The following is a 72,089-nucleotide window of genomic DNA, read 5'->3' on the forward strand; positions in this document are numbered from 1 at the left end:
AGAGTTTTTTCTTTATTTCAAATAAGGAATTTAAGAATTTATTAATTCCTCCCTATCTCTATTTTTCTAGCAATATATACTTGTCTTATATAAAACCTCAAGTAATAGGCTTGGTAACACCCCTGAAATAATATTTTCTCTCATTTATTAAATATTTTGTATTTCCACTTTTTAACTTGAGTCACAAAGAAATAATAAATCTAGTTAATATTCTAATATTGAGGACAAGTTTGACATGGCATCTAGGTTAGTTGGGGCTTTTTGCACATTTAGGTGATGGGGAGCACTATTTTCCATCATTATAAACCAAAGTAATATAGATGTTGTATGGGTGTTAATGTGAGGATGATTTTTCCCCTCGACAAGGATGGGCATGTTTGGGGCCTTGGACATCATCTAAGGAGAAACACCATTATCATCCCAAGGCATACAAGTGGTTATGGTTGGTTAAGTAATAGTACAGACTGTGCACATGGTACAAAACCACCTCCCATTGCCCCTAAGGTGAACGTTGGCCTAGTGGTGCTCATCGCCAACATCAAGGTTTCTTGTTGGTGGCTAGTGTCCTACTTACTAATGTCTACTACCCAATATTGTGACATTTTGATAGGTCGATGTACTAACAACTAATACATTGCATTAGTGTTGGTTGACCTTGAGGTGTCCTTGATACAGTTAGCCCGAAATTTGACCTAGACTTGATGGACTATAGTCCCCAACCATGGAGTGAGAGTCCTTGAACCCCCTATCTAGATGAGCTAATGGATAATGTAGGATGATATGCTAATATCGAGGACATTGAGCTTGACATGGCATGTAGGTTGGTTGGGGATTTTTGCACATTTAGGTGATGGGGAGCACTATTTGCCATCATTATAGACCAAAGGAATATAGATGTTGTATGGGTATTAATGTGAGGATAATTTTGCACCTGGAAAAGGATGGCTTTGTTTGGGGCCTTGGACATCATCTAAGGAGAAACACCATTATCATCCCAGGGCATACGAGTGGTTTTGGTTGGTTTAATAATAATACAGACTGTGCACATGGTACAAAACCACCTCCCAGTGCCTCTAAGGTGAACGGTTGGCCTAGTGGTGCTCATCGCCAACATCAAGGTTTATCGTTGGTGGCAAGTGTCCTACTTACTAATGTCTACTACCCAATATTGTGACATTTTGATAGGTCGATGTACCAACAACTAATTAATTGCATTAGTGTAGGTTGACCTTCTTAAGGTGTCCTTCATATAGTTAGCCTGAAATTTGACCTCTCGATGGACTATAGTCCCCAACCATGGAGTGAGAGTCCTTGAACCCTCTATCTCCATGAGCTAAATTATGGAGAATGTAGGATGATATGCTAATATCAAGGACATGTTTGACATTTTGATAGGTCGATGTACCAACAACTAATACATTGCATTATAGTTGGTTGACCTTGAGGTGTCCTTGATACAGTTAGCTCAAAATTTGACATAGACTTGATGGACTCTAGTCCCCAACCATGGAGTGAGAGTCCTTGAACCCCCTATCTAGATGAGCTAATGGATAATGTAGGATGATATGCTAATATCGAGGACAAGCTTGACATGGCATGTAATAATATCTGATTATCATCCTAGGGCCTATGACTGGTTTTGGTTGGTTTAGTAATAATATAGACTATGAAAATGATACAAAAACACCTCAGAGTGCCTCTAAGGTGAATGGTTGGCCTAGTGGTGCTCATCGCCAACATCAAGTTTTCTTGTTGCTGGCTAGTGTCCTACTTACTAATGTCTACTACCCAATATTGTGACATTTTGATAGGTCGATGTACCAACAACTAATACATTGCATTAGTGTAGGTTGACCTTGTTAAGGTGTCCTTCATACAGTGAGCCTAAAATTTGACCTCTCGATGGACTATAGTCCCCAACCATGGAGTGAGAATCCTTGAACCCTCTATCTTCATGAGCTAAATTATGGATAATGTAGGATGATATGCTAATATCGAGGACATGTTTGACATTTTGATAGGTCGATGTACCAACAACTAATACATTGCATTAGTTTTGGTTGACATTGAGGTGTCCTTGATACAATTAGCTCGAACTTTGACCTAGACTTGATGGGCTATAGTCCCCAACCATGGAATGAGAGTCCTTGAACCCCGTAACTAGATGAGCTAATGGATAATGTAGGATGATATGCTAATATCAAGGACAAGCTTGACATGGCATGTAGGTTAGTTGGGGCTTTTTGCACATTTAGGTGATGGGGAGCACTATTTTCCATCATTATAAACCAAAGGAATATAGATGTTGTATGGGTGTTAATGTGAGGATAATTTTGCCCCTAGACAAGGATGGCTTTGTTTGGGGCCTTGGACATCATCTAAGGAGAAACACCATTATCATCCCAGGGCATACAAGTGGTTTTGGTTGGTTAAGTAATAATAAAGACTGTGCACATGGTACAAAACCACCTCCCAGTGCCCCTAAGGTGAACGGTTGGCCTAGTGGTGCTCATCGCCAACATCAAGGTTTCTTGTTGGTGGCTAGTGTCCTACTTACTAATGTCTACTACCCAATATTGTGACATTTTGATAGGTCGATGTACCAACAACTAATACATTACATTAGTGTTGGTTGACCTTGAGGTGTCCTTGATACAGTTAGCTCGAACTTTGACCTAGACTTGATGGACTATAGTCCCCAACCATGGAGTGAGAGTCCTTGAACCCCCTATCTAGATGAGCTAATGGATAATGTAGGATGATATGCTAATATTGAAGACAAGTTTGACATGGCATCTAGGTTAGTTGGGGCTTTCTGCATATTTAGGTGATGGGGAGCACTATTTGCCATCATTATAAACCAAAGGAATATAGATGTTGTATGGGTGTTAATGTGAGGATAATTTTGCCCCTGGACAAGGATGGCTTTGTTTGGGGCCTTGGACATCATCTAAGGAGAAACACCATTATCATCCCAGGGCATACGAGTGGTTTTGGTTGGTTAAGTAATAATAAATACTGTGCACATGGTACAAAACCACCTCCCAGTGCCGCTAAGGTGAACGGTTGGCCTAGTGGTGCTCATCGCCAGCATCAAGGTTTCTTGTTGGTGGCTAGTGTCCTACTTACTAATGTCTACTACCCAATATTGTGACATTTTGATACGTCAATGTACCAACAACTAGTGCATTGCATTAGTGTTGGTTGACCTTGAGGTGTCCTTGATACAGTTAGCTCGAACTTTGACGTAGACTTGATGGACTATAGTCCCCAACCATGGAGTGAGGGTCCTTGAACCCCCTATCTAGATGAGATAATGCATAATGTAGGATGATATGCTAATATTGAGGACAAGTTTGACATGGCTTCTAGGTTAGTTGGGGCTTTTTGCAAATTTAGGTGATGGGGAGCACTATTTTCCATCATTATAAACCAAAGGAATATAGATGTTGTATGGGTGTTAATGTGAGGATAAGTTTGCCCCTGGACAAGGATGGCATTGTTTGGGGCCTTGGACATCATCTAAGGAGAAACACCATTATCATCCCAGGGCATACAAGTGGTTTTGGTTGGTTAAGTAATAATAAAGACTGTGAAAATGGTACAAAACCACCTCCCAGTGCCCCTAAGGTGAACTGTTGGCCTAGTGGTGCTCATCGCCAACATCAAGGTTTCTTGTTGGTGGCTAGTGTCCTACTTACTAATGTCTATTACCCAATATTGTGACATTTTGATAGGTCGATGTACCAACAACTAATACATTGCATTAGTGTTGGTTTACCTTGAGGTGTCCTTGATACAGTTAGCTCGAACTTTGACCTAGACTTGATGGACTATAGTCCCCAACCATGGAGTGAGAGTCCTTGAACCCCCTATCTAGATGAGCTAATGGATAATGTAGGATGATACGTTAATATTGAGGAGAAGTTTGACATGGAATCTAGGTTGGTTGGGGCTTTTTGCACATTTAGGTGATGGGGAGCACTATTTGCCATCATTATAAACCAAAGTAATATAGATGTTGTATGGGTGTTAATATGAGGATAATTTTGCCCCTGGACAAGGATGGGTATGTTTGGGGCCTTGGACATCATCTAAGGAGAAACACCATTATCATCCCAGGGCATACGAATGGTTTTGGTTGGTTAAGTAATAGTATAGACTGTGCACATGGTACAAAACCACCTCCTAGTGCCCCTAAGGTGAACGGTTGGCCTAGTGGTGCTCATCACCAACATCAAGGTTTCTTGTTGGTGGCTAGTGTCCTACTTACTAATGTCTACTACCCAATATTGTGACATTTTGATAGGTCGATGTACGAACAACTAATACATTGCATTAGTGTTGGTTGACCTTGAGGTGTCCTTGATACAGTTAGCCCGAAATTTGACCAAGACTTGATGGACTATAGTCCCCAACCATGGAGTGAGAGTCCTTGAACCCCCTATCTAGATGAGCTAATGGATAATGTAGGATGATATGCTAATATCGAGGACATTGATCTTGACATGGCATGTAGGTTAGTTGGGGCTTTTTGCACATTTAGGTGATGGGGAGCACTATTTGGCATCATTATAAACCAAAGGAATATAGATGTTCTATGGGTATTAATGTGAGGATAATTTTGCCCCTAGACAAGGATGGCTTTGTTTGGGGCCTTGGACATCATCTAAGGAGAAACACCATTATCATCCCAGGGCGTACGAGTGGTTTTGGTTGGTTTAGTAATAATACAGACTGTGCACATGGTACAAAACCACCTCCCAGTGCCTCTAAGATGAATGGTTGGCCTAGTGGTGCTCATCGGCAACATCAAGGTTTCTTGTTGGTGGCTAGTGTCCTACTTACTAATGTCTACTACCCAATATTGCGACATTTTGATAGGTCGATGTACCAACAACTAATACATTGCATTAGTGTTGGTTGACCTTGACGTGTCCATGATACAATTAGCCCGAAATTTGACCTAGACTTGATGGACTATAGTCCCCAACCATGGAGTGAGAGTCCTTGATCCCTCTATGTTGATGAGCTAATGGATAATGTAGGATGATATGCTAATATCGAGGACAAGTTTGACATGGCATGTAGGTTAGTTGGGGCTTTTTGCACAATTAGGTGATGGGGAGCACTATTTGCCATCATTATAAACCATAGGTATATAGATGTTGTATGGGTGTTAATGTGAGGATAATTTTGCCCCACAAGGATGGCTTTGTTTGGGGCCTTGGACATCATCTAAGGAGAAACACCATTATCATCCCAAGGTGTACGAGTGGTTTTGGTTGGTTCAGTAATAATACAGACTATGCACATGGTACAAAACCACCTCCGAGTGCCTCTAAGGTGAATGGTTGGCCTAGTGGTGCTCATTGCCAACATCAAGGTTTCTTGTTGGTGGCTAGTGTCCTACTTACTAATGTCTACTACCCAATATTATGACATTTTGATAGGTCGATGTACCAACAACTAATACATTACATTAGTGTTGGTTGACCTTGAGGTGTCCTTGATACAATTAGCCTGAAATTTGACCTAGACTTGATGGACTATAGTCCCCAACTATGGAGTGAGAGTCCTTGATCCCTCTATCTCGATGAGCTAATGAATAATGTAGGATGATATGCTAATATCGAGGACAAGTTTGACATGGCAGGCAGGTTAGTTGGGGCTTTTTGCACAATTAGGTGATGGGGAGCACTATTTGCCATCATTATAAACCATAGGTATATAGATGTTGTATGGGTGTTAATATGAGGATAATTTTGCCCCACAAGGATGGCTTTGTTTGGGTCCTTAGACATCATCTAAGGAGAAACACCATTATCATCCCAAGGCGTACGAGTGGTTTTGGTTGGTTTAGTAACCCAACACGACTTCCTAAGAATAGTAAATCCTCCTTACTACTGCTGCGTGGTGATCCAGGAAATAAGATCTAGGTTTTTATTGCTTATCGTAGGGAAAGAATTCCTCCACTCAAGGAGTTTTCCTGCTATCCACTTGTACAAACAATAGGCTTGAGTAAGATAATAGGATTAGAAGAAAATCATAGGAAAACATGTGAATAATACGAGAGGTTCGGATTCCAAGATTTTTTTGTAACTTTGTCATCTTCAAAGTTACAAACAACATGTTTGTTAATTGAAGTGATATTTGATTTCAGCGCTTAGTTTAGCTTTCTTCTAAGGTTTTTAAGTTTCCTTGTGTTAACTTGGCCCATTGACCTAGGTGGTAAATATCCCTCTTGTATCATTTATGCTCACATATTTGTTTATGAGCAATTTTTTCTTACAACTTATCTTAACATTTGTTGATGATAGTTGTAGCACTCTTACATTAGTTAGATAGAATTTTTACTTTGAATTTAGTTCATTTCCATTACTATTTTTAAATTTTTTTGTTCATTATGTGTTATTCATTGTTACTTACACCCTATTCTATTTTGCAACTACAAAAAACACTACAACCTCAACCTTGCATTTTGGTAGATTAACCCTACCACAAATTGCTTTAATGCATTGGATATGTTCACTTTCCAATTTTCCAACTTCTCATTAGCATCATTGCCATCCAATACCACATTTAGCATGTTCACCTTCACATTAGAATGTTTCTTGTAGAAAAATAAGGACACTTGTAGCAGTTTGCAACCCGACTTCCAACCTTGCCCAAATTCACACGAAACATAAGATAATCCGTGATTCAACGATTTGGGAAACTTTTGAACAGACAAATAATCAGTGATCCGTGTGCTTTGATAATCTGTGATCCGTGTGCTTTGAGGAGCGGATGCACACATTATATCCAATATGGTCGGGGGTATCCTGTAGCATTAACAGGTGAGGCGCATCTGTCAACAACCCTTTCGGATGGCCAAGACAGTTTTATAAGCTCTGCATTTAATTCCATTTTTTTCTGTGAGGCCGATCTTCCATATTTTTTGCCTAAAATAGGTATGTGTTTAGGCTTTCTATTTGTTTTATTAAAAAATATCTCTTTGAATAAATTATTATCATATCCTGTTGCCTGTTCAGATTGTTGGGGCTACCTTTAGATTATATCTTTTTGATTTTGCAAACTTTAAACACATATCCAACCCATTTCCTTGTAAGCTCTACTAAGCATAGGATGATAATACATTGCATTTTCTTGGATTAGATTCTAGCTTAGTTATTTCCTCTGCTTTTGGTCATATGTAAAGTTAAGTGCATGTTAATGGAATTTTATTACTTGTTTCTTTGTGTTAAGTACATTGATAAGCAGAAAACCTTTACCACTTCCGAAACATCTTCACCATGCAATTTCTGGGTAGAAATGTTAGGACATCTTATTATTTTCAATGGCATATTACCACAAGAACACTTGAGATGAGGGATACCCAGATTACGTCCAGAACAGATACAAATTGGTGTATTTTCAATGGCATATTACCACAAGTCTTCTTATTTTCAATAGAATATTACCACAAGAACGCTTGAGATGAGAGATACCCAGATTACGTCCAGAAAAGATACAAATTGTTGGTTCTTCCAGTGACCTATCCCTAGCCAGTTTCTCAACAATAACTTTCACCTTTTTCTCAGGAAGACTAATTTGAGAGGCTTCCATCTTTATACGAAACCACCCTCTTTCTTTTTCATGAATAGAAGATTTTGATATCATTGGGCATGGACTATCTGTTGTAACAAGTCCCAACATAAGTCGTCAAAATGGTCATATATTTTTGTTCAATAGCACAATGAATGACCTGCAAAACATAAACCACGTTTGTTAATAACATCTGGAGCATTAAAAAACACATTCTCCTTCACAATGAAGCAACATAGAAACCCTTAGAATTGAAAATATCCATTCTTACAAGTAGTCGAAAGACTGAACTGTAAGTCCCATCATAAGTCATCAAAATGGTCATAGATTTTGTTCAATAGGACAATGCCTGGCCTGCAAAACATAACCCCATTTGTTAATAACATCTGGAGCATTAAAAAACACATTTTCCTTCACAATGAAGCAACATGTAAACCCTCAAAATTGAAAATATCCATGCTTACAAGTAGTGGAAAGACTGAACTGTAAGTCCCATCATAAGTAGTCAAAATGGCCATAGATTTTGTTCAATAGCACAATGCCTGACCTGCAAAACATAAACCCCGTTTGTTAATAACATCTGGAGCATTAAAAAACACATTTTCCAACCCTCAAAATTGAAAATATCTATGTTTACAAGTAGTGGAAAGACTGAACTGTAAGTTGAAATTCAGTCCAATCATTCTTGGGAGGGCCATCATAATAGCATTTTTATTGACGTCATGTTGAAATTGGGGTAGGGCTCACTGTGAAATTATTGTTGCATTCTGACTTGCAAAAGTCATCTTGATCATGTGAATGTATTGATTTTGAATTATGAAGGCTTTTGTCAAGAAATTTCAGGCCCCATCCCCTGGTTTCTTTCAAACAGTGTCTTTGTCAGTTCCACTATTCATAGTTTGTCTCTATGACCATTGTAGCTATCATGAGATAGACAAAGCTCAGCATCTGAGATACCCTTACTACACTAGTTCTCCACACAAACTGCATTTCCATCTACAAATCGAGACATAAGTCTGGAATGAAATAATTCACTGTGTCTTTGTTGTGAAGGTTGATTCAACCATAAGTCCAACATTTTGTTCTTGATGACCTGTTTAGTTGAGGCCACATAGCTTAGGACAAAACCAACTAGTATTTTCGGCAATTGGACTAGACGATGTTATTGATATAGAACAAAAATCCCCACAGTTTTTGTTTGGAATACTCGTATGGTACTTTTTTAAGCAGAGAACAATTGTACAATGACTGGCATTTTACAGACGTGATGTCTTAAAATTGGTTGATAAATGCTCTGTTTTTCATATATATATCATCAATTTGTGTAGTATATTTGATAATTTCATTGAAAATTCATTTCACATTGGTTGGTTAGTTGCAAATTTGTTTGCCTACAATAAGTTTTTTTAGGATTGGACTGAAGCGGTCTGAATTTATTTTTTGTTTGACATATACTGATATCAGTAATGATAGCTTTGGATTTTGAGTTTATTTATTTATGGTGTTAGTTAAGACCATCCCTGCATTTGTGGGGTATGTGTTGTTCTTTTTCTCATTCCTGATCACTATTTCCATATTCAATATTCTCTCGATAGAAGATCAACTAACCAAGCATAGTTTACTTCCCTAAGAAAACTTATTGAGGTTGTTATGCTTAGAGGTGTTAAGAAGTTGCAGATCATGAGTGATTCCAACCTTGTATTGATTAGGCCAATAGGAAAGCATTAATTAATAAATATAAATCTATGTCATTTATTGGTGGACTTTTATAACTCAATTATATCTTTTAAATGAAATTCTTTCATGAACATTCTTCATGAACTCAACACTTCAACAGACTTTGAGAAATATTCTTTCAGGGACATTCTTCATGAACTCAATACTTCAGCAAATGAGTTATCAAAGGGGACTTTGACTTTTTCCCCTGTTGCCATAAATATTTACAAGTTCTTGACGGTGTGATGAAAGATACTACAGATTTCTTTTTGAAGTCTTCCTATCATGTCCCTTATGTTATAAAGTAAGGATTTTTTTGAAGAAGATAAGGTTATATAACCTTAGGTAGTAGATAGATTGGAAAAGGGGTTTTTTGTAAAGCTAATTAATCACGTCCATCCATTTAAATTTAATAGTCCATCCATGCTGCATAACAGTACTAGTTTCTTGGTGATCCAACCATACTCTGTCTTCAAATTTAACAGTCCATCCATGCTGCATAACAATACTAGTTTCTTGGTGATCCAACCATCATGGATATCGCAGCATATGGTAATTCCATTTTTAAGTGTTCGTTAGTAGTACTTTCCAATAAAGGAATTCCTAAACCTTAATATGTTGTGTTAAATTCAAAGATACTTTCCTATTAGCGGATTCCTAAACCTTAATATGCCATGTTACATTCAAAAAGAGAAAAAATGAACTTACTCTGGAGGTAGTTGTCCTCTCAATTACCACACTTTGAGACTATCATTTATTTGCAATTAATCAATTAGAAATAGAGAGATTTTTGCTGTCCTACATCTCCATTGTCTTCTTCATCTTTTCCTAGTTCTTTTCTCATGGTTGTGCATGTTGAAGCTGCTTCTCCTTTGAAGGTATGAAAGAACCATGGCAATAGGTATCAGAGACAAAAATGGTCCTGCTGAGACTCAAATGGTGAAGATCAATAGATATCGATGATGAGTTTATGTGAAATTCATGGAGCAAACCTTTAATCGAAACATTTTGAAAGAGAATGGATGAGGACATAAAGAGATAAAGAAATGGGCTGGTTTCAAAGAGAAAGAAGTCAACAACAGCGGAAAATGGGACAACAAACAGACAAGGAAGAAGAATGAAAATGAGTAAGCTTTTTTTCAAATCAGCAAAATATATAAACGAGAGGAGACATTTCTGTTTATCCCCTCGATCTTTTTTTTCCTTTCTTTGTTTTGCGTACCACCACCTTTACACATTAAGCCTTGCTCTTAGTATCCTTCTCTACATACACGAAAAAGTTGTCTCCCATAGATTTTTCTCTCATGGCTATTTACTCTCACATTTCTGACTTGATCTAACGTAATTCTCCATCTGTTGTACCCACTCCCCATGAGAGAACTGTCTTACAAAAATATATCAAATTTAGCCAATTATCAAACCATAGGTCAATTGGGTGTAGCTCCAGTTGTTGAGAGGAAAGTAGTTATCCTCCTACATCTGGGTTCATATTCCACTTTGTGACATGCTTGCTCTCTTCATGAGCTAATTGCTGACAGTTGAGCTGGCCTTGAGCCCTGAAGAATCCAGTTTACCCTGGCTACCATTCTCAGAATGAGGGAAAGTACCCAGTGGGTTTCCTCCGGAAATTCATTATGCAGAGAAAAAAAAGGAATATCAAACCACAAATGGGACATCTGAATTCGCTATGTCCAAGTGCTTACTTTGCTGTAATGAATAGCCTTTTCTAACTATGTTTATTTTCTTTCCTAACTGTGCCAAGCACTATGTTACAATGTTAACTATGGCATTCTAGTATCTCCTATTTTTCATTTTCAAATACTATATCTAGCTGCTGCATTGCTGTATTCTTCGTGTGCCAAATGCTTCATCGTTGCTGCACTAATAGTCGTGCCTTTTGCTGATATTAACCATGCCATTTGTGTGATGGTATTTGATAAATGTTTATAAATGTTGATCAGGAAATACCAATTAATCATAGTTAAATGGTTAATTACATGTGTGGTCTCAATTGCACATTTTCTTTACCCAAATAAAGGGGGTTTGAAGAGTTTATTGTTGCCAACGATCTTCAAAACAATTGAGCTTACTGTTTCCAGGGATAATTATTTGGATAGAATGCTTATTATTTTTTCCTGAAACTTTATATATTTTTAATGTTTAAATTTTTGTTTTAAGAGCCACAACATATCTACTGCCTATGACTTTTGAATTCCAAAGTTGGTTAATAAGGTATCCACAATCTAAATTCACTTGTATTTACTTGTATGAGGAATTACAAATACAATGCACTTATTAAATTGGAGATGAAAACTGAATTACTAAATAGTTTGAGTTAACAACATTTCAATACTGAGACAATCTTCTATTACAAGTGAAAAGAGTGCTGAAATATGGGCATTTGTTTGGAATTCACTCTATGTGCCACTGTACCCAGTTAGTTTTATTGTTCTGTTTATCTGGTTTTACTTATAACACTTAAAAAGAGGATGAGAATGGAAACAGTAAAGGAGTAGAGGAGTAAGTTGAGCGATCTTACCCTCAAAATTGAAAATATCCATGCTTACAAGTAGTGGAAAGACTGAACTGTAAGTCCCATCATAAGTTGTCAAAATAGCCATACATTTTGTTCAATAGCACAATGCCTAACCTGCAGAACATAAACCTCGTTTGTTAATAACATCTGGAGCATTAAAAAACACATTTTCCAACCCTCAAAATTGAAAATATCGATGTTTACAAGTAGTGGAAAGACTGAACTGTAAGTTGAAATTCAGTCCAATCATTCTTGGGAGGGCCATCATAATAGCATTTTTATCGATGTCATGTTGAAATTCGGGTAGGGTTCACTGCGAAATTATTGTTACATTCTGACTTGAAAAAGTCCTCTTGATCATGTGAATGTATTGATTTTGAATTATGAAGGCTTTTGTCAAGAAATTTCAGGCCCCATCCCCTAGTTTCTTTCAAACAGTGTCTTTGTCAGTTCCATTGTTCATAGTTTGTCTCTATGACCATTGTAGCTATCATGAGATAGACAAAGCTCGGCATCTGAGATACCCTTACTACACTAGTTCTCCACACAAACTGCATTTCCATCTACAAATCGAGACATAAGTCGAATGAAATAATTCACTGTGTCTTTGTTGTGAAGGTTGATTCAACCATAAGTCCAACATTTTGCTCTTGATGACCTGTTTAGTTGAGGCCACATAGCTAAGGACAAAACCAACTAGTATTTTCGCCAATTGGACTAGACGATGTTATTGATATAGAACAAAAATCCCCACAGTTTTTGTTTGGAATACTCGTATGGTACTTTTTTAAGCAGAGAACAATTGTACAATGACTGGCATTTTACAGATGTGATGTCTTAATTTTGGTTGATAAATGCTCTGTTTTATAAGCTCTACATTTATAAGCTCTGTTTTGGTTGATAAATGCTCTGTTTTATAAGCTCTGCATTTAATTCCATTTTTTTTCTGTGAGGCCGATCTTCCATAGTTTTTGCCTAAAACAGGTATGTGTTTAGGCTTTCTGTTTGTTTTATTAGGTATGTGCCAGATCATAACATTACGTTGTTGTCACTATTTTCACATCATGTGGATCATTCCTCCTAGAGAGTTGGCATGCAAGACTCACCTGAACCATGGACACTTTATGTGTATCAAAGATGAGAATCGAGATGATTCTCCACCCTGGCTTCTTACAACTTCACATCATGCATGGGTTGAGATTTCCTATGTGCTGGTTTCAGATGTGTGCACATCAGATTAAAACCAAGGGAAAATACTAGATTGACAGGAAAAATAGGATCTGTAGACTTTGCTTGAATGAAACTGAATCAGAAGAGAATACTCTTCTGCCATGTCAGTCATGAGATCAGGGACGGATACTGTTTGTTTAGAGATTCTAGAGGCTCCCTATCCTCCCTCATCAGCTACCATGATTGTGATGTGTAGCACTTTTTATATGAGAGCTCTTCCTCCGTAAAATGAAACTCATGCTAGTAGATTTACAGTCAGCCTAAGGCACTCCAAAAGACAATCAAAAATCATTTTTAAGACTCATTTCATCCAACTCAAAGCAGAATCACCACCCTATGAAACCTCAGGCTGCTTCATCTGTGGTCAGACAGTACATAGGATCCACTCATCATCGGGCTCAGTCAAAACCTATGGTGACCCATTTACAAAGCATGACAGTCCTAAGGGGTACACAGGGTACTGGGAATTTGATATCACATATCAAATTCTAGTATCTCCTATTTTTCATTTTCAAATACTATATCTAGCTGCTGCATTGTTGTATTCTTCGTGTGCCAAATGCTTCATCGTTGCTGCACTAATAGCCGTGCCTTTTGCTGATATTAACCATGCCATTTGTGTGATGGTATTTGATAAATGTTTATAAATGTTGATCAGGAAATACCAATTAATCATAGTTAAATGGTTAATTACATGTGTGGTCTCAATTGCACATTTTCTTTACCCAAATAAAGGGGGTTTGAAGAGTTTATTGTTGCCAACGATCTTCAAAACAATTGAGCTTACTGTTTCCAGGGATAATTATTTGGATAGAATGCTTATTATTTTTTCCTGAAACTTTATATATTTTTACTGTTTAAATTTTCTGTTTTAAGAGCCACAACATATCTACTGTCTATGACTTTTGAATTCCAAAGTTGGTTAATAAGGTATCCACAATCTAAATTCACTTGTATTTACTTGTATGAGGAATTACAAATACAATGCATTTATTAAATTAGAGATGAAAACTGAATTACTAAATAGTTTGAGTTAACAACATTTCAATACTGAGACAATCTTCTATTACAAGTGAAAAGAGTGTTGAAATATGGTCATTTGTTTGGAATTCACTCTATGTGCCACTGTACCCAGTTAGTTTTATTGTTCTGTTTATCTGGTTTTACTTATAACACTTAAAAAGAGGATGAGAATGGAAACAGTAAAGGAGTAGAGAAACATCTTCCTCTGTGATAACAACGGTGATGGTGGAATGGTAAACACTCCTCGCATATTCACACCTTGGAAACCTTATCTCGAAATGAAGCAAGTCCTCACTTGCATTAGAGAAAATCCATTTGAACCTTGTTGGGCCTTGAAAGAGAGATCAAATTTCTCCAAACACCTCGTAAACAAATATTCTTGTAAATTTTTTATATTTTTTAATACAAAACAGCTGAAAGGTAAGATAGGCCCCATATAGTTGACTTAGTAATAAAATTTAATTATTTTTAAATTAGATTTTTTTCATACAAAACATGTCTCCTTGAACAGAACATACTGAAAAGGAAGATAACCCGATAACCCCATATAGTTTACTTAGTAATTAAAATTTTAAGTTTATATGGTATCAAATTCCTCATCAAATTTCTTTCCACATCATCCAGTGGTAAAAATATATCGAAGAATTCAATATATTTTAATACACAATATATATTTTTTAATTTTTTTACATAAAATTTTATGTTTATCATATCAAATATTTCATATTTATAAGAAAGATTAAGTTTCTAAGAGTTTAATATCTTTTAATATGTAGCATATATTTTTAATAGACAATATATTAAAGGGAAAGATAATAAGATAACTTTCTTGTAAGTTAGTAAAGTTTCAATATATTAGTAAATAAACATACAATACAAAAATAGTAGCTCGTTTACCAAACCAGTTGTAGAAGAAGATTCTCTTTGTCACACATTTAACCAGGCATGCCATTAGATTTTTCTGTCTTTACTTTCCCTTATATAGCTCAAAAAAGTTCCCCTTCCCACTACTACTATATGTAGGTCTGCCTATCTGAATAGCTATATAGCTCTGATCTTCAGACCTAAACTTGACAAAATAATTACAATACTACCTATATAAACATAACACAAAACTAAACAAAAGATTGGTCGATGCCATGATCAACTAACACAATATTATTTGCTTGGAGTTGTTATCATCGTAGGCCCCATTGTTGGGTCCTCCACAAGGGTTGTCGCTAGAGCCTCTAGGGTTGCCAGTGGACAGCCGCCTGCAGCGCAAGCCTCTCGAACTCAATACTTCCTCAAGCGGGCCAAATCTCCTACCTCTACACCCATCGATATATCCACATTATCGATATAATATAGATAGATTGAGAACATTTTGTTAAGATCCCCAATTCTGCCAACATGCAATTTCTCTATGTTAACCAAACCATTGAGAGCCTCTTCAATTCCTTTTAGGCGTTGGTCTATAGATTTTAACTCGATTTCTGTCTCGAGTTGCCTCTTTTTCCTCTACTCTGCTGCCTCTGCTTGCAGCTTTTCCACTAGAGTCTTGACATGCCAAGCAGTCTCCAAGGTCTTTTAGTACACAGTCATCTATTTTTGGATTTCCCTATGTTGATGATCCAATCTCCTTCCTCCTCTACCATCAAAGATAGCCCTACAATGTCTTCGAACCTCACTCTCCCAGATTTCCACTTGTTAAAATTGGCAACCAGGGCAAAACTTCATGTGGGTCATCTTATTCATGGCTAATAATATTTTTATTAGATTCCTCTCGTTGAGAGGTGTAGGATTGATATAAAGATCATCCAATTCCGATAAGTATTCATGGAGATATGAATTTATTTTGATTATGGAATTATTATCAAGCCGACCTACAACTCATGTAGGCTCAGAAGCCCAACAGTCGCATCTATTCACCCACCAACGTTGTGTATAAATATAAGAGGAATTTTCCTCATTTGGACTCACTCATCTCATCGCATCTCTCTCTCTCTACTGTGCAGATATGAGTCTCTTCTCTACTTCTCTAAAATGGGTCTCTCTCTCTCACACATGTGAAGCCGGAAGCTGTTGAATTTGAAGCTGCAACTGCAGAAGTAAAGATTGACTTGCGTGGCCTAGAAGATCTCCTCTTTGGAACTACGTTGTAGGTTCATCTGAACCTCCTTTGAAAGCCACAACGTTTGGTGGTGGAATGAAGTCAATCCGACGAACGGTTTGCAAGATATCGACTGCCCTAGTTTGAAGCCGGAAACTGCTGAAACTGAAGCTGCAACTGCAGAAGTAAAGATTGACTTGCGTGGCCTAGAAGATCTCCTCATTTGAACTGCGTTGTAGGTTCATCTTAACCTCCTCTGGAAGCTGAAACTTTTGGTGGTGGAATGAAGTCAATCCGACTGTCGGTTTGTGAGATATGATCTGCCCTAGTTTGATAATGAAGCCGCTAACGCTGATGCTACTGATCTAGGGTTTGCTACTACTGATATGAATCAGATTTATTGTACTATTTCTCTCTGCTGAATTATTGAAGATAAAAGAATATTTGATCAAAGGGTTTCCCCACACATTGTGGGGTTTGTCCCTGGCTAGCCGCCACATCTTGTGTCTCTTGTCTTGGCTTGTTTTCTGTCGATCGTTTAATGTTCTATCTGCACTTTACTTTATGTACATGTGATTGCTAATCGGTGGAATATAATAAGAAAAAGAAGTAAACTGTTATAAGCATAGAACATACCATAACTTAACATGGTATCGGAGCTGAGGTGAAGACAAATCTCGAGCAAGAGCAAGAGCAATCATTGAAGAGAAGATTGGCAAGGCTATCCTAAAAAAAACTATGGGGTCCTCAACAATCTTTCCTGCCGAAGACAAGCTCTGTGAGAAAGCTGACTATCACGGATGGAAGATGTCTATCGATCTAACCCTTGAAGATCAAGGAGTGCTGGACCATGTAAGAGGCAATATTGTTGAGCCTTCATCAAATGCATCTGCTGCTGCCTGGAACAAATGGAAAAATGGAGAAGTCAAAACAAAGAAGATCATCCGGGACTCTATCGAAAAGCGCTTGGTGGCCTACATCTCTGATCTAGACACCTCCAAGGAAATCTACGACAGACTGGTGAGTTTATTTAAAGTTAATGATGCAAATCAAGTTTTGTTTCTTAGAAATAAGTTGAGGGAAATCAAGAAGGGTAAAGATGAAAGTATGCAAGCATACTTCTTAAGAATCACCGAGATCAAGAACGATCTCCTATCTATTGGGGAAACCATTACTGACAGAGAAATGGCACTCACAACTCTCGGAGGATTACCATCTGAATGGTATGTGTTCAAGACTACTCTTCTGAACAATAATGTAATTCCTAGTTTCGAGGAATTAATGGCTAGATGCATTCAAGAACAAACAAGGGTAGAAGAGCAAGAAATGCCCTTGCTTAAAGGTCCTCCTGCTGCTTTTTCTTCTCATGCTAAGAAAGGCTGGATTTAAGGGTGGAAGAAAAGGACAATGTTTCATTTGCAATAAAGCAGGTCACTATGCAAGGGAATTCCCTGATAGAAAGGACTCTCACCGTGACGATGATCAAAATCCCTCTCATGGTAATCGAAGGAATGGAAAATTCGACAACAAAGGAAAAGGGAATGTGGGAAATCAAGGAAGAGGGCAACCATTCAAGAAGGCTAGAAATTCCAGGTATGAATCTAGCACTGTTGACGATAAGCAGGCTGAATATTATCTACCAGCTGCTCTATCTACCTCCGCTCCTTCGGACTCAATGGGAATTTGGCTCATTGATAGTGGTGCCTCAAGACACTTCACTGGTTACAAAAACATTACTCTATAATCTGGTAGAGAAAGAAACTATCCTTGAAATTGTCCTTGGAGATGACATGAAATACCCAGTGAAAGGTGTAGGCAATGTTTCTCTTAAACTGGATCAAGGTAATACGATTCACTTACAAGATGTATTATATGTACTTGATCTCAAAAAGAACTTGGTATCCATCTCGGCAATGGAAGACAAAGGCTATAAGGTAACCTTCAGCGATGGTAAGGTACGCATATGGAAAAATAATGTTAAATATCCTTTCACTCTTGGGTTTTGAGTTGATTTTTTATATCAAGTCGGTGGAAGTCTGCTACATGTCATGTCTTGTGACACAACGCTTCAGTCCGAACTTTGGCATCGGAGGTTTGCCCACCTTCATTACAAAGCTCTACCCGATGTAAGACAGATGGTAACAGGGATGCCTGAATTCCAAGTAGAGAAAGAAGGTGTATGTCTGGGATGTGCCGAAGGAAAGCTCAAAAGGGGACCATTCCCTTCAAGTCAAAGCAAGACCTCCGATATATTACAACTAGTTCACTCAGACATATCAGGTATGATGCCTGTGAACTCCTTGGGAGGATACTCATATTATCTCACTTTTACAGATGACCATTCTCGAAAGACCTGGATATACTTCTTGAAAAAGAAGGATGAAGTGTTCCCTTGGTTCCGACACTTCAAAGCCCTAATCAAGAATCAAACCAAAAAGAAGATCAAGATCTTAAGAACTGACAATGGGACTGAATATGAATCTAATGAGTTCCATGATTTTTGTAAAGAGGCTGGCATCAAGAGGGAGACTACTACACCATATACTCCTGAACAAAATGGTGTGGCAGAAAGGAAGAACCGCACAATTATGGAAGTTGTCTGGGCCATGCTACATGATCAAAGTATTCCTAAGCTTCTATGGGTTGAAGCTGCAAACATTGCCGTATATGTACAAAATCGATGCCCTCATTAAGCATTGGGTTCCAAGACTCCTGAAGAAAAATTCACCGGTAAGAAACCTAATGTTTCTCATTTTAAAATTTTTAGAAGCCCTGTATATTTTCATGTGCCGAAAGAGAAAAGAAATAAATTGGGAGCATCTGGAAAGAAGGGAATTTTCGTGGGCTATGTTAGCTACCTATACCAATAGGTTTCATTTTTCATGATTGGCAGGGGAAGTGCAAATATGCTCTACTTTGATGATGCAAAGATCTCATATTTTTGTGGAAAACAACTATCTACAGTTGTTTGATGTTGTCCTACTTCGGAATGGGTGATCCAACAGTCTAAGCTGGGTCATGCCACATTTCAATTTTTGTTGTAGATTAGAGAAAGAAATCTGTCCAAACTGTACAATCTTGGCAGATCAGTAGTTAGGTAGAGAATGAAGGTTCCCAACTGCTTAATCTGGGGCCTTGGAAGTAATAAGGCTAGCTCTAGATAGAAAATCAAAAGAAAATGGAAAAAGAAAAGAAAAAGAGCAATTGAGGGTTTGCTAGTCTAAGTGCACCCTCCTTGAAGTAATAAAAAATGCTAGGCAATAGAATGGGTAGGTAGATGGGGTTGCAAAACCATGATTTCTTTCATATCTCTGGCCTAAGCAAAGGAAACACATGGAGGCAAGTGCAGATCTTCCTATTCAGCAATTTTTGTACCAACAAAGTGAAGCATGTCTAACTTCCCAATCATCCCCTATGAGACTTCTTTCTAACATCCCAATACCACCTTTGTTCGTTGCAGAAATCAAACTCATTTATTGATCCTTGTTGTATAGAAGAGCCACATTTCTTGTGTAAAAATCTTTTCATTTTGATCTACTCTCAAAACTAAGTTTATTCCCTAAAAACTTAGTGTTTATCACCTCTCATTCATATCCCCCTCCCATATTAACTATTAACCATTATTACTTAATTCCCTATATTCCCCTTTTCCCTACTACTATATCACCATTGTATATAAAAAGCCCCAAAGTATATATTCCCCCTTCCCTAGGCAATATAGCCTTAAAACTTCAGAGGTTGGAGCGCTAAGACATTTAAGCACAATAGGCAAAATAACGCCAAAAACAAAGTTTAGGGATTAATCCAAGATCTGCTTGGTTTAACAGCCCTAACCCCGCTTTGTGAACAAATGATAATTAACCCATGTTGGCTTATAAAACATCGCAAAACCCATTTTCTCCGCATATCCAAAATTTTGATTATAGCGCGCATCCCCAAAAATATTATTGTTTATTATCCGCTCCTCTCCGTATTGTCCGATCTCCTTTGCTTCCCGTCGACCGTTGGATCAGGGCCCTCCCATCCGACGGCTCATATCAATATCAGACCGCCCCCGATACCCCGACGTTAGCACCCGAAAAATGTCAGAGGGTGATGTCAGGGCTCGGACACGCGTCACTCCTGAGTTGTATCGGGTGGCCTCCTGCCAAAACCACGCCCGTACCTCAAGCGGTCTGATATTACCGCTTACCGCCTTTGTTTACCGCCCACCACGTCACGTCCATGTCATGCATACATCACTGCCACCTCAGCATCGCATCACCGCTCCATCCGCCATCGCCCTGAGCTGTCCGCCACGTCCCCCATCCACGCGGACCACTCACTGACCGCCACGTCATCACTCCGTACTGACCCCACCTATGACGTCATGCTGACGTCATCCAAGAAAAGCGCGCCAAAGGCCAAATTTCCCATATTTTCGCCAAAAATCACATTTTTCGCATTTTTTCACCAAAAGACTGTTGCGCCTCCTGCATGCAATTTCACGTCGTCCTCGCCGCCAACCTGCAGAAATTGATTTAAAGACCGTGGGTGCCCTCAATTCACCTGTTGTTCCACCATTGGCCGATTGCACCATGTATTTATCGGTATCCCTTTGTGCGTCGTGGTTTTTGCATAAGTCACCAAAATAAGTAAGAAAAAGGAGAAAACGTAGTAACTACCAGGAATCCTCAGTGACCACTGTTCCATTTCCCACTGTAAGCTCAAATTTACCCACAGAGATTCCACATTGTGCCAAATTGCCACAAATTCACTGTTTGTTGTGCATTCGCAAATCTCAAACCTCTACTAGACCAATTCACCGGGAAAGAAAGTCCCAAATCCCGGCATTTTCTCTCTGAATTGATCTTAGGAGCAATTTGACTTATTTTCACCCCACTCTGCTTCTTCCCCTCTGCAAATTTCCCTGCTCCTACAAAATTCATTGCTCTGTGTTGCTGTGCCCAGAAAAACAAGTTCAAATACAATTCAAAGTACCAATTGACCATGGAAACTCCAGTGGCATTGAACATTGCACCTTTAAATGCCCCACAAAGAGAGCTAGAATGGCAGGCCCTAGCTGACAGAGACTACCAGATGACTAAAGTAATTCCACTGCACAGCAAGTATCATATTCATGCACTCAATGAGCTGAAAGCCAAACATCTCAATGGAACTGATATTCTAGGGATCTGGGACTCCAATTTGCCCATTTTCAATCTTCCTCAAGTCAATTTCCTCCCAGATTTAATTCATCGATGCAGTGCCAACCATGATCCATGTCAAAGAGCTGTCCTCAGTCCCTCAGGTTCAGTTTTGTTCCATGTCACCCCTAAGGCTATAAATCAAATGCTGCACTTTCACACTACAAAGCCATTGACTCCTCTGTCCATGATGCACTTAATAGACCAAGGATGCAAGTTGTCCAGTGCCCAAATCATAAAGATTAATCAGCTATTCATTGAACCAGGCTCTCAAACTGTGAGGACCCCTCCTATAGGAAATGTATATTTCAATGAGTTGGGCAGGTTGCTTGTGGATATGATCAGTTATGTCCTGGGTTACAGGTCAACTGAGGATGCTGATGAAACCATTCTGGCAATGTTGTCTATCTACTCCCCTCGAAAGCCTCCTTCTGTTCACTATGATTACGCTGCATACATTTCCAATAAAATTCATGAGCAATTGATGAATTTAGAGAGGGAAAGGATATTTAGATACACTTCTTATATCTATCACTTGTTCCTATTTTATCAGCCTGATAGCTTCCCTATTACTCTCAAGAAGTTTGATGCTCAGGGAAACCAAAGGTCTATGGTATTTTGGTCTTCAATCTTTCATCACACATCCTATTCACCATACAGCTACTATGAATTCATAGACCTTTTTATCCATCCAGCCATGTCCTTGTTGTTGAGTTCCCCTCCTCCAAGATTGACAGATGAGATGCAAAGAATCCTCCAGCTCTCAAAGGCCTACAGCATTGGGGATTGGTACTTTTACCAACACCATACAGTGATCAGAATATATGGTTGTGAGTTGGCCCCATATAGGCTACCAAGATATGTCCCTATGAGACTCTTTGCCTTAGAGTATTTCAGACAATTTGGAAATGCAGACATGGTCCATTTCCACAGCAAAAATAAGAAGGTACAACTCAAAGTCAGAAACCAGCTAGGCCCATTTATTTATAATAAAAGAGAAGAGGCATGGCAAGAAGCAGATAAGATCCTGAAGTGCCTCGAGTTGCAAACCAGTTTCCTCTGGATACCCTATGATCCCAATCATTTCATTAGTCTTAGAAGGGTCAAATATAAGTTGGCGAGCTATGATCATGTCAGGTTGCCTCATATTGAAAAATATGCAAATCTGTTAAGATGGAAAGAGGGCACCCTAGAAGAGGCAAGTACTAAAGAGGAAATAGCACAAAAAGAAGCAAAGAAACTTGAGAAGGAAGCTGACTTGGAATATTGTGGACACGTTTCTTCTTCTTATCATACTCAACTTGGAGCAGCTGCCTCATCTTCTACAGCTCCCCAACAAGCAGCTCAAACTACTCCTCAAGCAGCTAGTACAGACAAAGGGAAAGAGATGGAGCAGGAGCAGACACTCCCAACAGTAGAACAGCAAAAAGAGCAGACCAAACAGCAAGAAAAAATGGCTAAGGCTCCTGTGTCTACAGAGCAACAGGCTCAAGAAAGTGTGCCTCCAAGGGAGGAAACAGTAGTGGATACCTTGGTGCTCCAAACCCCGTTGAATGAAGAGAGAACCAGGAAGAGGGATAGACAGCAGGAAGCTCCCCTCACTACATCAGCAAGACAACAAGGGGTGAAAAGGCAAAGATTAAACCCTTTTTCTGAAGAAGAGATGCCTATTGGGCCATCCATAGGTATGGCCCCCCCTAGCATGGAAGAATCAGCCAGTTCCTTCCAACAGGAACAAGAAAGACCACTTGGAGGAGAGGTCAGCTCCTCAAGCCAGCAAAGAAGGGCAGAATCCAGCATTAAGCAGCAATTCATTGACATTAAGAAAAGGAATGAGCCAGTGAGACTCTAGCTTTACAATCACTTGCTCAAAATGGATCCCACAAACCAACAGAGGCTCATGTCAGCATATGACATTACAGAGGGGAAGATGACTATGAGCCATTTCATGCCTACCATGCTGCAGCCACAGTCAGCTGCAGATTACATCAGAACCAACCTTGAGGTATTTGCAAAGGACATCCACCCAATGGACCAAATAGAGCTTCATAAGCAAACGGGTGAGATGGTCTACTCCACTCTTGCAGATAAAACATTTCTAGCACACAAACTGCAAAACTCTCTCCATAATACTACTGCCCAATTAGAATTGGAGAAAGCATCTTCTCAAGCCAAAGACAACAGGATTAGGTCTTTGGAAGATATCATTATAGAGCTTGGGCATGACCCAAGTGATCCCAAAGCTGTACAGGCACTACTAAAGAAAAAAGAGGAAGATATAGCAGCTTTGAGGAAAATGGTCAAAATTCCAGCAACCCTTCACCCTCAAACAAAAGATGTTGCTCAGCAAAGAAAGGACCAAGATGTAGCAGCCATGCTGCTGACACTACACAAACAATTGGTAGAAACAGAAGGGAGATTGATAGCAACAGAGGGCGCATTACAGGCAGCCCTGAAACAAAAAGAAGGCGGGCAGACATCTCAGCCCCCTCGGCCAGTGATTAACCTTGAGGAACCTCCTCAGATTATAATTCCTCCCACAGGACAAACAGCTGGGACAGGCCCTTCAACACCAGTAACAACATCAGGACAGGCACCCAGCCTGGATATGCAAAATATGAAGAAAGAACTTCAAGCTCTGGAGGCCCAGATGGCAGAACTAAATGAAGCCAAGGAAAAATTGGCTACACTTAATGAAAAATATGATAAATCAAAGCAAAGTGTAGCTGAAAAAACAAGAGAGGTAAAGGCTCTTGAGAAGAAGATAAAATAACTAGAGAAAGAGCTCTCTCTTGATAAAGTTGTAGCTGAAATCAAGAAAGTCTTGTGGGCCAACATTGGCCAGTCTATAACAGATCAATGGCAATATATTGAAACCATCCATGAGCATATAGATCTCATAGGCAGGGCCCAAAAAGAAAGTCAAAGAGCAAGGGCATCTCTAGGCAATATGCCTGAGATAGCCAATAGGATGATCAATGTCCTTAACAACCGCACAGGCCCTCAGCTGGCAGCAATGGGCATCTCTAACAGAACTGACACCATCTTACTAGTAAAAAGGGTGCTCACTTTGAGAAATCTTGTGCAAACATTGGATAGAAGATGCCAGGAAATGCAGACAGAGGTGAACAAATTCATGGAGAAATTTACAGCATTGCATAACAGAGGCCTTCCCAGCTTACTAAACAGTGCAGGAAGGTTACTATCCCATGAAAACTATGCCAAGAGGGTAAATACATTTGCTACAAATCAGATCACTGCAGCATCAAGTGCCCCAGAGGAAACAGGGCCTACATCTGGGCAGAGTCTCTATGACAGAATAGAGAATTTGTTTTTTATCATGAATGAGATTAGACATCTGTTTGAAGTGCCTCCAAACTACTACAAATATACTGAGGCAGATGAAACCTTAGGCACAATTTTGAGACATCAGTTGCCTACTCAGGAATGGTGGACAAGCATGATACAGACATTGCTGTGAAGAGACATATTTTTCACCAAATTTTTATACATCAATTATAAGTCATCATGTTCAGAAAATTGATATGTTTACTATGACTGGAAAAGAGTGGACAGGGCCAACTCAGCAAACCAATTTGGCCACTAAAGAATTACCGACAGATGCAGATGACAGGGCTAAGATAGCCACAGCACGACAAAGCAATAAAGGGTGTATTAATCAGAATCAATGCAAAGCACCCTGCAGAGCCAGTTGCCCTCAAAAGTCAAGAACTTCTGACAAACAGCAAGCAGTTGTTGTATATTCATTAAAGTAGCTTTTAATTTTGTTAGAAATATCTTTGAAAGTTGGTAAGATCAGTTATTGTGCAATAACTCAGAACTGAGATATTTTTGCGATATTTTGTATATATGCACCCCCGCATAGCTTATTGGGGGTTGTTGTTACTCATTTGTTCAAGAGAACTCGGCTGTATTTACTCTGAAATATATAATGCAAAGGAGCTGTTGGTTTCCAAAGGAATGATTTTGGCCTGGAAATGATGTGATGAAATTATTGACTGCTGCAGGATTCTCGTGTTATGGCGTGATACAATAAGTGTTTTCTAACCGTATTTGTATTTCATTTTCTTACTTAATCTGTCTGTGATGCATGGTGATTAATCTTGGTAGAAGGGTAAAAGATTAGTTCAGGATTTGTCCATTAGAGACACCCTAAACTCAAACTTTGCTACTAAATATGTTTTCTCCTGGGTTAGCTGCAACTATGGAATTCTTAAATGCTCCTGTTTGCTCTAATCATATGATAAGTCTTTATTCAGCAATTCTCACTTGCTGTTGATTATGATTTTTCTGTTAGTCTCTGTTACACTGTAAAAGAACTCTTAACTGCCTCTTACTGGTGTAATCTATACTGTTTATTGTCTAAAATCAAAGCTTGTATCATGAATACCCATCTGGCCCTGCAGTGAAACTCTCTTCATCACATACATCAAGCACTTTCATTTCTGGACTCCACATGCCCAATGGATTGAACTCTCTTTGATATCTGCATGCCCTTCTTTGAACAACAGCCAAACAACCAAAATTCAAACAAAACTCCTACCTCATAACTAGCCCGAAATCTTCACAAAACAAAGTTAGAACTAAAAGAGAGAGCCCTCTCTCATTAGAGGTAGGCTAGAAACTGTAATCCAAAGCTTGGTTAGTGGTTACCCCGGCCGTATTCCCTCAGGAGTCAAAGGGAACAACCTGGGTGTTAACATAAATGGCGACTCCACTGGGGACTGAATGAAATTCATAAACCCCTGTCTGATTCTTAATACTATAGATAAAGCCTGAGTGACAGCCAGACAGCCTTAGAAACTGCCTCTGCTTTGCATTTGCAGGAGTACATAAAAGCTGCCTCAGTCAATCTTTATTCAGTCTTAAGTTCCATACAGTTGTGCTATACTTGACCAGTCCTTGTCAAACATCAATACTTCTTAAGAAAATTCTCCTAAAGAAAATCATAGAAACTGGCTCCTAAGAAGAAAACTCGTCATACAAGATCTAACCCAGATCCAGATCCATCACCTGAGTTCCAAAACCCAAACTTGATTCCAAGAATCCTTAAGAAACACAAATCAGAAGGGACTTTATCAGATTCAAGTTCTGAAGCAGGATTTCAAACTAATATTCCAACCCCTGCTAAGGTTTCTCTACATCCTCATACCACCGTTCCACAATCTCCTAGTTCTTCATCCACTTCACAAGGTGTCCTTTCAACCCCTCCATCAACTACACATACCCTTCTCATCCCCTTTCCTCCCCTTGTCCCATTCGTTCCTGTTATCCCTATTGTCCCACCAAACATGGCTAATAGATATGCTCCACTGCAGTTACCTGCCAATCCAGGGCCTATGCCTCAAGATTACCAAAGCAAGATTTCATATTTTGATGGTACTGGCTCTTATCCAGCCCTTCAACATACTAAGAAAATGCAGGACTATTTTGAAAATTATGAGATAGATGATGATGGGGTTAGAATGAAAATTTTTGTGCAAAGCCTAACAGGAGATGTAAGATCATGGTTTAGGTCACTCCCAGCAAACTCCATAGCTGACCCTGAAGCCCTGTATCAAACCTTTATCAACAGATGGGAGAAGAAAAAGGATCCACTTCATATTTTATCTGAATACAATACTATTAAAAGAGGTCCCCAAGAAACGGTCTTGGACTATTGTGCTCGGTTCAACAATGTCTACAATGCTATTCCTCAAAATCTCAGACCCCCACCTGATCTAGCTCTATACACCTTTCCTGATGGGTTTGATTCAGATATGGCATACCAATTAAGAGAAAGGGCTCCCCGAACTTTAGCTGAGATGCAAGACATAGCAGTTAGTGTAGAAGCCAACCTGATAGCTAAGAGAAATAGGACCAAAACTGAAAGAAAGACTACCTTCAAAGAAGAGCCTTCAAGCTGGGATCAGAAATTAGATGCAATAATCACTGGTATGCATAGGTTAGGTGACAGAGTAGAATCAGTTGAGAGGAAATCATCATGGGAAGCACCACAGAATAATCCTATCAGGAATCCCAATTTTAGAAGAAATCAAAATCCTAATGTTGGCAAGGCCAGCCCTGAACTAGAGATAAGGCCTTCGTTCCAAGAAAACTATGCTGAAGCATCCACTTCTAGTGAACAGATAGATGATACCCACATCAATTTGATGGGCCTGAACGATGATCAGCAAGTTTTTCTGAGTCAAGAAGATCATAAGGATGATGACATCAAGCAGTTCCAAACTAAATCAGGTGAGTCATTTGATTTCAAACAAGGCTATGACACAACAGTTTTTGAAGTTCATAAGCAATATAAATTGAGAAGCAGAACTATAAATGTGACACAGCCTGAGAAAACAAAGGATAGCCAGCAGCCTAAGAAGGTTATTGTCACAGAGCCAATTGACAAAACTGATGCAATTACAAATGAAGTAACAGTTGAAGAGGTAACCGAAGCATTTCCCTCAAATCAACAACCATTGGCTACACCGCCTTTACAGCACAGTCCAAGTAACACTTTTCAAAAAGTAAGTAGAAAGGACAAACATCAAGATCAGACTGAGAGTCAAGAGGAAACCTCTAAAAACTTAATTAACAAAGAAAAAGCTGTTAACCAGAACACCAAGATCCAGTCTGAAAAACCTTTTGACTTAGAAGCTGAAATTGGTAAATTGAAGATAGCCATTCCTCTTTCAGAGCTAGCTAAACATAACATCTACAAACAAAAAATCAAGAAATCCCTTCAATTGACCCACAATAAGGATGATGTTAATGTGTTGGATGACACCCCAGAATTGCTTTTTGGTCCAGAAGTTGATGGAAAGACAGGAGGTACTGGAATCTTACCTTTTTATGTCAGCTTACATATTCATGATAAGATATTACATAATGCAATGTTTGATTCAGGCGCCTCTCATAACCTGATGCCTAAGTCAGTAATGGAAAGATTGAATCTAGACATCACAAGACCATATAAGGACCTATTTTCATTTGACTCCAGCCAAGTTAAGTGTTTAGGCTTGATAAAAGATTTATGTGTTTCCCTTGTCCAGTACCCAAATAAAACAATCTTAATGGATGTTGTAGTTGTTGATATCCCACCTAAATATGGAATGTTGTTATCAAGATCATGGGGAGCCAAACTCCAAGGTTCCCTACAATTGGACATGTCATATGCCACCATCTCTGTCTTTGGGCAGCCAAAGAGACTATACAGAGAGTCACTCATGAAATACATGGTGAGCAGTGAAGAAAAACCTCAAAATTTCCCTATTTATGCAGTCCATTCTGACATGGATTCCTTCATTCTGTTCAATGATGATATAAGTCCAATATGTGGAGACAAATCTGTCTTACTTGAACAAGACCTGCATATGAGTGAGCGATCAAGTTCCCAAGAAATCCTGGTTAGGCAACCAATTGATGAAACCGTTCTAGAAGACAAACCAGATGAAAAACAAGATCTCCAACTTATAAACCCAAGTCATAGAGAAGCTGTTAAATCTCCCCTAAATCAAGAAATCCTTTGGTTTCTTGAGTTTGATGGATCAGTCAACAAATTAGGGGCAGGAGCTGGAGTATGGATTCATAACAAACAAAGAAATCATGTAGAAGGTCGAGCCTATAGGCTTAATTTCAGATGTACTAATAATATGGCAGAGTATGAGGCTCTTCTGCTAGGCCTCAAATTGGTAAGATCCTTACAGGCAACAAAAGTTTCAATCCTGGGAGACTCAGACCTAATTATTCAACAAGTGAAAGGCAATTTTGTCACTAATGACAAAAGACTAAGATCCTACAGGTCTGCTGCTATTGAAATACTCAAAGCTTTCACTGAATTTCAAATGACCAAAATACCTAGGACCCACAACCTTCATGCACACAGTTTAGCTACATTTGCCAGCACATGCAAATTGCCTTTTGAACCCAACCATTGTTTTACAGCTGAGATAAAACACAGACCTTCTATCCCAAACAATGTTAAAGATTGGCAAGTATTTGAGGATGACACACAGATAAATAGTTTCTTGACCTTGCAGCATGAATTTTCAGGTTTGAACATTGATGTTGATTCTGTAAAAGACACACAACCACTAAGTGAACAGGATCAAACAACTATATCACCCAAAACAGCAAATCAAATACTTTGCCCAACAACCTTTGACAAGGAAAATATACAAGAACTTAAACAATTGCGTTTTGATGAAATAGCTGGTGCAGAAGCTGAAATCATACAGCTAAAAGACAATTTTCTACCAACAGGCCTGACTCCTTTGGAGGACATTTTTGACTCAAATGATGTTCCTAGAAAACCAAAAATGCAACCCCTTAATGCTGCCATTGAAGAATGCAACATTGGAACTATTGAAAAACCCAAGATAATAAAATTGTCTGCATCTTTACCTCCTGACCAGAAGCCCAAATACATTGACCTTTTTAAAGAGTTCCAAGATGTGTTTGCATGGAGTTATGAGGATTTGAAATCCTATGACACCTCTGTTATTCAACACACCATCCCTCTCAAGCCTAATCAAAAGCCATTCAAGAAAAAATTAAGAAGAATCAACCCTATGCTTCTCCCTTCAATTGAGAAAGAGGTACAAAAACTGTTTAAAGCTGGTATCATAGCACCAATCAGGTTTTCAGACTGGATTTCAAATTTGGTCCCCACAAGAAAGAAAACTGGTGAGATTAGGCTTTGTGTTGATCTAAGGAATCTGAATCAAGTGTCCCTCAAAGACAATTATCCCTTACCTAAAATGGATCACATTCTCCAAAGAGTGGTGGGGACTTCAAGAATCTCATTACTGGATGGATTTTCAGGCTTTAATCAGATCCTAGTCCACCCTAATGATCAAGATAAAACAACATTCACAACCCCATGGGGGACTTTCAAATATGTCAAAATGCCTTTTGGGTTGAAAAATGCAGGAGCTACATTTCAAAGAGCAATGGATATTGCTTTTGCTAAAGAGATTCATGATTTCCTTGTTATTTACTTAGATGACCTCACACCTTTTTCAAAGTCTGACCAAGAACATCTGAAGCACTTGAGACAAATATTCATAACATGTACGAAATATGGGATTTCCTTAAATCCTAAGAAGTCTCTATTTGGTTTGGAAGAAGGTAAGCTATTGGGTCATATCATTTCAAAGGATGGCATTAGAGTTGACCCAGACAGAATACAGGCCATCTTGCAAATGCCCCATCCAAGAAATATTAAAGAATTACAAGCCTTCTTGGGAAAGATCAACATTTTAAGGAGATTTATCCCAAACTTAGCAGAATTGGTCAGATTACTAAAGAACATGCTAAAAAAGGATTCAAAAGTAAAGTGGACAGTAGAAGCAAGCCAAGCTTTTGAAGGTATTAAATTGGCCCTCACCCAAACCCCAGTCTTAACAAATCCTCAATTTGACAGAGAATTTATCATTTTCTCTTTTGCCTCCCAGCATACCATTGCTGTTGTCTTATTGCAGAAAGATGATCAAGGGAATGAAAAACCTATTGCTTTCTTTAGTAGAGCTCTTAGAGATGCACCTCTGAAATATCAGATCATGGAAAAGCAAGCTTATGCTTTGGTCAAAGCCATCAAAGACTTTAGGATCTACATCCTATACTCCCATGTTGTTGCTTATGTACCAAATCCCATTGTGAAAGACATACTGACTCAAGAAAACTTAGAGGGCAGAAGAGGAAAATGGATTGCTAACATTTTGGAATTTGACATTGAGATAAGACCTACAAAATTGATAAAAGGGCAAGGTTTGGCTAAATTGATGTCAGAAGCAAACTTCCAAGCCTTGGATATTAACCAACTGGACAATGAATCGGAGATGGCGACTCCAAAGATCAATGTAGCCTTTGAACAATCCCTATGGTATTCTGATATCTGTTATATATTGCAAAACCTGTGTGCTCCCGCAGGATTGTCCAGAACCAAATCCAGATTTCTAAAAATGAAAGCTTCAAGATTTTGTGTTATGGATGGTAATTTACTATGGAAAAATCATGAAGGTATACTGCTGAATTGCTTGAATATGGATGAGACAAACAATGTTATGAAAGAATTTCATGCAGGTGATTGTGGTGGACATTTGTACTGGAAGTCCACTGTGGATAAGATATTAAGGGCGGGTTACTATTGGCCCACTCTATTCTCTGATGTTAAAAATTTTACCACTTCATGTCACAAGTGTCAAGTGTTTGAGGGAAAAAGAAAGTTACTACCACTTCCCTTAAAACCTATTGCAACAGAAAGACCCTCTCAGCAATGGGGCTTGGATTTCATTGGGGAAATTCATCCTTCATCTTCAGGCCAACATAAATGGATCCTAACAACCACATATTACTTTACTAAATGGATTGAGGTTGTTCCATGCAGACAAGCAAATGATTCTACTATCATTCAGTTCCTTGAAACTAATATTCTTTCCAGATTTGGTTGTCCTGACAAGATTATAACAGACAATGCTGCTGCTTTCAGATCCAAGAAGATGGTGAACTTTTGTCACAAATTCCATATCACTTTGGGCCATTCTACTGCATACTACCCCCAAGGCAATGGTTTGGCTGAATCATCTAATAAAAGTCTTATCAACATCATTAAGAAGATACTGGAAGAGAATAAGAAAAATTGGCATAAGAAGCTTGTAAATGCCTTGTGGGCAGACAGGCTAACAACCAAAAGATCTATTGGGGTCAGCCCATATGAGTTGGTTTATGGAATGGAAGCCAAATTCCCTTCATCATTAGGGGTCTCTGTCATGAGGCTACTTCAAGAAAGTCAAGCTGAACCAAATGACATGCAAAGAAGAATCAATCAGATTATTTGTTTACAGCAAACCAGAGATCAAGTGTACAGCAGAGTTCAGGTCCTACAAGAGAAACTGAAGAAAGCCTTTGACAGAAGAACCAAGGCTGAAGATTTCTTTGTTGGTGATAAAGTGCTTAAATGGGATTCAAGAAGAGAAGACAAAGGAAAGCATGGCAAATTTGACTCCCTTTGGAGGGGACCCTTTGTAATTCAAGCAGTGCAAGGAAATAACACTTATTTCTTGAAGAATTTAGATGACAATGAAGCTGAAGAGGGCCCTGTGAATGGCCGGATGTTAAAGCATTATTTTGACTACTTTCCATGTATATAGCATGGCCTTGCCCTGTACATTATCAGTTGTATATAGTATTTTCTTTCAGCATATAGATAGTTCAGTTTTAGAAAGTTTTGTAAATAAGTAGGGAAAGGCTTTTTATTTCAGAAGTTCCACAATGGTGACAGATTCCAGTTTTGAAATCCAAAGAGAAAGCTCTCAAGTTTTGATGAAAAGTCAAGGGCCAAGGCATTCTGACCTGCTGTTCTTGGTCTTTCAAGTAGAAAAACCATTCCCAAGTGGAGCCACTGTTAGCTACCTATACCAATAGGTTTCATTTTTCATGATTGGCAGGGGAAGTGAAAATATGCTCTACTTTGATGATGCAAAGATCTCATATTTTTGTGGAAAACAACTATCTACAGTTGTTTGATGCTGTCCTACTTCGGAATGGGTGATCCCACAGTCTAAGCTGGGTCATGCCACATTTCAATTTTTGTTGTAGATTAGAGAAAGAAATCTGTCCAAACTGTACAATCTTGGCAGATCAGTAGTTAGGTAGAGAATGAAGGTTCCCAACTACTTAATATGGGGCCTTGGAAGTAATAAGGCTAGCTCTAGATAGAAAATCAAAAGAAAATGGAAAAAGAAAAGAAAAAGAGCAATTGAGGGTTTGCTAGTCTAAGTGCACCCTCCTTGAAGTAATAAAAAATGCTAGGCAATAGAATGGGTAGGTAGATGGGGTTGCAGAAGCATGATTTCTTTCATATCTCTGGCCTAAGCAAAGGAAACACATGGAGGCAAGTGCAGATCTTCCTATTCAGCAATTTTTGTACCAACAAAGTGAAGCATGTCTAACTTCCCAATCATCCCCTATCAGACTTCTTTCTAACATCCCAATACCACCTTTGTTCATTGCAGAAATCAAACTCATTTATTGATCCTTGTTGTATAGAAGAGCCACATTTCTTGTGTAAAAATCTTTTCATTTTGAACTACTCTCAAAACTAAGTTTATTCCCTAAAAACTTAGTGTCTATCACCTCTCATTCATATCCCCCTCCCATATTAACTATTAACCATTATTACTTAATTCCCTATATTCCCCTTTTCCCTACTACTATATCACCATTGTATATAAAAAGCCCCAAAGTATATATTCCCCCTTCCCTAGGCAATATAGCCTTAAAACTTCAAAGGTTGGAGCGCTAAGAGATTTAAGCGCAATAGGCAAAATAACGCCAAAAACAAAGTTTAGGGATTAATCCAAGATCTGCTTGGTTTAACAGCCCTAACCCCGCTTTGCGAACAAATGATAATTAACCCATGTTGGCTTATAAAACATCGCAAAACCCATTTTCTCCGCATATCCAAAGTTTTGATTACAGCGCGCATCCCCAGAAATATTATTGTTTATTACCCGCTCCCCTCCGTATTGTCCGATCTCCTTTGCTTCCCGTCGACCGTCGGATCAGGGCCCTCCCATCCGACGGCTCATATCAATATCGGACCACCCCCGATACCCGGACGTTAGCACCCGAAAAATGTCAGAGGGTGACGTCAGGGCTCGGACACGCGTCGCTCCTGAGTTGTATCGGGCGGCCTCCTACCAAAACCACGCCCGTACCTCAAGCGGTCCGATATTACCGCTTACCGCCTTTGTTTACCGCCCACCACGTCACGTCCATGTCACGCATACGTCACTGCCACCTCAGCATCGCATCACCGCTCCATCCGCCATCGCCCTGAGCTGTCCGCCACGTCCCCCATCCACGCGGACCACTCACTGACCGCCACGTCATCACTCCGTACTGACCCCACCTATGACGTCATGCTGATGTCATCCAAGAAAAGCGCGCCAAAGGCCAAATTTCCCATATTTTCGCCAAAAATCACATTTTTTGCATTTTTTCACCAAAAGACTGTTGCGCCTCCTACATGAAATTTCACGTCGTCCTCGCTGCCAACCTGCAGAAATTGATTTAAAGACCGTGAGCGCCCTCAATTCACCTGTTGTTCCACCATTGGCCGATTGCACCAGGTATTTATCGGTATCCCTCTGTGCGCCGTGGTTTTTGCATAATTCACCAAAATAAGTAAGAAAAGGGAGAAAACGCAGTAACTACCAAGAATCCTCAGTGACCACTGTTCCATTTCCCACTGTAAGCTCAAATTTACCCACAGAGATTCCACATTGTGCCAAATTGCCACAAATTCACTGTTTGTTGCGCATTCACAAATCTCAAACCTCTGCTAGACCAATTCACCGGGAAAGAAAGTCCCAAATCCCGGCATTTGCTCTCTGAATTGATCTTAGGAGCAATTTGACTTATTTTCACCCCACTCTGCCTCTTCCCCTCTGCAAATTGCCCTGCTCCTGCAAAATTCATTGCTCTGTGTTGTTGTGCCCAGAAAAACAAGTTCAAATACAATTCAAAGTACCAATTGACCATGGAAACTCCAGTGGCATTGAACATTGCACCTTTAAATGCCCCACAAAGAGAGCTAGAATGGCAGGCCCTGGCTGACAGAGACTACCAGATGACAGAAGTAATTCCACTGCACAGCAAGTATCATATTCATGTACTCAATGAGCTGAAAGCCAAACATCTCAATGGAACTGATATTCTAGGGATCTGGGACTCCAATTTGCCCATTTTCAATCTTCCTCAAGTCAATGTCCTCCCAGATTTAATTCATCGATGCAGTGCCAACTATGATCCATGTCAAAGAGCTATCCTCAGTCCCTCAGGTTCAGTTTTGTTCCATGTCACCCCTGAGGCTATAAATCAAATGCTGCACTTTCACACTACAAAGCCATTGACTCCTCTGTCCATGATGCACTTAATAGACCAAGGAGGCAAGCTGTCCAGTGCCCAAATCATAAAGATTAATCAGCTATTCATTGAACCAGGCTCTCAAACTGTGAGGACCCCTCCTATAGGAAATGTATATTTCAATGAGTTGGGCAGGTTGCTTGTGGATATGATCAGTTATGTCCTGGGTTACAGGTCAACTAAGGATGCTGATGAAACCATTCTGGCAATGTTGTCTATCTACTCCCCTCGAAAGCCTCCTTCTGTTCACTATGATTATGCTGCATACATTGCCAATAAAATTCATGAGCAATTGATGAATTTAGAGAGGGAAAGGATATTTAGATACACTTCTTATATCTATCACTTGTTCCTATTTTATCGGCCTGATAGCTTCCCTATTACTCTCAAGAAGTTTGATGCTCAGGGAAACCAAAGGTCTATGGTATTTTGGTCTTCAATCTTTCATCACACATCCTATTCACCATACAGCTACTGTGAATTCATAGACCTTTTTATCCATCCAGCCATGTCCTTGTTGTTGAGTTCCCCTCCTCCAAGATTGACATATGAGATGCAAAGAATCCTCCAGCTCTCAAAGGCCTACAACATTGGGGATTGGTACTTTTACCAACACCATACAGTGATCAGAATATATGGTTGTGAGTTGGCCCCATATAGGCTACCAAGATATGTCCCTATGAGACTCTTTGCCTTAGAGTATTTCAGACAATTTGGAAATGCAGACATGGTCCATTTCCACAGCAAAAATAAGAAGGTACAACTCAAAGTCAGAAACCAGCTAGGCCCATTTATTTATAATAAAAGAGAAGAGGCATTGCAAGAAGCAGATAAGATCCTGAAGTGCCTCGAGTTGCAAACTAGTTTCCTCTGGATACCCTATGATCCCAATCATTTCATTAGTCTTAGAAGGGTCAAATATAAGTTGGCTAGCTATGATCATGTCAGGTTGCCTCATATTGAAAAATATGCAAATCTGTTAAGATGGAAAGAGGGCACCCTAGAAGAGGCAAGTACTAAAGAGGAAATAACACAAAAAGAAGCAAAGAAACTTGAGAAGGAAGCTGACTTGGAATATTGTGGATAGGTTTCTTCTTCTTATCATACTCAACTTGGAGCAGCTGCCTCATCTTCTACAGCTCCCCAGCAAGCAGCTCAAACTACTCCTCAAGCAGCTAGTACAGACAAAGGGAAAGAGATGGAGCAGGAGCAGACACTCCCAACAGCAGAACAGCAGAAAGAGCAGACCAAACAGCAAGAAGAAATGGCTGAGGCTCCTGTGTCTACAGAGCAACAGGCTCAAGAAAGTGTGCCTCCAAGGCAGGAAACAGTAGTGGATACCTCGGTGCTCCAAACCCCGTTGAATGAAGAGAGAACCAGGAAGAGGGATAGACAGCAGGAAACTCCCCTCACTACATCAGCAAGCCAACAAGGGGAGAAAAGGCAAAGATTAAACCCTTTTTCTGAAGAAGAGATGCCTATTGGGCCATCCATAGGTATGGGCCCCCCTAGCATGGAAGCATCAGCCAGTTCCTTCCAACAGGAACAAGAAAGACCACTTGGAGGAGAGGTCAGCTCCTCAAGCCAGCAAAGAAGGGCAGAATCCAGCATTAAGCAGCAATTCATTGACATTAAGAAAAGGAATGAGCCAGTCAGACTCCAGCTTTACAATCACTTGCTCAAAATGGCTCCCACAAACCAACAGAGGCTCATGTCGGCATATGACATTACAGAGGGGAAGATGACTATGAGCCATTTCATGCCTACCATGCTGCAGCCACAGTCAGCTGCAGATTACATCAGAACCAACCTTGAGGTATTTGCAAAGGACATCCACCCAATGGACCAAATAGAGCTTCATAAGCAAACGGGTGAGATGGTCTACTCCACTCTTGCAGATAAAACATTTCTAGCACACAAACTGCAAAACTCTCTCCATAATACTACTGCCCAATTAGAATTGGAGAAAGCATCTTCTCAAGCCAAAGACAACAGGATTAGGTCTTTGGAAGATATCATTATAGAGCTTGGGCATGACCCAAGTGATCCCAAAGCTGTACAGGCACTACTAAAGAAAAAAGAGGAAGATATAGCAGCTTTGAGGAAAATGGTCAAAATTCCAGCAACCCTTCACCCTCAAACAGAAGATGTTGCTCAGCAGAGAAAGGACCAAGATGTAGCAGCCATGCTACTGACACTACACAAACAATTGGTAGAAACAGAAGGGAGATTGATAGCAACAGAGGGCGCATTACAGGCAGCCCTGAAACAGAAAGAAGGAGGGCAGACATCTCAGCCCCCTCAGCTAGTGATTAACCTTGAGGAACCTCCTCAAATTATAAGTCCTCCCACAGGACAAACAGCTGGGACAGGCCCTTCAACACCAGCAACAACATCAGGACAGGCACCCAGCCTGGATATGCAAAATATGATGAAAGAACTTCAAGCTCTGGAGGCCCAGATGGCAGAACTAAATGAAGCCAAGGAAAAATTGGCTACACTTAATGAAAAATATGATAAATCAAAGCAAAGTGTAGCTGAAAAAACAAGAGAGGTAAAGGCTCTTGAGAAGAAGATAAAAGAACTGGAGAAAGAGCTCTCTCTTGATAAAGTTGTAGCTGAAATCAAGAAAGTCCTGTGGGCCAACATTGGCCAGTCTATAACAGATCAATGGCAATATATTGAAACCATCCATGAGCATATAGATCTCATAGGCAGGGCCCAAAAAGAAAGTCAAAGAGCAAGGGCATCTCTAGGCAATATGCCTGAGATAGCCAATAGGATGATCAATGTTCTTAACAACCACACAGGCCCTCAGCTGGCAGCAATGGGCATCTCTAACAGAACTGACACCATCTTACTAGTAAAAAGGGTGCTCACTTTGAGAAATCTTGTACAAACATTGGATAGAAGATGCGAGGAAATGCAGACAGAGGTGAACAAATTCATGGAGAAATTCACAGCATTGCATAACAGAGGCCTTCCCAGCTTACTAAACAGTGCAGGAAGGTTACTATCCCATGAAAACTATGCCAAGAGGGTAAATACATTTGCTACAAATCAGATCACTGCAGCATCAAGTGCCCCAGAGGAAACAGGGCCTGCATCTGGGCAGAGTCTCTATGACAGAATAGAGAATTTGTTTTTTATCATGAATGAGATTAGACATCTGTTTGAAGTGCCTCCAAACTACTACAAATATACTGAGGCAGATGAAACCTTAGGCACAATTTTGAGACATCAGTTGCCTACTCAGGAATGGTGGACAAGCATGATACAGACATTGCTGTGAAGAGATAGATTTTTCACCAAATTTTTATACATCAATTATAAGTCATCATGTTCAGAAAATTGATATGTTTACTATGACTGGAAAAGAGTGGACAGAGCCAACTCAGCAAACCAATTTGGCCACTAAAGCAATACCGACAGATGCAGATGACAGGGCTGAGATAGCCACAGCACAACAGAGCAATAAAGGGCGTATTATTCAGAATCAATGCAAAGCACCCTACAGAGCCAGTTGCCCTCAAAAGTCAAGAACTTCTGACAAACAGCAAGCAGCTATTGTATATTCATTAAAGTAGCTTTTAATTTTGTTAGAAATATCTTTGAAAGTTGGTAAGAGCAGTTAATGTGCAATAACTCAGAACTGAGATATTTTTGCGATATTTTGTATATATGCACCCCCGCATAGCTTATTGGGGGTTGTTGTTACTCATTTGTTCAAGAGAACTTGGTTGTATTTACTCTGAAATATATAATGCAAAGGAGTTGTTGGTTTCCAAAGGAATGATTTTGGCCTGGAAATGATGTGATGAAATTATTGACCGCTGCAGGATTCTCGTGTTATGGCGTGATACAATAAGTGTTTTCTAACCGTATTTGTATTTCATTTTCTTACTTAATCTGTCTGTGATGTATGGTGATTAGTCTTGGTAGAAGGGTAAAAGATTAGTTCAGGATTTGTCCATTAAAGACACCCTAAACTCAAACTTTGCTACTAAATATGTTTTCTCCTAGGTTAGCTGCAACTATGGAATTCTTAAATGCTCCTGTTTGCTCTAATCATATGATAAGTCTTTATTCGGCAATTCTCACTTGCTGCTGATTATGATTTGTCTGTTAGTCTCTGTTACACTGTAAAATAACTCTTAACTGCCTCTTACTGGTGTAATCTATACTGTTTATTGTCTAAAATCAAAGCTTGTATCATGAATACCCATCTGGCCCTGCAGTGAAACTCTCTTCATCACATATATCAAGAGCTTTCATTTCTGGACTCCACATGCCCAATGGATTGAACTCTCTTTGATATCTACATGCCCTTCTTTGAACAACAGCCAAACAACCAAAATTCAAATAAAACTCCTACCTCATAACTAGCCCGAAATCTTCACAAAACAAAGTTAGAACTAAAAGAGAGAGCCCTCTCTGATTACAGGTAGGCTAGAAATTGTAATCCAAAGCTTGGTTAGTGGTTACCCCGGCCGTATTCCCTCAGGAGTCAAAGGGAACAACCTGGGTGTTAACAGGCTATGGTGAAAATACTAAAGGCTATAGAATCTATGTAGGCGGTCAAAGGGAAGTCATAATTAGTCATGATGTCACCTTTGACGAAGATATGGCTCTCAGTAAGGTGATCAATCTTCTGACTTTGAGGAGCTCTCAAGAAGCCGACACCAGGGAACCGAAAGAAAAGAATGATGTTTGGGAAGTAGTTCCCAGACCCCAGGACAAGACTGTTGTTACTTCCAAATGGCTTTACAAGATAAACCATGCAGCAGATGGAAGCACGGAAAAGTATAAGGCTCGTTTTCTTGCTCGAGGTTTCTCCCAAAAGGAAGGTATAGACTATGATGAGATATTTGCACCTGTTGCCAGATATACGACCATCCACTCGATCATAGCCCTTGCCGCTTCACAAGGATGGAACCTATATCAGATGGATGTCAAGACTGCGTTCTTGCATGGCTCGATCAAAGAAGAGGTCTACATGGAGCAACCCGAAGGATTTGAGATTTATGATCGAAAATCTCATGTATGCAGGTTGAAGAAAGCTCTCTATGGGCTGAAGCAAGCACCTTGAGCATGGTATGAGAGGATCGATAGCTACTTGATGAAGCTGGGATTCACTAGGAGTGAAGCTGATCCTAACCTTTACTTTAAGGTTGAAGATGACAAGCCTCTCATACTGGTGTTGTATGTGGATGACCTCTTTCTATCAGGTGCAGACCCTCTCATTCACAAATGTAAGAGGGAGCTGGCCTCTGAATTTGAAATGAAAGACCTGGGACTGATGCACTACTTCCTAGGACTTGAAGTGTGGCAAAATCCAGGAGAAATTTTCCTATCTCAAGGAAAATATGTGGTGAAGATATTGGAAAGATTCAGAATGGTGAACTGCAAGCCTGTAACTACTCCGATGGAGCTTGACTTCAAGAAGTTAAGCGGTAGTGCTGCTGGACCTGTTTTACGAAATGCTACCGAGTATCGGCAACTCGTCAGAGCATTAATGTTCTTAGTGAACTCCCGTCCAGATATATGCTTTGCAGTCAACACGTTGAGCCAGCATATGGTTGAACCCCACCACATACACTGGACTGGTGCCAAGAATCTGCTGAGATATCTTCATGGCATTATCACTTATGGGTTAAGATACATTGCCAGAGATGTGAGACTATTTGGATACACAGATGCTGACTGGGCAGGCAATGTGGAGGACCGTAAAAGCACTTCCGAGTGTTGTTTCTCCTTGGGATCTGCTTCGATATCCTGGATGAGCAGGAAACAAAAGTCGGTGGCTTTGAGCACCGCCGAAGCAGAGTATATTGCTGCTAGCATGGCTTCTTGTGAGGCAGTTTGGTTGCGAAAGCTCTTCAGTGAGTTGTTTGGATTCACATTGGATACCACTGTGATCCTTTGTGACAACCAAAGTGGGATTCTTTTGTCAGAGAATCCCGTATTCTATGATCGCTCCAAGCATATTGATATCAGATACCATTATATTCGAGACATGGTGCAATGGGGAGCTATAAGGCTCCATCATATCAGTACAGATGAATAGGTCGACGACATTCTGACAAAACCCCTTGGGAAAGTAAAATTTCTGACTTTCCGTGAACAACTTGGAGTTGTTCAAAGACCCTCCAATGAGGGTCATGTATGATGCATTGAGCTCTGAGATCTCTAGGGGGGTGCGGGATGCTTCTTGGAGCAGCATATGACCACAGGATTATTCACTATCCCCTGGTGGTATACATGTACACCCTGTGGCGACATTGTAGTAGGATTGATGTGTTCTCCTGTGAGGCCTGGATTGATGTGTTCTCCATGGCAGCCTGGATTGATGTGTTCTCCTTGGCAATTGTAGCAGGATTGATGTTTTCTCCTGTGAGGCCTGGATTGATGTGTTCTCCTATGAGGACAGGATTGATTAGTTCTCCTGTCGAGGCATCCTACCCATGTAGTATGGGACTCATGGGAAGTACCTCTCATCTGATCAATGAGCAGGGAAATGAAGTTAGGGACCATAGTAGTACCGATGGACGCATCGTTGTAACTACCATACTCCCTACGCTAGGATGACCTCCATTGATCTGGGATCAATGATACTGGTCTGGGACCAGTGGTAGGAGTTGTACCATACTATGACACTGACTTCGGGTCGGTTGAGATTGGTCTGGGATCAGTAGTACATACTCTGAGACTGACTTTGAGTCAGTGGAGGATGATATTGGTCTGGGACCATTGCAGTTGTACTCACTATGACGTTGACTTTAGGTTGGTTGAGACTGGTCTGGGACCAGTGGTACATACTCTGAGACTGACTTTGAGTCAGTATGATACATCCTCGATCATTTCTTCTTCTTCATAATTCGGACAAAGCAGAGTAGAACAGAACAATGCAAGAGCAGAGCAGAACAGAACAAAACAGTACAGATCAATGCAGGGCAGAACAAGACAAAGCCGAATAGGCAAAATAGAGCAGAGTAGGGCAAGGGTCAGGCTATACAAGGCAGTGCATTTGATGGATGAATAGTAACGACCGATAGACAAATTGCAGATGAAGTTCTCCATGGTTGAGAGGGAGTGTTAAAATTGGCAACCAGGGAAAAACTTCATGTGGGTCATCTTATTCATGGCTAATAATATTTTTATTAGATTCCTCTCGTCGAGAGGTGTAGGATTGATATAAAGATCATCCAATTCCGATAAGTATTCATGGAGATATGAATTTATTTTGATTATGGAATTATTATCAAGCCGACCTACAACTCATGCAGGCTCAGAAGCCCAACAGTCGCATCTATTAACCCACCAACGTTGTGTATAAATATAAGAGGACTTTTCCTCATTTGGACTCACTCATCTCATCACATCTCTCTCTCTCTCTACTGCGCAGATATGAGTCTCTTCTCTACTGCGCTGAAATGGGTCTCTCTCTCTCACACATGTGAAGCCGGAAGCTGTTGAATTTGAAGCTGCAACTGCAGAAGTAAATATTGACTTGCGTGGCCTAGAACATCTCCTCCTCGGAACTGCGCTGTAGGTTCATCTGAACCTCCTTTGAAAGCCGCAACTTTTGGTGGTGGAATGAAGTCAATCCGACAAACGGTTTGCAAGATATCGACTGCCCTAGTTTGAAGCCGGAAACTGCTGAAACTGAAGCTGCAACTGCAGAAGTAAAGATTGACTTGCGTGGCCTAGAAGATCTCCTCATCTGAACTGCGCTGTAGGTTCATCTGAACCTCCTCTGGAAGCCGAAACTTTTGGTGGTGGAATGAAGTCAATCCGACTGTCGCTTTGTGAGATATGGTCTGCCCTAGTTTGATAATGAAGCCGCTAATATTGATGCTACTGATATAGGGTTTGCTACTGCTGATATGAATCAAATTTATTGTACTATTTCTCTCTGCTAAATTATTGAAGATAAAAGAAGATTTGATCAAAGGGTTTCCCCACACATTGTGGGGTTTGTCCCTGGCTAGCCGCCACATCTTGTGTCTCTTGTCTTGGCTTGTTTTCTATCGATCGTTTAATGTTCTATCTGCACTTTACTTTATGTACATGTGATTGCTAATCGGTGGAATATAATAAGAAAAAGAAGTAAATTGTTATAAGCATAGAACATACCATAACTTAACACCACTATATCCTTCCCTTTTGTGTGACTGTTTAGCAACAACCTCCGCTGCTTCCTCCATGCATGTCTGTTTGTAAAACTCAAAGCCCTGAGCATCCGCTCGGGAACTACCTCTTGGCCTACTAGCATCACTCTAGCTCTTACTCATTGCACTCCCTGATAACTGAATTTCCCTCATAGAAATTACTATCACCAACTCACAATTACACCACCTTTCAATGTTTTTCCTTATGTCGATGAAGCCTGCTCCCTAGCTATGATTTAAAGATGACACCCCAGATGAGACTTGCCTCGCCGATATTTGAGTACTTTCCCTCTCCATTTTTAGTAACTCTGACCTGCTAGCGATGTTGTTGTTCATTCGTGTGTACTTGTGGATGTCCTTCCTCTCATTTTCCCTTGCGATCAGTTTGTTCAAAATCATAATCACCCTGACCTTGCTCTTGTATGTTTCCCCTCTTGATTTCGTACCTTCCCACTCCTCTTGCCACATCTCCTATTAATGAGACAATCACACTAACAATCTATTATGGGGGAAATCCTCTCCTTCCCATGATTAACCATCACTCTATCCTTGTATTGCAGACACATACCCCTTCTCGTTTCCTAAGTATGTCCATAATGAAGGATTATTTATTCGTATGAACTGGTAGATCACTGTCCTGATTCGGGCCCACCCCTTCTCTATCAACCTGCCTTAATGGCGTGGAGTGATCTCACTCTGCCAACCTTTGGCTTTCCTCCTTTAGCTAGCCCTCTGAAAACTGGCACATCACGTTGGTGAGCAAATGGACATTATCTACCCCTTTATTTTCCACCCCATCCACCAACACATTCGAAAACCACTAAACTAAGGTGAATTCCACAGTTTTCAACAACTCCAGATGTTTTTGAATGAGTTGGATTAATCGGGGAAAGTGCCAGTTCCATGTTACTTTACTTATTTGTGTGCCACATTGTAACTTACGTGTCACTTGAATGATAAGAGGTGCGGTTCCTACTAGGTCTGGTTCCATGGGAGTTTGCATGGGCTTACAGCCATTCATATGGGATTTCTCAATAAGTGTCTTGGCATATTTTCTTTTATATACAAATATCCGGTGATGTGTCTGTCACACCTCCAAACCAAGACAGTAATGCAATAGACCAAGATCGGTCATGTCAAAGGACCTTTTCAAATCCTGCCAAAATTCTCTTCTCATAACTACCTGTGATTACTAAGTCATCGACATACACAACGATGATCACAATATCCCCCCTTGATCTTTGCAGTAGAGGTTAGGATCATAAGGGCTTCTCTTTCAGCCGTGCTGTGCAAAATGCTCATCAATTTGTAGAGAAAGTTCCCACAATATATTCCGTTTAAGCAAAATATAATGCTTAATATTTTGCAAAATAGATACAAATGGATTACTGCCATGTAGTAATATCTCCGAAAGAGTATCTAAAAGCATATTTTCAAGATATTTACACCATGCAGAGGTAAAAAACCAGGGCATATATGTTTAAATCCCTCCCATCAAAGTACCTTGAGGTCCCTCTAATGGTGCAAGCCTAGAAGAACTCCAATTAGGAAAAAATTGTATCAAACCTTGAGGATAGGGTGAAACAATGGAATGTCAAAGCCCTAAACCTGGGTGGTCATCTGATTCTAACAAACACAGTGCTACAAGCTATTCCAAGGTATATGTTATCTATCCTCCCTTCTCCCAAAGGAGTACTACAAAAGATCTGGGACATCCAAAGGAACTTCTTGTGGCGAGGGGTAGAGGTGAAACGAAAATGGGCGCTAGTGGCCTTAAATAGAGTGCAAACCAAAAGATGCAGGTGGGATAGGTCTTCAAGATCCAGAGGTAACCAAAAAAGAAAATGGAGCAAAATTATGGTGGAGATGGTTAAAATGGGGGTCATCACCTTGGGAAAGTCTTTGGAAATCAAAATATGCACCTAATTTCCATACAAAATAGTCAGTTTGGTTATCAAGTTCCACTCAAGGGTTGGAAATTTGGAATTTAGCATGGAATAAAAGAGGTATCATGCAAAAACACTATTCTGGGAAATCAGAAATGGAAAGGAGGCCCTATTTTGGGATGATGTGTGGTAGAAACAAGCTAAGTTATGTAGGGAGGAATGGCATCCCTTCAAACTAAGCACATAAATATGAGAGTATAGAGAATTCCACCAATTCTAGGATCAAGGACTAGAAAATAACAAATGGAGGCGATGGAATTTTAATATCTTTCAACGGCCAACCCAAAATGACCTAGCTATTTAGTATCTAATAGAGGAACTAAGAAAATGAAGAATTATGTTCAATAATGACCAAGACCAACTCAAATGGGGGAAAAAATAAGATGTGGAGTTCAATCTCAAGGAAGTCAAAGCTTATCTTAGTGAGGGATATACTGGTACAAATGATCCATCGTGGAGAAAACTATGGATGGTGCCACATTGGCCATAAATTTAAATTTTCATGTCATTGATTTTACACCGGAAGGTCCTAACTCGGGACAAACTTATAAAGAGAGGATTTATAGGTTCCTCTTCGTGTTTCCTCTCTGAAAACACAAAAGAGAGGCTTAATCATTTACTCAACACCTGTAACTATATGGAGGCACTATGGGACTAATTAGCCTCAATATTTAGATAAAGAAACCAAAGTTGAGAGAGCATACAAGAAACAATAAAAAATGGTGGGTGCATTATACAAAAAACGAGGTGGTGAACCTTACCTGAAATTTCATTCGAGGTTTCATCCTTTGGGAAATTTGGAAGGAGCACAATAGATGAATATTCTCTTATAATAAGCTTCCTGTTGACAACCTAGTGGAAGGAAAAATGTGTCAGCTAAAGAAAACATTAATTAGTACAGGAAATCAACCATTAGAGGAACAACCACCCCCCCAAGGAAACACAAATTTTGAAGTGATGAGGCTTCATGTTTTTCACCCTGTTTTACCCAAATAAATATATTCTAGCAGGAAGAATTATTCATTACTTTCCCCTCTTACAAGCAAACACTCGGAAAAAAAAGGATTTCACACCTCGGAGTTTTTTCGTAGGATAAAGGGAAAGGTGAGTGGGTATCCTGCAGTAGCTACATTGGTCTTATTAGCATTACGCCACTTTTCATATGGGTCTTCACAACAAATAATCACCATTACACTTTGTTGATTTGTTTTAAAAATAAACATAACACGCAAAAGATTTCTTTTGGGATGCAATGTTGTTGTTGGTAGTATGATTGTATTTGTGCCACATGTAAAGCTAATATGCATTAAATTTCTTTCACCTTGCAATATTTTTATTGGAAATGTGCTTGTGTTTGGGCTAGACACTATGCTAGATTTCTTTTGCTTTGCAATAGTGTTGTTGTCAATTTGGTTGTTTATGATAAAAGGAAATATAGAAAGTGTTAGATTTCCATCACTTTGGCAATGTTATTGGAAATGTTGTGCTTGTGTTTGGGCTAGAAGTTGTGTTAGATTTCTTTTGCTATGCAATGTTGTTGTTTTCAATTTGGTTGTTTATTATAGAAGGAAATATAACACGTGTTAGATCTCTTTCACCTTGGTAATGTGCTTTTGTTTGTGTTAGAAGCAAATATAGCATGCACTAGATTTCTTCTGACATAAAATGTTGTTATTGGTAGTATGCTTGTATTTATGCTACATGTAAAGCCAGCATGCGTTAAATTTATTTTACCTTGCGACATTGTTGTCCAAAATGTGATTGTGTTTGTGATAGAAGTTGTTGGATTTTGTTGGCTTTTGTTTGCCCTACAATGTTATTGTTGCCAATGTGCTTTTGTTTGTGCTAGAAGTAAATCAAGCGTATGCTAGATATCTTCTACACTGCAATGTTATTTTTGGCAATGTGATTGTGTTTGTGCTACAATAAACTCTAGAATGTGTAAGATTTCTTTTACTTTGAAATGTTTTTGTGAGTAATATGCTTCTATTTACGTTAGAAGAAAATTTAGCATGTGGTGGATTTCCTTCGCCTTAGAATATTGTTATTGGCAATGTGTTTGTGTTTGTGCTAGAAGGAAATCTAGCATGTGCTAGATTTATTTGACCATGTAATGTTGCTTCTAGCAATATGCTTATGTTTGTAGTAGAAGGAATGATATTAATTGTTAACTTTCATTTGAGGAAACAATGCTTCATTACATACAACATGACTACCATAATATTTTTATTTTTGCATTTATATTACTTTTTCGGAAGTTGTGTGTTTTTGGGGAAATATAAAGTCACACTTTACACGGTTCATTCTTTTAATTACAAGTTACGATGTAATTGTTGTTACAGAATTGATGCAAGCTACAATGGAAAATATAATTTTGGCAAAAGGGGACTATGTTGATCTCCTTATTAATGATCAAGTCATTGGGCTAGCAAGGGTTGAATCTGCAAAGTCTAGAACTTATTATGTTGGAAAAAGGGTTAATGTTGGTTATGTTGCAATTTTGATAATTGATCTCATTCAACCACATTTGATTGATGATGATGTTAATGAAGGGGACATACATCCATGGAAGATTGTGGATTTGAGACACCACATAGGTAAATCAAAATATTGAAGCATGTGTTATATATTTTTGATAGTATAATAAATGTTCTTTTTTTGAGTAAATACTAACATTATTTACATTTGTTTATAGGTACAAATGTTTCTTCTACATTTTCTATTGGAGACAAGGTAAATCTTTTACAACATGGAGTGAAGGTGGGCGAGGGCTCCATATTCAATACAGAGCTTGGGCATAAAGTGCATGGAAAGATGGTAAAGAAAGGATGCATAGTGATTAAAATTGAAAAGGTGTTAAAAAATAATGCTCCTCTACCACATCCAACAGGGTTTGAGCATACACTTGGGGGTGCATTAGAATCTTATGAAATTTGGCCAGAATCAGATTTGGAGCCTCACTGTCATGATCATGCCATAAATATTCCCCAAGATAGGGTTAAATTCATATGTGAAAAGGTTTCTCTTACACATGAATGCATGGGAACAATCATGTGCATTGCCAAAGGAATGCTAGTTCATGTTCGCGAGGATGACATTGTTGAGGGTGAAACACTAGGTGAAATGGATTTTGGTGTTTTTCTAGAAGAGATAGATGGAAATTGTGAGATGTGCAGAATTGGAGATAAGTCTATACATTGTTTGGTTAGATGGACAATAAATAAGTTGGTGGACAACAAAGGTGTGATATTAAGGGTCAAGGAAAAGTTCAAGGAACCACCCAAAGAAATGGTGATATGGGATGTTATAGAGGACGCAAATCCCTTAAACAAATGGGATGGGTACCTTTGTAATGAAAAAGATAGAAACTCAATTGATATGAATGTAACAAGGCCATATAAAAGGACTAAACGAGTTATGGCTACAAAAAAAATGCAAAATGTTAAAGAAAAATAGATGAAGAGAAAGAAATTCGACTTTTGGCAGCAGATGTATGTTGTAGAAAAGATTGTCTTCAACATGTCGATAGGAAGGCCATTGCAGGTGCTAGAAGGGGTATGAGACAAATAAATACAAATGGTATTAGAGAATTTTTCTTGAATTCACTCATGTCAAACATAGTGATGTCAAGCGGCCATGGCCATGGCCATGGCCTACCACCTATTGCTAGAACTGTAAAGGACATGAGATTTAATGGGAATATTATTTGTAAGAAATCATGGTATAAGATACATAAAATTTCTCAAAGCACATTGTATAACTACCAGCATTATTTCCAACATGGACAGATCAAAGTTATTCATGGTAACACCAACACATGCAAAGCAGGAGCTCACACAGTGGCAGCCATAGAAATATTGCACAAAATTGTAATGGATAATTCATATTTTTCATCAAACCAAACACGTCAAGTTGAAGAAGATGGAACATTTTCTCCTTTAAGACTGCTTCCTTCGACTTACACACAAAATTCTTTGTTAAAAGAGATCAATGAGGCTCTTCAAAAGCTCAATTACCCATCAATATCACAGTCAACAATGAGCAAGATCTGGAATACTAAGTTTCGAGATGTGGCATTTCCAAAGAACACCAACTTCAATAAATGTAGTGAATGTATTGTGTCGAAAGCACAAATGAAGTCAGCAACTACAAAAGAGTTGGATGAAAAGGCACAAGGTAGGTTGACGAAACATAACCAGATTGTTATGTGTGGAAGATATTGCTACTATGCCCATAGAATTATGTCAGAGCGGTTTCCAAAGGATTATTTGAGCATTATCCATGATGAAATGGACAAAACAAAGACGTCAATCCCAAGGCTACGTGTCAAATCAAAATCTGTTGTAGGAACAAATTTGGGTTTGTCATTGACAGGTATGGTTACACATGGACATAAGGCGGGAGGTTTTGGTCATTTCTCCTTACCATTTGTCCATATGGGATCACAATTTACTATTACATCCCTTGCAAAGTTCTTAAGGGACCTTGAAGACCCACAAATGGATATGTATGGTGATCTACTTTATGAAAGTGGAATTTCAAGAAACCCACTTACAAATGCATTACTTGACACCTCTATTTACCCAAAATGTCAAGGGTACAAGGATGATTTTATATCTCATGGAAGTTCAAAAAGTCAAAATGTTGATTTTAAATGTCTTCCTCCACATTTGTTGTTACAGTTGGACAATGTAGCAAGTGATAATAAGAATCGCTATCTTTTCATGTTTCTATCACTTTTAACTACACTTGGTGTCTTCATCACTATTGAGGTTGGGTTCTTGCCTGTGGAGCACACCCATGAAGACATAGATGGAACCTATGGAAGAATGTCTTCCAACCTATAAAGTAAAGATATTTATTATTTACCTGAAATGATGGATACATATCGCATAATTGAAGAAAATAGAGTGTTTCCACCTACACTTATTGACAAGGTCTATGACTTCAAAAGTTTCCTTAATGGATACATTAAGGAGGGAAAAAATGCACTAGTTGGACATCTTAATGTTCAATACTTCCAATTTCTTATACTCAATGATGTTCCAGTACTAAGGTATGAAGAATCAATTAGAGATACTGAGTGGTCAGAACTAGTTGAGTTATGGAATATAGATGATGAAGGTCGACCTATAATTCCCATAGGGAAGCCATCCTTCTTAGCTTCCAAACAGAATGATGTCTATTTAAAAGAACTAAAGGAAGGGATAACATCATACATAAAAATGTGGAAAGACACTATTGGGAATGAGGATTCACCAATTGTTACAGAGGAATGGAAAAATAAAGTGGTGTATTGGGAAAAAGTTCTTGATACATTAGATGGAATCTATAATGATCATAGAATAATAGATGGAAATGATTCATCTTCTGAGGATTTCTGGCCCAAGACAAGGCACATTGTTGATGTTGATTGTAATGCACTCCAAGTAATCTCAAGTATTATGGATGGAGATTTTGATAATGCGATATATGAACCAATATATGTTGGACCCAAATGCAACAAGCCAAAGCCAACATTCAATCCGATGATTAATGTTGAGAAAGGAAAGATGTTGCTAGTTAGATCAGGAAATGAGGATGCAGGTGAGATGATTTGGATGGCAAAATCCATCTGAAATATCTTTAGGGATAATGAAAGTGAGAATCTTCATGTAAAGGTTGACTGGTGGAAGCCTATGTCAAGGAAATACAATGGAAAATTTTTAGAGCAATATTGGGTACCAAATCCTGATGACAAAGAACTTGGCTCTATTCCAATTAATACCATAGTGTGGGCATGGATGCCAAAGAAAGAACATTTCAAGAAGACCAAGATAAATAAATATGGTGTAGAAGCCATTCTTGATCTACTTGAGCGAATATCTTAAGAGTAGGTTTATATGATACATAAATGTAATTTTTTTTTGGAGGATCTATTAATATACATTCAGACACACTTTCCCATATTTGTTGTATAAATATTCTCTTCATATTTTTTTTGAAGGAGTTTTATATTATTTAATATTTCAATGTAATCATGTGTTATACAAATTACATGACAATGCCATAAAATATTTAAGTTTTCAAAGCTTTATTTGACCAGCATGACTTCTCACCATATTAAATATGCATAATAAAATTCAATAATGCACCTAAAAACATCTTCTAAACTTGTTATATTAAAACAAAAGTGGGGTGCCTAATTAGTATTCTATTTAATATAAACCATTTAAGCACTTAATGAATAAATGCTAGATGCTTGATATAATGTTTGAAGTGAGTTTTCCTTAATTTTCCTTATTATAATTGATATAATCAAATTCCCTATTTTGTTGCACGTTAATTTATAAAAAAAATATTTTGATCATTGAACAACACAACTAGAATTATAAAATATTTCTACTTATAGATTTTGAAGTGGTGCCAACATTATACTAGTATAATTAATTTGTACTCAACTTAGGAAAAGTAGTTAGTGCCAGTTTAAAATGGTCAATAATAGTAAGAAAAACAATATTAATATATTGTTAAATAACTTTATAGGTAAGATTTTTTTTACACAATGTAGTATTCATGGTCAAATTTAATACATAAATATAAATGTTAATGGTAATAGAAATAATGTAAGGAATTTAAGCTTTAGATGAATGTTAATATGTTCTTTTCAATATAGTATCCTTAAACATTACAGGGATAAAAACTAAACATGTGTAATAAATATCTTAATCATTTTTCTCTCTTTCTTGTTGTATTTGAAAATAATCAAATTGTACTACTTTGTTACTATTCTAATTCATGATTGATTTTGATCATTAAAATGATTAGTAATTGAGACTAGAGGCTCATTTTACAGCCCAATATGGGGGGATGTGTAAGTTTGTCTATCGTCTGTGCCCGTTTAAAATAAAAATTATGTTCTAAATAGAAAAATATAAAAAAAGAATATTTTGTAATGTAATTAGAAGTAAAAAAAAATGTGTGAATCAGAGGTTTAAATCTTATACTTTTCAAAAGTAACTATTTGAAGATTTATGTTAACCAATTTATGGCAATATCAACTTCATATATATCTATATATATATAAAAAAATTCTTATGGTTAAAATTATTATTTGTTCGTATATATACTCTATTTAGCATTCAAAAATATAGTTTCAACAATTAAAAATAACACATTGTATCTTTCACTCTAAATGTGTTTGCACTTGAAGAAATTTGATCCCTACATCTGCACTTAAAATGGATCTATGATGGTATATATTGGACACATTACTATGATCATTTGTCATTGAATAACTTTATACTTAATATATAGCTTGCATATTAATATATTATTCATTAAGTAAGCCTCAACCAACTTCGTTTCTTACATAAAAGTACAAATAATAAATAAAAATAAATTATATTCAACATTTAATTTGATCCTAAAAAAATATTTTCTCCTTAACTCTAAAATGGTGCAAACTTCTTACAATAGTACGTAATGATGATGGTGATAATAATGATTATCATTCACTAAGACCAAATATGGTATATAAGAAGGTAAAAAGATATTACTAAAAGTTATTTTGATTTTTAAAGTGTTCCAACATTGTTTTAGTAATAATCGTAAATCAACATATACATGATATTTACTATATCGGATTATCGGTTAATAATAGTTACACACACATCATTATTTTCATAAAATAACCTTAACAAAATTATCTTTTAAATATAAACCATAAAAATATTAAAATAGATAATGTAAGGAATCCAAGATTAATATGTGAAATATTTTCTTTTTCAATTTTATATAAATTTGTTTTATAAAGTTTATTATGATAATTTTTACACAAAAAATGGTGAATATCTATATAAAAATTAGTGAACTAAGTGACTTTCTAATTCCTCATTTCGAAAAAATATAATCTAGTTAAAGTTCTAAATAATGGTATATATTGGACACATTACCAAAAATTTCATTTGTCATTAAATAACTTTGTACTTAATATATATCTTGAATATTAATCTATTATTCATAAAGAGAGCCTCAATCAACTTCTTTATTAACATAAGCGTACAACTAATAAATAAAAGTAAATTATGCTACTACTCACATTCAACATGATCCTAAATTTATTTTTCTCCTCAACTCTAAAATGGTGCAAACTTTCTACAATAGTATGTAATTATGATGGTGATAATGGTGGTTATTATCCAGTAAGACCAACTATGGTAAATAAGGAGATAAAAAGATATTATTAAAAGTTATTTCGAATTTTATTGTTATGTTGAAAAAGCATTAAAAGAAGTGTTTCAATATCATCATAATTTTGTTTAGTTAAACAATCAAAAAGGTTGGTACCGTCACAAATATTTTGAAATTTAATTCTAATACGAGTATAAACTCGATGATCTTTGAGGGTTTTTTAATCTTCAACCATAATATAACTAGTGTTGCAAAGGTGATAGACTTTTAAATTGTGCCAACACTGCCTTAGTAATAATCATGACTTAACACATACATGATATTTACTATATCAGATTATAATTAAATGGATTAATAATAGTAACATATGCATCATTATTTTCATAAAATAACCTTAACAAACTTATTTTTTACTATAAACCATAAAAAATATTAAAATAGATAATGTAAGGAATCCAAGATTAAAATGTGAAATATTTTTTTTAGCAAGTTTATATAAATTTGTTTTATAAAGTTTATCATGATAATTTTTACACAAAAATGGTGAATATCTACATTAAAATTAGTGAATTAAGTGACTTTCTAATTCCTCATTTTGAAAAAACTTAATTTAGTTAAAGTTCTAAATTCTAGATCCACTGAATACTTCCATATTTAATGAAATATGTGTTAAAAGATCTTGTTGTCCCTGACTCGCTGCACATCCTTGGTCATCCATAGCAAAGCGTACTTCATAAGTTCTAGAAGGTCTGGCACGACCGAAGGAAATTGGCTGTCCTTTGGTAGCTCCCATGCTACCAGTACAATTGAGAGCAAGAGCCACGCGTAGTGGAAAGTCTTTCTAAGCTCTTATGCTTCTCTGGAGTTCGCCAGGAACTCTTCGTGAAGGTAATCCAACCAGTTCAACTTGACTCCTTCAGCACACTGTGCTGTGAGTGTAATGACAGGCACCAGTACCTCATGAGTGCAACACTTTGTCATCACCTTCCCCGCTAAGATCTGTGTGGATACCTTCATAGCAAGGTCGCAGATGCTGGATATAGCGTATCTTCGTGGTTTCTTCACCAAGTTAAATATTTCTTTCATTGATTCTACAATAACCTGCTTGCCACCTTTTCCGCCAAATATCATGGCCAGATTCTCTCTTGTATATGGCAGTCGTGTTATCTAGTGAATCAACCTATCCATGATCAGTGTCGAATCCTCCATCCATAGACACCCATCATGCACCAAGAACAACAGCTGCTTGATGACAAAAACTATTTCTGGGGTGTGGTTGTAGTGCAGCACCCAGAGCAAGTTGAGCAACCTACCTTTTCTACTCCCTTAAGCCACCTCTGCGGCTCCAATGTGGTCATTTCCATATTCGTATCAATGATGTGGCACATCAGCGGCTTGATCGCTAGGTGTGGGAACTTGTCATGGTCTTCCAAGTCACAGTCTTCAAGTTTTAGTAAAGGAACTCGTGCCAAGCATAGACCATCGAAAACAATTTCGTCTAGCAACAGAGGGGTTGGTATGGGAGTCTTTCTCTCATCGATGTCCTTTGGTATCTTTGTCTTAGGCTTGCATGGAGGGACATACTCTAACAGCCAAGTAATAGGGTCCTCGCCCTAGGCTTCGACCTCCTCCACTTCAGCTCCCACATCCTCATCGTCAATCGAGATGTCTTCAATGTCTTCCTCCTTTGGTTCTAAGTTTATGGCCTTGCCTTTCTCTTGTGCAGTGGGTTTTGGTGGGTTTCTCCTTGGTGATGTGCGCACCGGTATGGCAGGTTGCTTGCCCTTCTTGTCCTTCACGGTTTCCTTGGTTGGGGTCGGCTTTGGTCTCATCATCCTTGGTTATTTAGGGACTTCTACCAATACTTTGGCCACTTCTGGAGCAACCACTTCTTCGCCTATTTCCATCTCGTTTTCCAACTCCTTTACTACTTCTTCAGTATTTATAATATATGCGGGTGTTAACATAACTCTTTCTAACAGTGCTTGCGATGTCTCTGGAAAGTTTGCAAATGTAGAAGTCTCTTTGAAAGCCTCAAAGAATTCTCAGCTCATGGGTGCCTGAGAGCTCAAAAACTCAATTCTCAAAATGCCAAGTGTTTTTCATTGGACAACCACTTGTAATTTATAGGACATTTTGAATTCAAATCCAACCGTTCCCGCTAAATTCAGTTAATTAATTATGGATTGGAGGTAGATTTTCAAGGATCTGAACCATAAATTTCATCTTAAATTCCAGGCTCCCACTCCATTTGGCCGCAATTCTACCATCAAATCATGAATAGTGACTTTAACGGTCACTTTTGGGCTGAGCTGTGTGATTTATTCCTGGGTAGCGTAGTTCCCTCCTCAATGTCGTTGACCCTGTGACACTTCCTTACTTCGCACCATCCTCCAATTGCGTAGCTCCCCAACCCGGGCAATGTAGTTTATAGTTCTGCACCTCCTTTCAGCTGCTTGGAGTGCTAAGATTATGCTACCATCATCTAGTCACATGGGCGGACCGTCGGTGTATGGATTTAAGCAACTACCATTCACCTTTCCTAGGAAGGATTCTCCATTCAATTTGACCAGCTGTACCGCTCCTCCATCGGTAATTTCCTTAATGACATAGGGCCCTAACCAATGCATTCGGAATTTTCCTGGAAATTCATCGAACTTACTGTCATATAAAAAAACCAGGTCATTTTCCTTAAAGGCGTGCAGCTTAATGTGTCGATCATGACATGCCTTCTCACACTGCCTTTGGACCTGTTGGTGAAATCCAGCCAAAAATCTCTCTTCCTCGAGCTCATCTAGCTATGCGAGCCTTTCCTCCAGGGCTCCGCGATCTGTCATACCTGTGAGCACCACTATGTGTAGACTAGGCACAATATATTCCATAGGAATTACCACTTCAACACCATAAACAAGCCTAAAGGGGGTTTGTCTAGTAAACTTCTTGCATGTCGTTCAATAAGCCCATAGTACTACAGGTATGCATAGGTCCCAATCACTTCACTGAGCATTTCAAACCTTGGTCAGCGCATTTTTGACCACTTTGTTGAATGATTCCACCGTCCCATTAGCTGCGGGAGATAAGGTGTATTCTTCTAGTGGTATACCTAAAATTCCTCTGTCAGCGCGCTGATCATCTCATTCAGAAAGTGTTTACCGCGATCACTCATCAAGATCTTTGGACAACCAGATTACATTAGTACATGCTCAAACAAGAACTTTGCAGTGGTTGCACCTATGCAATCCTTCACCAACGAGTCAAATACTCCATCGTGATGATAATGTACCTTGCTTCCATCTTTCCTTGGGGCTGAATGGGTCCCACAAAATATATCATCCATTTCTCAAAGGGTTGCAATGTCATATGTGGATTTAAAGGCAGCTCATCCCTCCGCGATGGACTGCTAGTCCTTTGACACACATTGCATGCCTTGCAATACGCTTTTGAGTCTTGATGGAGGGTTGGCCACCACAACCCTGCTTGTAGAATCTTTTGCACAATTTCTCTTCCTACATAATTTACTCCCACGACACCCCCATGAGCGTCTGTGAGGATGCTCCTTCTTTCAAACTCTGGTACATATCATCGCAATATCTCATCAGACCCCATTTTGTACAGATGCCCATTTATGACAGAGAAATATGCCTCGTGCAGCACTAGTTCCTTCTTTTTTTGGACAGTGTATCCTTCTAGGGCAGTTCCTGTGGTTAGGAAGTGTATTATATATTAGAATTAACCATCCATGACATGCAGTGCAAATAGATGCACGTCAGGCAATCCTTCCTCTAAATTAGTGGGACCTTCCCCTGTTTCAATGTGCGATAGATGTTCTGGTCCCGCGTTCAGTCATCTAGGCTTCACAATAACTTCAAAATCATACTCCTCGAACAATAAGAGCCACCTGTAGATTCTCCACATTAACATAGGCTTATTGACTAGGTATTTCAGCGTGGAGTGATCTGTATACATTTTAAAATGGCCACCCAACAAGTAGTGCCTAAACTTCTACAACACATACACCATGGCTAACCCTTCACTCTCGGTGGTCGAATAGTTATTCTCCACCTCAGATAATATTCTGCTTGCAAACTTGATACAATAGTCCAAGTCTGCTTCGCCAGCCTGTGTTAGTACTACTCCCAGCGCTATACATGACACGCCAACATGTACATGAAACTCCTTCTTCTAATCCGGGAAGACTAGAATCAGTGCGATGACTATCTTTTCCTTCAATACATCCAAGCTCTTCTTACAATCCTCATTCCAGCAGAATATAACATCCTTCTTCAAAAATTTCTCCATAGGCACGGTGATCTCCGCATAGCCTTCGATGAAATTTCTGTAATATTCTCTGTGTCCTAAGGTAGCGTGCAGCTGCTTCACACTCTTTGGTGCTTCCAAGTTCAATATCACCGTGATCTTGGCGGGATCTACCATCAATCCCTGTTTGCAAACCACATGACCCAACAGTGTCTAGAAAGGAACAAAAAATAGACACTTCTTTATATTGAGCATGATTTGGTATCTTCAACAATTATCTAGCATCAGGCACAAGCTTGCTACATGGAATTTTACCAGCCCAAACATAGTTCAGTCATAAAAATACACCTCCAAGAACTTCTGAATAAATTCCTTGAACACAGCAATGACTACGCGTGAGAAGATCGTAGGCACATTCTTCAATCCAAATGGAATTATAATGTACTGAAAACAACCCCACTCAGTCACAAAGGTTGTCTTGCTCCTATCCTCCAACACAATTTTGATCTGGTGGTACCACAAGAACTCATCAATGAACGAATATGCTTCCTGGCCACCTAAATTATCCAATACTTCATTAGTGAACAAAATTTGGAAATGATCATGTACATAAGCATCATTCATCTTTCTGAGATCCATGCATATCCTTATTTCATCCTTCTGCCTCTTCTCCTCTACCACCGTTGGGCTTACCCAGTCAAATTCTTCCACAGGCTCAATGATGCCTGCCATGATCATTTTGTCTATCTCTAAGAAGACCTTTTCCTTATACTTTGGATTAAGATAGTAAGCTCTTTTCTTAACCGGCTTCACGTTAGGTTTCAGTGTGATCTTCATAACACCTAGGTCTCTGATTATCCCTTTTAAGTCCGTAAACTTGGTAGGGAATAAATCCTGGTACTCATGGAGAAATTCAATGGCCTTATCCACCATTGCATCGTCCCAATAATCTCCAATCTTTGTGAATTTGGGTTTTGCATCCATACCAATGTTTACCTGTTTTGTTTTCAACAACGCGGTTATATCAGGATTCTCGATCTGCAGTACTTCAACCTCATGGTGATCTTCTATTTCAGGGATGTTAATCTTTCGTGGATCCTCATTCTCTTCTTCAGCAGTTACATTATAGCATTCAAATGCGTGAATTAGTTGAGTAGCCCTCTCAAGCTTAATTAGGTCCAAAGGATCTTGTGGTATCCTAAAGATTGTCGTTTTCACCTCTTGTAGCGCCTCATCAATATAGTCAAACCCATCTTCAAAAATGAATGTCATTATGAATCCTTCGCAGAGAATATCCCATTCACCTGTATGATGGCGAAGCTCTGTTTCTACGTACCAATTCATCGGGACAACATTCAGGGTGTGACAGAACAAGTGCACCCATTCAAGTTGGGGCTTCTCTCCATAAGCCTGGGCTCATTTGTCTAGATGCACGCACGGATCATCCTGCCCATCATCCTTGTCTATCATTCGCATCTTTGGCTTCCCAAATCATGTTCTCATCATCCTCTAACATTCACGCCAATCATCAAATCTTCCCTTATGTGTACCCCACCATCTTGTAGGCATAACACGCAGTGCCCAATCCAATGTGTGGAAGTGTTTCTTTTCTGGTACCTCCCTTTCAAATGCATCCGAAAAGATATCTGCATCATTCATACCATCATAAGTAGGAAGATTTCTTACCTCTGAGGACACACAGTGCAACAACTGGGTCATCATGTTGCAGTTCAGCATAGTCACTTCATGTAACCAATTCCACCATTGTTCTAACTCTTCATCGGAGTCCAAAGTGCAGGAACTCTCGTGATCCCACGTAATTCGTCCATCCACTATTGGATTCACCCAATCTTGGTCTCGCACTGTTATCTTATAGATACAGTCTAGATCATCATCACTCTCATAATCATGGACTCATTCAGTATAGCGTGATCCTTCAGCAAGGTGTAGGGTTACTATTATGCAGAGAGATTTCTTCTCAAATATCATTTACCGCTTCTTTAGGTTGATTACCCCATTCATAACAATAGCCCAATCAATTCCTAGGAGCACAGGATAGGGGTTGTTGTCATACACAATTTCTATTACTTCAAAGTTAGCTAGCACGCTCGCACCTTCAATATCCACAGTCACCCCCTCGCACCTTCAATATCCATAGTCACCCCTTGGAGCCACCCCATGGGGATGATCTTTTGCTGGTTCGCCATCCTAAGCTGAATCAGAGACCATTGTAGCGTGATTCTCCCCATTTATTCCCAACTCTGCTTCGGTAGGACGTTCACATCTAACCCCAATTCCAAAATAACTTGATCCATTTCATATTATCCTATCTATGGGGATACTCTCGTCTCCTGTCCCATTCTTGTTTTATTCTTGCCAATCTTTCTTACTACGTGTGGCTCACATAGAGTGTTTCTGGTGCATCTATTTATGAGCTCTTGTAACCCCTTCACATCCTTAATATCGTGTAGTAACTTCATGTAGGTCTCCAGGAAGGTTGTGAGCATAGAAGGGTCCATCTCCCGATTAGGCTTATCCCTGCTTCCTGAGGTGGATGCCTCAGTGAAGCTCTTATTGGCTTCCATGAATGTTTCACGTGCGCAGTCTGAATCGAAGTCATATTCCTTTATCGGAGCCTTGCAGCACTATATTCATGTTTTGATCCTCTTCACATGGCTCAGACCTCATCATCTATAGGTTCTGAGTTGATGAAGGTGGTAGCACCCCTTTGTCACGTATCCTTGCTATCAGCATAGGGCAGTCTTGTTTCATGGTCAAACAACGTGCAATACTTGCATGACTGTTACAGATCCATTTGGGCACATCAACTCCAACCCACAGATCAGTACTATTATTGCCCATCAAACCCTAATTGAGTTGTTACATGCCCTAAATAAGTCAACCTTCAGAATGCCTAGGTTCCAAAAGTTCCATAACCAAAATCACCTAGAAATTGCCTCTAAGAAGATCAGCATAGGTGGGCCTTCATTAGGGTGCGCTGCAAAGCAAACCATACACTGATAGGGTGCTATGCAGTGCACTTGGTCCCTCTTTGGCCTGCACAAGGCGAATTTGAGAGAACTTCCATGAGGGTCTTAAATATTCCTTATCAATTAGATGCCTCTAGAAGTTTCTCAAGTTTATCTACTCCTTTGAGCTCGTATTTGGATGAGGTAAGAAGTTAAGGAACATCAATCCCTTTATCCCTTCCTCCATGGAACTAAATCCTAATTTTGGGAGGGAATTCATTATCACCATTTATGGCATAACTTCCTTCATTCACCTATAAAAAGACCACTCATCTAAGTGATCATGGGCTGGAAATTATTGAATTATAGGGAGATGTTGTTAGTATGAGACTTGAGTTGATTTTAAGTATTGTAATGATGTCAAAATGTCTTGCTTGTTATGACGAGAGGATGGGATTGAAAAGGAGGAGTGATGTTGAATTGAGCAATGGGTTGTAACTCTTCCTTTTACTAATAAATTATTCAAATATTTTTCCATATGCTTGTGTTATTCATTTATGCTTTCATATGTGTATCATGTACTTGATTCCATGCTATGTTTAATCGATAGATCATTATCATATTCTTTGATTGGTTGTTGTCTTCTATCTGTGTGCAGGTACTCTTCAAGCGGATTAAGTACAAATAGGAGTGAAAGAATTGTTCAGGGGAGATAAGGAGCAAGAGAAAGCTATAGGTAGGCTTCTTTGCCTCTTATTTTATCTATTTGTCACAGGAAAAGTAGAGAATGATTTGCACTGTTGTTCTAGACTTAGCTACTAGTCTAGGGGCTTAAGTGTTTATCCATAGACACTAAAACTTCCTAAAACAAATTGGTGACTCCACTGTGTAGCAATCATCCATCTTAGTAGCTTATCAACCTCTTAGGACATTTCTACATATTGTACTTGTGGTTGTTCATTGAGTTTCAGTCTTCTGTCATTGAAAATTGAGCCAAATTTTCTTCAAATTTCCTTACTGTAACCAGCACAGCCCAATGAAGGACACTGTGTGCTACAATACACTTCACGCATAGATCCAGTGTGCTTTAGTGCACCATCTCTCACTTCTGACTGCATTGATCACTTGAGGGTCAGTTTCCCATCTAGGAACTGATGTTTTTGAGCCAATTTTCTCATGTTTGAAAGACTTACTGAATGTCAGTGATGTCTTGTCTCTAAAAAAGTGTTTCATCTCCTTATCTGGCCCTACTTAGACTAGGATTGATAAATGTTTCTTATGTATTTAATTTATCATTTTCAATCTATAGCCGAAAGTTATTTTTTTGATCGATTGATCTTTAGCGAAAGAAAGTGTCGTAAAATCTTCTTTTCCTTCGAAAATTGAATTGTCATCAAATATTCATTAATGAAATATCAATTGATTGATGTGTACAAATGATTAGTATTTTCATTGAAAGTGTCATAATTCCTCATTTCTTTGAAAATTAAAGTGTCATAAAGTCCTCCTTTCCTTGAAAATAAATTGTCACAAAATTGTCCTTTTTATGAAAAGAGAATTTTTATCAATTGTGCATATTTCCTTTTTGTTCATCACACATTAAGGGAAATTGAAAGGAAATACATGCATGCTGCATTGAAAAAGTTTGTGAATGCTTGAATGGAATAGCTAGGGAAATTGCATTAGATGTGCTTTTTTCTCTTTATCAAAGATCTGATTGCTCTGTCCCTACTAGCTAAGGATTTTCATTGTTAAATTGAATGGAAAGAATGCTTATCATATTAGTTGCATTTTAGGAATTGCAAGCATACATCACATGGTGAACCTTGAAAGGCAAATTCTAAAGAATATCAACTTAAAATTTATCTGAATTTACCTAATGGATCATTGTCACCTAATCAAAAACATTTAGAGGTCTAGGCTAGAGACGTATTCTGGCATCGTAAAATAAAGCATTTGTCGGTAACTTGTCTGTAATAGATCCAGAGTGTGATACCTGATTCCACGTACATGAGTATATCGTAGCTCATCCATGTACCTTCGGGTATATAGGGCGGTGTTACAGTACATAAAGTATATGGGAATGCTCTCACTGTGCGGTTTTGCATTAGACAGTGCTTATACGGATTAGGCCTCCATGTACTTTCAGGTATATTTGCGAGGACAACATTAGGTTGCTATCCATCCTTAGGTAACCGAGTCGGCCACCTTGTACACTATGATACACTAAACACGACATTCGGGGAGATTGCCTGCTCGTACTTCTTGGTTCACCAAGAGGTATTATGTAGTTCACAGTTGCTTGGTAAACCTTTTTCCTAGATTATCCCTCTTTTTTTTTGTTATGTTACTTTCATTAAAATACAATTAATTGACTGCAGATAACATTCTCCACACTCACTCCTTAGTTGATCTTAGGTTGAAACATATGGCGACAAATCCGGAGTCCACCGATCAAGGAATTCCTTTTGATGGGAATCCTAGTCCTTTTCCTTCTTTCATAAATATTGGTGCTCCTTATATGACTACATTGTCCCTTCCAGGACTTACCATTGGCTTGTTGGTATGGTTGTTTTCAACCTCCTTGGTTCAAAGTGTCATTATTTCTCCACAATTGAGTACACCTCCAACTAGACAACATCAACCTCCAGTTGATCCTAAGGTTGACCCTTTGCTTTCTTCCTCGGTTGTTTCTTCCTCCCCTTCTTCCTCTTCACCTGGTGAAAGTATTGGTACTATTGACCAGGTGGCTAAGAAGAAGAAGAAAGGGAAGAAGAATAGGAAGAAGAAGCAAATTCAGCAGAGGGGCAACCAAGCAACCATTGCTTTGAATGCAACATTTGATGAGAAACCATCCGTCAAGCCTAAAAAATTTCTATATCAATGCAAACTTTGTGCAGGAGACCATCTTCTTCAAAATTGTCCTAATATTCCTCAAATCTTAGAAGAATGGTCTTCCCGTTCACATCATCCTATGCCATCAACTTCTGGAGATCATGTTGGTGACACACCATCAACTAGTGGTAGTAAAGTTCCTGGAAAGAAGGGTAAAGTTAGGTTTCCCTATGGGTTATGTGAAGGGAATCACCCTATTCACCTTTTCCCCTATCTGGATGAAGCCAAAAAACTGTTGGATAACCGTCCTGCTTCACTGCAACGATTTCCATCTGGTTACATGAGACTATCCCTTAATCTTTCACTAGTTGATGAATTGACTGACTCAAATCAACTGTCGGTCAAACCCACTCTCCTTGAATCATCTGAGTCTATACCCAACCCAAAGTAATAGGTCAAGGTAACAGTTGACCCAATTTCACCTTCAGCTAATCGTACCTTTCCCGAAGAGAGTGAAAATTATACCACTTAGGTTCTTTTCGTTTCTTCAGATTCTAATGAGCTTGAGGGTAGTCCTCCTGTTCCATCAAGACAGGAGGAAAATCCTCCCACTCTCTTAACTCTTCTATGATACCCCCTCCAAGTAGTCTAGTCACTTCCTTTTATTGGAATCAGCTGGCAGGATTCCACCTTCCTTCCTATGTGCCTTTCCAGATTATAGTACAAGTTTTTAATATGATTGTATCTGGCACCATTATAGATGAAGGTGCATCAGTGAGTATCCTTTCCTCATCTTCTTTGCAAGCGCTTGGTTCACCGCCGCTTGTGCCTGTTACACAGAATTTGTTGGGTTTTAATAGAGGAACCAATCAACCATTAGGGATCCTTCCTCAATGACCCATTACTTTGGGAGGAAAAATCGTTTATTTGAACATGATGGTAGTCCCAGACCCATTAGATTAAAATTTACTTCTAGGGCGCGACTATGTTTATGACATAGGAGCTATTGTTTCAACACTCTTTCGAGTGATTTGTTTCCTGCATGAAGTCAGAATTGTCACCGTTGACTAGCTTTCATTTCCCAGTCCAAATATGGCTTCAAGTAAACCATCTTCCCTAAATGGTCCTTTTGTACCAATGGTATCATCCCTACCACGGGTTAATTATGTGGCACCCTATTCCATACCTACATCAACTGACAATCAATTCAGTGATGTTGTACATCATGTACTGGGGGCATTGGAACCATATCTCTCCTTCATGACCACTAATGAGTTGTGATTGAATCCAAGGATAGCTCGTTGTCTTGCGTCAACCTCGTTAAAAAATGAAACAAGGGTCAATGATCATAGTTCCTTATCTTGTGTCAAGCTCGTTAAAGAATGAAACAAGGGCCCTGGAGGATACTTCTTTTACTGTGTCAACCCTGTTAAAAAATGAAACAGGTCCATGAGGATAGTTTGTTTTCTTGTGTCAACCTCGTTAGAAAATGAAACAAGGAATATGAGCATAGTTCCTTGTCTTGTGTCAAGCTCGTAAAAAAATGAAACAAGGAATCTGAGTAGGGTCAAGCTCATTAAAAAATGAAACAAGGTCCCCAATTCCAAGTTGAGTCTTTGATTAGATCTCATAAAATCCCAGTAAAGTCTTTCACTTGATCTCGTAAATGAACCTTCATTCCATCCACTTGATAGCCATAAGTAGTTTACTTAGGTGAATGTAATGAAGCTTGGGGGGCATGCACCTAATGGTAAAGGTTACGTTTCCCTGTAGGTTATGTGAAGAGAATTACCCCTTTCATCATGCTGGGGGCATGTAAACTAATCTCAAGCATATTTTTTCACTTTAATCTTGTGTAAAAATGAAACTAAATCTAAGCATAATTTTTCGTTTCAAGCTTGTGTAAACATGAAACTGAATCCGAGCATAGTTCCCTATGGTTCAAGCTTGTGTAAAAATGAACCCATTTCCATTTTAACTCTTTTGACTGCCATTTTATCAACCTCTTTCATCAGATAAGACTTGGTTTTTTCATCCCATCGCCACCATCCCTTTGGCTGATCATACGCTTTCACTTGGTTGTTTTACCTTTTTCGAGGAACAATTGCAATGAGTGGTCTTATTAGCCAGCCTCTTCACATAAATAAACATGTTTGGAGAAGTTCCAACATCACCAGAACCAGTTTGTACCCTAGACACCACTCGTTCCTCAAAATGGAGTCATCTTTAAGCTCTTTTCAGACTCTTTAAACATGAAAAGCTTTCTGAGCGCTTGTCCTTTCCATCTCATTAACGGATTGGAAATGATATTTCTCTTGTATTATTTTATGCTTTTTCAGACTTGAGGGATTACTTGAAGAAAAATAACTTGTGGAGTTTCCTTTTCGTCCCTTTTTCAAACTCCCTAAACATGAAAAGGACCGAGTTATATTTGTTGTTAAACTCATTAAAAACATCAAATAGCGACAAACTTTTCCATCTAGACAAGACCAAGTTTCACCTTCGCTAGACATATTAAAGCATCAAATAGTGATGGATTCACCCGAAGTGTGAAATTATACAAAAAGCATATGTTATCCTCCTCAAGCTTGATAAAAAATAAAGAGGTATTGGTCAGCAATGACTGGGGAAATGGGAAAAATCCGAGAAAACTTTATGGCAGCAAGTCGCTCTTGAACATGACACTTTCACCTCATCACCATGACTATGTGGGTTGGGTCATTCAGCTTGATGGTTATCACACCGTTGGTCTATCATACCATCCATTACATTGTTTTGGGTCAATGCTACCAATTCATCTTAGTGTCGCCGACATGTTTAATAGAAGTCATTCAGTTCAAACTTCATCTTTTGGAATATCATAAACCTTCATTTTCATGACCACCATTCCTGAACCTTGTGGCATCAGTTGAATTTTTCATCTTCAAAATCATTCACCTCATTTTGTGTCATTGATGTGGGATACATCAAGGCCCTCCTACAATGAGTGGCTTCTTGTTAACATCGGCACATCATCCAAGAAGTTGACTTAGAAACACCCCTTCAGTACCTTGAGGCTTGCATACATCAATGGCAAGTTTGTCTCTTCTGGCGATAGGTTGACATCACTGGTCTTTGACTGAAATACTTTGTATGGTGTTAGACATCAAATCATTTATTAACACCATGTGAAATGTATAGTAGTACCTTGAGGGTCATTATCATTATCGATGATTCCTCTCGTGTCTGTTAACGGCTCACATCATTGGCTGGTAATTAGACAATGTCTTTCCATGTTCGACTTCAGATCATCTATTCACATGGTTAGACTTGTACTTGAGTGAAACATTGAACAAGATTGAAGACCCCAGATCTAGTTTCATCCATCCTGGCTGCGATATTTTCAGGAGTACCAAATCAAATGTATAATGGCCTTACATTCATGGTCATCCATTCATGGGTCTATATCTGTAGATGACTATATTTGTACATGTAATGAAAGTTTATAAGCTGAGCATGGGTATGCCTTCCCTTAGCGAGTTCATGAGAAAAAATCAAATTATCATCATATATGTATTGTAATTGATGCAGGTCACCTTCTGCTCTAAAACCTCCTCTCCACATGATAAAGAATTTCACTTGACATACATATTTATGACTTCGTGCTTTAGGGGGCACTTGTTACAGATCCATTCGGGCACATCAACCCCAACCTATAGATTAGTACTATTTGGGCCCATCAAACCCTAATTTAGTTGTTACATGCCTTAAAGAATTCAACCTTAAGAATGCCTAGCTTCCTAAGAAGTTCCATAACGAAAATCATCCAGAAACTACCTCTAAGAAGATTAAAGCAGGTAGGACTTCATTAGGGTGTGCTGCAATTCAAGCCATACATTGATAGAGTGCTATGCAGTGCACTTGGTCCCTCTTTGGCCTGCACTGGGAAAATTTGAGCAAATTTCCATGAGGGTTTGAAAGATTCCTTATCCATTAGATGCCTCTAAAAGTTTCTCAAGTTTATCTACTCCTTTGAGCTCATATTTGGATGAGGTAGGAAGTTAAGGAACATCAATCCATTTATCCCTTCCTCCCTGGAACTAAATCGTAAGTTTGGGAGGGCATTCATTATCACCATTTATGGCATAAATTCCTTCATTCACCTATAAAAAGACCACTCATCTAAGTGATCATGGGCTGGAAATTATTGAATTATAGGGAGATGTTGTTAGTGTGAGACTTGGCTTGATTTCAATTATTGTAATGATGTCAAAATATCTTGCTTGTTATGAGGAGAGGATGGGATTGAACTGGAGGAGTGATGCTAAATCAAGCAATGGGTTGTAACTCTTCCTTTTACTAATAAAGTATTCAAATATTTTTCCATATTATTATGTTATTCATTTATGCCTTCATATGTGTATCATGTACTTGATTACATGCTATGTTTAATCAATATATCATTACCATATGCTTTGATTGGTTGTTGTCTTCTGTCTATGTGCAGGTACTCTTCAAGCAGATTAAGTATGGAGAGGATCAAGAGAATTGGTCAAGGGAGATAAGGAGCAAGCGAAAGCTAAAAGTAGGCTTCTTTTCCTCTTATTTTATCTATTGGTCATAGGAAAAGTAGAGAATTCTTTGCACTGTTGTTCTAGACTTAGCTACTAGTCTTGGGGTTTAAGCGTTTATCCGTAGACACTAAAACTTCTTGAAACAATCACGGATGGGTTGGGTTAGTGCAATCACGGGCATAGTGTCCTGGTCATCCGCAATTGTAGCAGATCAACTGTCCCCAACCTATGCCAAGTCCTCCTCTACCTCAGCCTCGTCCTCGCCAATGAAATCTTGTTTCTGCCTGAATCTTATAGGCAGGAGTTCTATCCAGCATCAATTCATAACTCTGACAATTATGCTCATCATGCCCTATCAACTTACAAAAGTTGCAGAACAATTGTTGTGGTGTCTGTACAAACTTCTGCAACAAATTACAATTATCCATGGCATGTTTTCCTGCTACCTGACATATAGCGCACCATAATGCAGGCCCCATGCTTGGTCCTGCTTAAGCTTCTGGCCTTAAAGGCATCAGTCCCCCTCCTACAATGTAGTTCTCAAAGACCTGTCAATTTTATTTTTCATGCCCCTATCCATTGCATTTCAGGCACCATACCTCTTCGCGTGCCTCTGGTCAAGTTGTTCTGTCCTTCTTCAAAATTTGTATCTCAAGGCAAACATTTTTCAATAGTGCATGGATCTATTGAACCCCTAGATTTGGATCTTGCATCATGGTTTTATGTAGTCTCATTACAATCTCCAAGGCCTCCTCCTAGTTCGTTGTCTTCTATTGTGATGGTGCAACCCTTAAGTGTGGCAGTAGCGAAGCCACAAACCACTTGCGATGTTGCCCATCTGTCAAGTTCATATTAGCTTCACGGATCTTACATTTCAACCTTTGATATAATTCCATTGTTGTGTCGCCTAGTTGCATCACGATTTCCTTGAAGCCCAAAATCCACTGTGCCTCATATTTAGGCCTACTGAATTCTCTATTCAGTGTTGTCTGGATGTCTGCCACTCCAACATTCAGGTTATCATTAGAGTACTTGATATACCAGGTTAGTGTGCGATCTTGTAGAGCACTAACCAATGTCACCTTCTTTATGTGATCATATGTAACACCCTGAACTTCCCATATAGCTTTCACGATGAACTAGAATTGGTTTGGGTCCTCATTTTCCAAGCCTTTGAACAAAGGCATCTTCACTGAATTTTCCATACTGAACTGTGGTGGAGGTGGAGGTGGTACAGGTGAAGTTGTAGGTGATGGTGGGAAAGTTCAAGGTGGTGTGGGTGGAGGTGGTATTTGCAGGAATCCTTGTCTTATTATCTGAATAGCACTTCACAGAGAAACTTGCCCTATCCCTTCTTCGTCACCTCGTGGAGGTGAAATCAATGGACTATATTCAGGACCATTTTTTCCTTCATTCCTATAATTTTTTTCGCTTCACGTAGTTCTGAACATCAAGGTAGCTACATAACTCATTTTTCACACAATAGCATTTTAATCCAGGTATTCAAATATTTCACATACTTACCTCGCGGTCCTTTGAAAAACCATTGCTCTGCCACGCTGTAGCTGACTGAGGTGTTGACCGCGAATTTAGTCACAAATTATCCTATGATGGGATCAAGCCAATGATCGACAGCATGGGTGATCTTGTCCTTAGATGCTTCGAATTTATGTACTAGCTCCGGGGTCCAAATAGTAGGAACTTCAAGTTTCCACCTTCATTGGCTATCTGCTAGCTTCGCGATCCACTCTTATAGCTTAACTGGAAAGGAGTAGAAAAAGATTTCATGGATCTTTGTATATAGGTATCTGTCCAACCACTATGCCTTGGTCAGTTTTGGGTTTCTATTTTCCTGTGTCGCGAATTCTTAGATCTTCCTATCCAACCAGTCTCTAGTCTCTTTCTTAGTTGGATTCCAGTGATACGACATCACACATCTCTTATGCAGATTCTGGTCCCAGCAACGGAACCATTTTTTGGCTTGAGGGGGCCTGACCTAGGTTCAACTTTAATTAGCCAAACAAATCCCTACACTACTGGCCCTTTTAGCATCACCCAGCAGAGCGTGAATTGAAGTCTCACCCGAAGCAGTATGGGGGGATGTCGGAACCAAGTTTTTGCACCCTGAGATGGTTGTGATGTCAGTTTATTCCATTTATTCCTGCCTTCGTGTAGGTCTCTTCACTTTAGAGCTTGTTAAATGAGCCCTTTATTCTGTCCTTCAATACCTCGATGAAAGGGTACGGCTAACCTTCGTCTAGCCCTAACCCTCGATCTAGGAACTTTCGCACTGTTAAGGTAGCGTATTGTACAAATTTTCAAGTTATCTTAAGAATCTTACTTGTCTTATTAGATACTCACAGTTAACACAGATATTCTTATTTTCGTTCAGTTATCAAACATAATTATATACATTCGCACATCACATAAGCATTATACAGGAAATTCGTACATAAAATGACAATATGCATTAATCACAACAAGACCCAAAAATTGCAAAATACTTCTATTCCAAGTGATTACAGACTATTTCCAGCCTACGCATGTAGCTGGAGGGGTCCGCGCACTCAGTGGAAGACTTCCACCCTAGGCCTCTGCGCACTCAACTACAGAGGCTCTACCTACGCTACGACCCGAGACTTAGACTTCTTACTTCAGAGCTACAACTCTTTTACATTATATTTATCACTCTAAATGCTTAGAGATTAGCTCTTTTTATACAATCCCATGGTCCGTAGACCATGGGTAGATCTCTTACATCTGACTTTACTTTACAAAACTAAGGGTGGACAAACCTTTATGACTTATGACACCTTCACGCTCTGCAACCACAAAATGCGGAGTCTTTGCAAGTTTAGTACAAAATTTGACCAAAACTTGGGCTTTTAGCCCCAAAACCTCCTTGGGGGATCCCGTTCCCAACATGTATTTGATATCACAACTATAAAAAGTCCCTTTCAATATTTTCTCCTCTAGATATTGTGGTTTCAACCTTGTAAGTTGTTGGAAGCTAGGAGTAGAAACTCTTCCATATTTATAGTTGTGAGTGGTAGACCTCCTTGTTGCGATAATTTTTCTTTCAACTTTGCTTTCCACCATGAATGCATTCTCCAATGACTTAGGATCTCAAAGGTGAACCTCATGTTGGATATTATCCTTTAAATTCCCTATGGAGGCATTAATTAGATGCTCCCCTATAATATTAATTACTTTGATATTCAATCTTTGGAAGACCTCAATGTGCTTCCAAACTGAACCCTTTTGTTTTAGATTTATCATTTGGATAAAGAAGGTATTTATATTTGTATCCTCATAATGTGCTATCAATTCCTCTGTAAAAAATGTCCAAGTGACTAGTGCTTTACCATAATAAATCCATTCATACCATACAAACTTATTGGGTTATAAATATAAAGATATAATGCATACCTTTTGTGTGTATTATACACCTTGTAGATCAAAGAACTCCTCCTTTTGTAGTATCCATGTTACCAGATCCTTTACCTAAAACTTCCTCATATCAATCTTTAGAATGCCATGGGTCTTAAACCTAATGTTGCAGCCTCTAAAATCAAAATCCATATTTCTTTTCTCCTCATCACAATTTTCATGGTGTACCTTGTCACCACTAGGAAGCATTTTTTGTAGCAGCTTGGTTAAATCTTCCTGCAAACCTTCCAGTTCCCTTTTAATTTATGTTTTTATACAATTCTTCAAAACTTCCATTTTTGATTTTAAACAATTCCTCAAACCATCTATCTTATATTCTAGCTCATTTGTGGCTACTCTTTGCGAAAGGGAAATTCATTGCACTTGGTCTCATAATTTTGATATATCATGTTGCATTTATTCCTCTTCTTAATGTGTCATAGTAGAAATTT

The sequence above is a fragment of the Pinus tabuliformis genome, chromosome 8 (assembly GCF_031772625.1).
Source record: "Pinus tabuliformis cultivar Carrire ecotype Pingquan chromosome 8, CPIR1, whole genome shotgun sequence".
In the NCBI taxonomy this organism is placed as follows: Eukaryota; Viridiplantae; Streptophyta; class Pinopsida; order Pinales; family Pinaceae; genus Pinus; species Pinus tabuliformis.